Source organism: Talpa europaea (assembly GCF_964194135.1).
Source record: "Talpa europaea genome assembly, chromosome: 1".
NCBI classification, from domain to species: Eukaryota; Metazoa; Chordata; class Mammalia; order Eulipotyphla; family Talpidae; genus Talpa; species Talpa europaea.
Window position 1 is genome coordinate 113594373 of NC_140073.1, and position 72089 is coordinate 113666461.

Consider the following 72089-nt stretch of genomic DNA (forward strand, 5'->3'; position numbering starts at 1 on the left):
ACCCAGAGAGGCTAAGGACCAAGGCACCTGAGGGTCAGTGGGAAGGGACTGTCATCATGAGACCATCTAGCTCAGTGCTTGGGTTTTGCAGGAGACTGATTTGATGATCATAAGCAGGAGAGAGAGGAATGAGAGCAAGAATTAGGATGGGGGTAATAGGAGAGAAAAGGAAAGAGCAGCATCTGAGGAGCAGGACTTGACGAGGGACAAGGCGGAAGGGGTAAAGGAAAGTCTGGTGTCAAATACTGTTCAGGGAGTTTCATCTGTAAGGAAAACAGTTATTAACCAAAGGAGAGAACACCAATAATAATAACACACCCCTTTATTCTTCATAATGAATTTTATTCTTCAAATACTTATATACCAGATGCTGTTCCAAGAGTTTTTTTTTTATTTTATTTTTATATTCCCCATACAATTGCAACCCCCTTATTTTGACCCCAATCCCTCCTTTCCCCACACCCCACCCCTCATAGAGTGTCTCTGGTTCATGGTTGTTTGTTGATTTTGATTTTTTCTTTCTTATAGTTATTCTTTTTCCTGGTCCCTTATTTAAGTTTTCCAGATTCCTCCTATGAGTGAGACCATCTGGTATTTTTCTTTTTCTTTCTGGTTTATTTCGCTGAGCATGATCCTTTCCAGCTCCATCCATGTTGCTGCAAATTGCATGTGTTTATCTTTTTTGAATGCTGAGTAATATTTCATGGTGTATATGTACCACATCTTCTTGATCCAGTCATCTATTTTTGGGCATTTGGGCTGTTTCCAAAGCTTAGCTATTGTAAACAGTGCTGCTATAAACATAGGGGTGCAGGTGCTCTTTGGAATTGATGTTTCTGTGTCCTTTGGGTAAATACCTAGGAGTGGAATTGCTGGATCATATAGAAGCTCTATATTTAGTAGGTCCAGAAATCTCCACACAGCTCTCCATAGTGGTTGGACCAGTTTGCACTCCCACCAACAGTGCAGGAGAGTTCCTTTTTCTCCACATCCTCACCAACATTTGTTGTTCCTAGCTTTCTTAATATGTGCCATTCTCACTGGTGTAAGATGGTATCTCATGGTAGTTTTGATTTGCATTTCCCTGATTACAAGTGATGTTGAACATTTTTTCATATGCATGTTGGCCATTTGCATTTCCTCTTCAGAGAAGTTTCTTTTTAGCTCTTCTGCCCATTTTTTGACTGGATTATTTTCTTTGTTGTTGAGTCTCCTCAGCTCTTTGTAGATTTTTGTGATCAGTCCTTTATCATTAGTGTTGTGTGCAAAAATGTTCTCCCAGTTGGTGGGGTTTCTCTTTGTTTTTGTTATTGTCTCTTTTGTTGTGCAGAAGCTCTTTAATTTGATGTAGTCCCAGCTGTTTATCTTTGCCTTCACTATCACTGCTTTGGGTGAAGTGTCTGTAAAGATGTCTTTGATGTGCAAATCATGGAGTGTTTCACCTATATTTCCTTCTATATATTTTATGGTTTCAGGTCTTATGTCTAGTTCTTTAATCCATTTTGAGTTGGTTTTTGTGCATGGTGTAAGGTAGTGGTCAACCTTCATTCTTTTGCATGTAGCGACCCAGTTTTCCCAGCACCATTTATTGAACAAACTTTCTTTGTGCCAATGCATATTCTTTGTTCCTTTGTCAAAGATTAGTTGACCATAAATCTATGGGTTTATTCCTGGATTTTCTATTCGATTCCATTGGTCTGTGTGTCTGTTCTTGTTCCAATACCATGCAGGTTTGATGATTATGGCTTTGTAGTATAGCCTGAAATCTGGGAGTGTGATGCCTCCATTCCCTTCTTTTTTTTTCAGGAGAGCTTTGGCTATTCGGGGTTTTTGGTGATTCCATATGAATTTCATCAATAATTGTTCTATTTCTTTGAAGAATGACATTGAAATTTTTACTGGAATAGCATTGAATCTGTATATTTGTTTTGGTAGGATGGCCATTTTAATAATGTTTATTCTTCCAATCCATGAGCAGGGGATGTCTTTCCATTTCTTTGTGTCTTCTTGTATTTCTTTTAACAGTGTTTTATAGTTTTCTTTGTATAGGTCCTTTACCTCTTTTGTTAGATTTATTCCCAAGTATTTGATTTTTTTTTGTTTCAATAATAAAAGGGATGGTTTTTTTGATTTCTTCGTCTTCAGATTTATTGTTTGTGTATAGGAAGACTACTGACTTTTGCATGTTGATTTTGTATCCTGCCACTTTACTGAACTGATTGATGAGTTGAATTAGTTTTTCTGTGGAGTTTTTGGGGTTCTCTATGTATATTATCATATCATCTGCAAAGAGTGATAGTTTGACTTCTTCTTTTCCTATTTGGATTCCTTGGATGTCTTTCTCTTGCCTTATTGCTCTGGCTAGGACTTCCAGTATTATATTGAAAAGCAGTGGTGAGAGTGGACATCCTTGTCTTGTTCCAGATCTTAATGGAAATGCTTTTAGCTTTTCACCATTGAGAATGATACTGGCTGTTGGCTTGTCATAGATGGCCTTTATGATGTTGAGGTATGTTCCTTGTATCCCAAGAATTTCAAGGGCTTTTATCATGAATGTATGTTGCACTTTGTCAAAAGCTTTCTCAGCATCTATTGATATTATCATACGGTTTTTATATTTCTTTTTCTTGATGTGTTGGATAATGTTGATTGATTTTCGGATGTTGAACCATCCTTGTGTCCCTGGAATGAATCTTATTTGGTTGTGGTGAATTATCTTATGGATACATTGTTGTGTTCCAAGAGTTTTTACATACATCAGTTCATTTAGTTTTGGCAAGCTTCAGACTTTGTTACTGCTACACTTTGCATTCTGCAGATGAGGAAACTGCAGATGAGGCAGAGAGTTTAAATAACTTGCCCAGGGCCACATAGTATGGACACCCCTCCTTATTCTATGGTTGTTATAAAGTAACACTGGGATATTCTCAATGGTTGGGATATTTGCTTCTCGAAAGGACTGAAATTGGTCTCTTTCAAATCTGGAAGCAAAGAGAACATATTTGAGTGAACAGCAAGTTATCTAGTCCAGTAGTCCTCACCCTTCTCCGTACATCAAAATCATTAGTGAGTATCACAGACACTGCAGTGCTGGGGCTCCATGCCTGGAGACCAGGAGTCAGCTGGTCTGGGGAGAGGTGGGTGCATCATTTGTTGTTTGCTGTTTAAATCTCCCCATGTGTTTAACATGCAGGCAGCACTGAGTTTGCCAACTCAACTGCCATGTGTGTACTGCCTACATTTGGTGGTAGGTGCTGTTTTCCAAGATGCTGCACCAGTCTCAACTCAAACTGATTATCTTCCAGCAACTATGTAAGATTTGGGAGAAAGTGAGAAACAATATTGAGGAGCAGAGCAGCAGTGGTGAATTCAGACAAGGACCTGGAATTAATCCTTAGAGCCTGCTACAAGAATCAGGGAGAACTCAAGAAGGCAGTGTTTATACTAAATAAAGCAGATAAGGCAGATAAGGAAACCTTTAGAGATTACTGGGTAAAGTTACTCTTCCCTTTCTGAGGTCAACTGGCTGGTGTAGACCAATTTGTCATCTTCTGCTTCCCTTCTGCACAAGAGCAGCTCTGAATGGTTTATGAATCCAGCCCAGGTCAGGCTCTGGCGCCTACACAGCTAATGGCAGGGTACATCTTTTTCTTGACCAATGGGAAGAGAAGGAAAACATTTTAGCAGCTGCTAAATCCCAGTGTCTTTATTTGAACTTCCTTGTACCAGGAGAGTTAGTGGTATTTATGGCTTAAAAGAATTTCCATCTGTAAGTTTATCTTCTTGTTAAAAATCAGCCATCCCCTACCCAAAACAATCAAAGACAATAAATCAAGGCTTAAGTAAGAAGCAGAGACTCTACAAATAGGATCCCTATGGTAGCTCACACACTATTTTTTTTTAGTATTGGACATTGTAAGAACTTAAGTGATTGGTGGGTGGGGTGAGTTTCCCTTCTACTTGGGTACACAGAAGGCATGGAAATGAGAGCAGATGTTATCCAAGCTAAGGGAGGATGAGTTGAGATAACATTTCCCCACGAATTTCAACACCCCATCAAGGTTTTACCTCTCCCAAATGAAACACACTGGTGTTATTAACTGATTCTGCCAACTGATGACCATCCTCTCCAATCTGGTTCCTTTCCCTTTCACAGAAAGAATAGTGGCAAAGCAAGCAAGTATCATTTCTGAATGCTACATGGATGTGCTATTCTGTCATTGTCATCAAGGAGATGGCGGAAGAATTTGGCAGTAGCCAGCTGGTATAATAAGCTTCTGCTAATGTATCAAATATTAAAAAGGACGATTTGATGCCCACTAAACCAAAAATCTCTTCTTCCAAGAAGACTGTATGCTATTGTCCATACCTGTGTTCAAATGCAATAATTCATGAGAAACCCAGACAATGGCCCTAACACCCTAATATCCAAGTTGCTCCCATTCTCCTCCCACATTATATCACATCAGTTGGGGGCTTCATTTTCTCACTGTTCAAGGTCAACTTTAGTCATAGGTACACTTGGAGGAGCCCCTGTAAGTAGAAGGCCTTATATTACCAAATATGTCTACTGATAAAGTTGTCACATTGTCGAAATATTTTTTAAGAATTTCTGAAATATCTTTAGCAGCTTTTCTTTTTAAAAATCTTGAGTGTATTACTTATTTCCTTAGAACTTAATTTAAAATGCATATAATCTTTGGAATTTGGGTTTCACATCTTAATCCACTTTCTTTCTTTTTTTTTTTTTTTCATTTCCTTGATCTGGCATTTATTGCAGTTGATACATCCAATACATTCATTCATACCTTGTCCTCAGTGCTTTGTTTCTTTTTTTTTTAATTAATAAATTTTATTTTTATATTCCCCATACAATTGCAATCCCCCCATTCTGACCCCAATCCCTCCCCTCCCGCCCCCCACCCCCCAAAAAGTGTCTCTGGTTCATAGTTTTTGTTGATTTTGATTTTCACTTTCTTATAGTTATACATTTTCCTGGTCCCTTATTTAAGTTTTCTAGATTCCTGCTATGAGTGAGACCATCCGGTATTTTTCTTTTTCTTTTTGGCTTATTTCATTGAGCATGATCCCTTCCAGCGCCATCCATGTTGCTGCAAATTGCATGTGTTTATCTTTTTTGAATGCTGAGTAATATTCCATGGTATATATGTACCACATCTTCTTGATCCAGTCATCTATTTTTGGGCATTTGGGCTGTTTCCAAAGCTTAGCTATTGTAAACAGTGCTGCTATAAACATAGGGGTGCAGGTGTTGTTTGGAATTGATGTTTCTGTGTTCTTTGGGTAAATACCTAGGAGTGGAATTGCTGGATCCTGTGGAAGCTCTATGTTTAGTAGGTCCAGAAATCTCCACACAGCTCTCCACAGTGGTTGGACCAGTTTGCACTCCCATCAACAGTGCAGAAGAGTTCCTTTTTCTCCACAACCTCGCCAACATTTGTTGTTGCTAGTTTTTTTAATATGTGCCATTCTCACTGGTGTAAGATGGTATCTCATGGTAGTTTTGATTTGCATTTCCCTGATTGCAAGTGATGTTGAACATTTTTTCATATGCCTGTTGGCCATTCGCATTTCCTCTTCAGAGAAGTTTCTTTTTAGCTCCTCTGTCCATTTTTTGACTGGATTATTTTCTTTGTTGTTGTTGAGTCTCCTCAGCTCTTTGCAGATTTTTGTGATCAGTCCTTTATCATTAGTGTTGTGTGCAAAAATGTTCTCCCAGTTGGTGGGGTTTCTCTTTGTTTTTGTTATTGTCTCTTTTGCTGTGAAGAAGCTCTTTAATTTGATGTAGTCCCAGCTGTTGATCTTTGCCTTCACTATCACTGCTTTGGGTGATGTGTCTGTAAAGATGTCTTTGATATGCAAATCACGTAGTGTTTCACCTATATTTCCTTCTATGTATTTTATGGTTTCAGGTCTTATGTCTAGTTCTTTAATCCATTTTGAGTTGATTTTTGTATATGGTGTGAGGTAGTGGTCAAGCTTCATTCTTTTGCATGTAGCAACCCAGTTTTCCCAGCACCATTTATTGAACAAACTTTCTTTGCTCCAATGCATAGTCTTTGCTCCTTTGTCAAAGATTAGTTGACCATAAATCTGTGGGTTTATTTCTGGATTTTCTATTCGATTCCATTGGTCTGTATGTCTGTTCTTGTTCCAATACCATGCAGGTTTGATGATTATGGCTTTGTAGTAGAGTTTGAAGTCTGGGAGTGTGATGCCTCCATTCCCTTCTTTTTTTTTCAGGAGAGTTTTGGCTATTCGGGGTTTTTTGTGATTCCATATGAATTTCATCAATAATTGTTCTATTTCTTTGAAGAATGACATTGAAATTTTGATTGGAATAGCATTGAATCTGTATATTGCTTTTGGTAGGATGGCCATTTTAATAATGTTTATTCTTCCAATCCATGAGCAGGGGATGTCTTTCCATTTCTTTGTGTCTTCTTGTATTTCTTTTAACAGTGTTTTATAGTTTTCTTTGTATAGGTCCTTTACCTCTTTTGTTAGATTTATTCCCAAATATTTGATTTTTTTTTGTTTCAATAATAAAAGGGATGGTTTTTTTGATTTCTTCTTCTTCAGATTTATTGTTTGTATATAGGAAGGCTACTGACTTTTGCGTGTTGATTTTGTATCCTGCCACTTTACTGAACTGATTGATGAGTTGAATTAGTTTTTCTGTGGAGTTTTTGGGGTTCTCTATGTATATTATCATATCATCTGCAAAGAGTGATAGTTTGACTTCTTCTTTTCCTATTTGGATTCCTTGGATGTCTTTCTCTTCTCTTATTGCTCTGGCTAGGACTTCCAGTATTATATTGAAAAGCAGTGGTGAGAGTGGACATCCTTGTCTTGTTCCAGATCTTAATGGAATTGCTTTCAGCTTTTCACCATTGAGAATGATACTGGCTGTTGGCTTGTCATATATGGCCTTTATGATGTTGAGGTACGTTCCTTGTATCCCAAGAATTTCAAGGGCTTTTATCATGAATGGGTGTTGCACTTTGTTGAAAGCTTTCTCAGCATCTATTGATATTATCATATGGTTTTATATTTCTTTTTGTTGATGTGTTGGATAACATTGATTGATTTTCGGATGTTAAACCATCCTTGTGCCCCTGGAATGAATCCTACTTGGTCGTGGTGAATTACCTTATGGATACACTGTTGGATTCTGATAGCTAAAATTTTATTGAGGATTTTTGCATCAGTGTTCATTAGGGAGATTGGCCTATAGTTTTCTTTTTTTGTGTTGTCCTTGTTTGGTTTTGGTATTAGTGTAATGTTGGCTTCATAGAACGTGTTAGGTATTATACCTTCCTTCTCAATTTTTTGGAAGAGTTTGTGAAGGATAGGTACCAATTCGTCTCTGAATGTTTGGTAGAATTCATTTGTAAATCCATCAGGTCCTGGGCTTTTGTTTTTGGGGAGGTTTTTGATTACCATTTCAATTTCGCTAATTGTAATTGGTCTGTTTAGGTGTTCTATTTCTTCTTTATCTAGCTTTGGGTGATTGTAGAGTTGTAGGAATTTGTCCATCTCCTCTAGATTGTTGAACTTGTTTCCATATAACTGTTCATAGTAGTTATTAATAATTCTTTTGATTTCTGCTGTGTCCGTTGTGATTTCTCCTCTTTCATTTATTATCCTATTTATTTGTGCTTTCTCCCTTTTTGTCCTTGTGAGCCTGTTAATCCACTTTCTATTATTTATTTCCCATGAAACAGTAAGTTTTACAATAATATATAACAGTAATAATACACACACAGTGTAGAATTTAAAAACTACAAATCATATTTATGGAAATTATTTGTTCCTTTTAAACACTCTCCTATGTGGGTAGAATGAACTTTCGCCTCTCAGTATTAAAAGTAGCTGCCTTTCCCAGGAGTGTTTTTGGAGATGTCTATGGTGGAGCAGAATGAGAAGTCAGGAGGAAGGAAACAAGCTGTCATCAGCAAAAATTTCTTCTACAGGAAGCCAAGCATTCACTCAGGATTTCTTTCTTTCCCAAATGGAAGTGCACATTGCTTGTGTCCCCCAAAGCTCAATGGGAAATCTATATAATTATTTTCCTCTGACAAAGTTTTCTCCCACCCCACCCCCTTTTCTTGAGAAACTTAAGATATAGAAAATTTAAACTCTAACATTCATACTTCCCAGAGTTAAAAGCTATTAACATCTGGCCATATCTCCCTCTAGTTTTTTTTTTTTTTAAGAAATAATATGTTTCAGATTCCAAACTTGATCCCTTTTAACCAGTCCACTTCCCCACAAGCAAAGGAAACCACTTTCATGAGTTAGGTGTCGATCCTTATGGTCTATTAAAAATATATACATTTTACAGACACACAGATCAATGAAACAAAATTTAGAGTCCAGAAATAAGCCCACACATGTACAGACAATGAACTTATGACAAAGGAGCCAAAAGCATGTATTGGAGAAAGAAACTCACCAATAAATGGTATTTAAAAAAAATGGAAAGCCACATGCAAAAGAATGAAATTAGACCACTATCTAACACCATACAAAAAAATTAATACCAAACAGGTTAAAAGTTTGAATGCAAGACCTAAACTTATTAAGTATTTATAGAAGGAAAAGAAAGTTGACATGTTCTTTGGCATCAACCTTATAGATGTCATTGGAAGTTCAACTCCAATAGGAAAGAAACAAAGGCAAAAATAAATGAAAGGGACTACATCAAACGAAACAGCTTCTACACAAAAGAAACTATCATCAAAATGAAAAGGCAGCCTACTTAATGGGAGAGGACATTCACAAACCACACATTCAACAACTGAATGAAGAACTCAACAATTCAATAACAACAAAAAGAGACAACCCAATATAAAAGTGGGCAGAGAATCCAAAAAGACATTTCACCAAAGAAGACATATAGATGGCCAACAGGCACATGAAAGAGATGTTCATTGTCTCTTCTTATTAGGGAAATATAAATCAAAATAACAATGAGCTATCGCCTCATACCTGTGAGAATAGCTATCATTCGACAAGTGTTGAAGAGGCTGCAGAGGGAAGAGAACACTTGTACGCAGGGAATGTAAATTGGTACAGTCACTATGAAGAACAGTAAGGAGACTCCTTAAAAAGTTCAGAATAGAAATTCCATATGATCCAGTTATCCCACTTCTGGGTTTTTACCCATAGAATACTAAAACACTAAATCAAAAAGATACATACATGGCCATATTCATTGCAGTATTATTCACAACAGCCAAGGGTTGGAAACAACCTAACTGCCTATCAACAGAGCATGAAATAAAAAAGATTTGGTATGTATACACAGTGGAATAGTATTCATTTACTTAAAAAAAAAAAGAAATCCTGACATTTGTAATAAGGATGGCTTTGAGGGTATTATGCTAAGTAAAATAAGTTTAACAGAAAAATTATAAACTCTGTATGATCTCACTCATGTGAAAGATGAAGACATAAAGTTGATGACAAATAAGACAAAACAAATGTTTAGACTAAGAACAAAAAAAGTTAGCAGGAGAGAGGTGCAAGAGGGTGTGGATAAATTGAGTAACGGTTCAGTTGTATGGTAAAGGGTGAACACTAGACTTTTGGTAGTGAATATAATGTGGCCTATATATAGATGTTGATTTATAATGCTGTAGTACACCTGAAACCTATAATGCTACAAATTAATGCTACTTCAATTAAAAATTTTTACATTATATATGTGTGTGTTTATACCCTTATGCATATCAGAGGTAATGTATAGTATTGCTTTCTATAGGTATTTTGTTAAATAAATGACTTTTTTATAGCTTCCACAACTTTCTTTTTTCCCTCTAACAGTAAAAAAAAGGTTTTTGACAATCTAACCATGTTGTAGCAGGTATATCTAGTTCAGCTCTTTTCACTATCAAATTTCCAATCCACTGTTGATAGATAACTTGGTCATTCCCAGTCTTTCACTATTTTCTACAATGTCACAACAAACTTTCTTGTATCAGACCCTTTGTACATACATATAAGGGTTTTTGTAGGAAATATACTCAGTTGTGTAAACTATGCTTAAGGTATGGACAACAACTATTTTACTTTGGTGCTGCCAAAAGACTCCCAAAGTCACTATAGTGACTCATATTACCACAGTGGAAGTATATAGAACCATTTCTCTCACGTGCTGATATATATATATGGTATTATTGGCTATTTAACTTTTTTCCAATGTTATAGTTAAAAATAATTGCTAAGTATTAGTTTTAATTCACCTTTGCATGGTTGTTAGAAAGTTTAACTATCTTTTCACAGGCTTATTGGCCAATAATAGTTTTCTTTATTCATATAATTTGCTTATTTTTCTATTAGATTTGTATTTTTATTGTCATTTTGTAAGAGCTGTATATGTATCCTAGATAGCAATCATTTACATCTTGTACACATTACCAATATATTTTTGAATTACTAATATATTCAAAAGGTACTTAAAGAGTTGCAAGAATTCCCATAGAAAAGTGTCTGTCTCATGTCTAGTCCCATCCCCATATTCAGTTTGCCTTCCAGAAAAAAAAATCAGTGTCCTGATATACTCTTCCAAAGAGTTCAATGCATATGAAAATAAGTTTATATGTTCCTCTACAGTTACTTTTTATAACTTCATAAAATGTAGTATATATTTGGGCTTCATCTTGCTTTTTTTACTTAAATTTATCTTAAAGATCATTCTATATCAGTTTATATTTCTTTGATGTCATTTTATTTTACTTATTTATTCACCTGCAGTCTTTATTATGTTGATGAACCAGGATTTATATAACCAGTCTTCCACTGATTGACATCTAGATTGCTTCCAAATTTTTATTAAAAATTATGCTGCAGTGATTGCACTTATCCTTATATTATTTCATGCATGTACAAATAACTATAGAATAAATCCACAGAAGTAAAAGCACTACTTAAAACTAAGTATCTTTTTAATTTTAATAGTATTACCAAATGATCATCTGTAGAGGACATATCAATTTACACTCCCACCAGCAATATCTCACTTGTCTTTTTAAAAGATTAATATAATAAAAACAGATAACATTTATTGAGTGTTATATAGGCTAGCCACATTTCTAAATCCATTACTTGTATTTTTAAGAAATCATTATGGGAAATGTCAAATGTGAATTAAAGAGAAGAATATAATGAGCTCCCATATACCATTCACCCAGCTTCAAGAGTTAAGAACACAGAGATCTCCTTTTATCTGCACACCTGCTGGATTACTTCAAAGCAAATGCCAGGTTTTGTGTAATTTCATTAATAAATATTTCAATAGTAAACCTAAGAGATAAGAATATTTTTTAAAAACCAGTGTCATTATTATGTCACAAGCAGGAACGATAATTTTTCTATGATCACATAATAATCAGTCAGTATTCAAACTTCTCCACTGATCCACAAACATTGTTTTACAATGTGTTTCTTTAAATCAGAATCCAAACAAGGTTTACACATTTCATTTCAGTGGGGTGGTTCTTAAATTTCTTTAGTCCCTAATAGCTCTTTGCCCTCTTGTTTTCTCACCAGTTATTATTAAAGGAAGAGGTATCATTTGTTATGTTCAATTGTATTCTAACTTTGTTCATAATGGATTTGTTTGTGGGGATTTTGCCACATAAAAAAAGGTGAATTTTGCTATAGTCAAATTTAAGTAACTTTTCCTCCATGCTATATGATTTTTGCATTTTATTAAAGAAAGTCTTTCCTACACCAAGGATATTGGTATTCTTTTTCTTGTAGCTTTAGAGTTATAAATTTTAAGCCTCTACCCATCTGAAATTTATGTTTGTGTAAGGTATAAAATTAAAATCTTAATTTATTTTTCAGGGTTAGATCCATTCTTGACCCTTTCTTCACTGATTTGCAATGTTATCTGATACAAACTAAATTTTTACATCTGTATGCTTCCACTTACAGACTGTCTCTCCTGTTTGGTTGATCTATTTATCTGATCCAAATTCAGTATCACACTGTTTTAGCTATAAACAGACTATAGTTTTGAAATATGTCAGGCATCATTGGGAAATATTTATTTTTAATTTTTTTGCTGTGCAATAAAACCAGGTTAACCAGAGCACTCATATGCTCAAACAATGGTGGCAGATGGTTTAGAACAAAAATGATGTTATACACACTATTGGAATGAAAGGAGAAATCCATATTGTCTGATAAGTAAAATTTAAAAGCTAGATTAACTTTGTTTTGTTTAGGAAGGTTTCATGTATAAGCATAGTAGCTTTCACTATAATGTCTTCTCACATCACAAAGGATTTTATCCTTACCCCACTTCTTTTCTTCCTCATCCTCATCCATAGAAAGAAAGGGACAGAGAAACTCACAAATCTAAGAAGTAGGTTAGGATAAACATGTTATCCATGATAAACATGCCATCTTTGCTTTTCAGACTGAAAATAAAAGATCCTGGAAGTGGCAGAAGGTCAAACCTCAAGTCACAGAACTCTTAGTATTTACCATCAACTAAATTTAGCAGATTTCAATGCCCCAAAGAGTCCATGGTTGACTGATCATGACTAGTTCATCAGATACCTACTGCTTGACCAGTCTGGAAAGTGTGGGAGAGGTGGCAGCAGTGAATGTACTGTCTGGCTTTCAGATGAGAAAATAGTGTTCTTGCTGCAAGAAAAAAACATGAAGTGGCCTCCCTGGTGGCACAAGGGGTTAGGACGCAACCTATGAGGCTATCCACAGCTACTCCAGCACGAGTTCAGTCCCCGGACAGGTAGCTACCCACATGGCACAGCAGACCTCTCCTGACTTGCTCGCTGCTCCCCTTGGCAGTGTATTTTAGTCAGTCTGCCTGTTCTGTTCCCCACTCTGTCTCTGGTGTATCCTCTCACCCTCCCCACCTCTGGCCTGTACCCCAGCTCCTGTATGCATAAATAAATCAAGAAAGAAAGAAAGAAAGAAAGAAAGAAAGAAAGAAAGAAAGAAAGAAAGAAAGAAAGAAAGAAAGAAAGAAAGAAAGAAAGAAAGAAAGAAAGAAAAGAAAGAAAAGAAAGAAAGAAAAGAACACGAAGAGCCCCACACAAAATCGTGTCTCATTTTCTTGGACCAACAATATGTCTCACCCTGCCACAGCGTGGGTGCCATTCCACCACAGTGCACACTGCTTTCTCTACTGTGAGGCTTCAAAGATCTTTTACATCCTCATTAGGCTAGCTAAATAGTGCTTTGATGGCAAATCCCATATAGGTCCAGAATCAAAGAATACACGCTTGATAAAAATTAATTCAGGATACAGCAGAGCACTTGATATGTGGTTTTTATACACTGTATGGAGAAAAAGACCTGGTTGAGTTTCTCGTCTCTGATTTGGTAAAAGCCTAATACAATAGACAATTTCACAGTCAAGATGGGTAAATAGGATGCTGGCACATTAGAGACTTAAAAAGAAGAGCAAAATTAGAAAATCAAGTAATGTTACATTTTCTCTGTGATATATAACAAAGAGTGATGATGCCAGTGATTACTACAAGGACATGACACTTCTGTTTGGTATAATAAGATCAATGAATAGGACTCTTACTCATTCACTGAACAAATATCTAGTGCTCCCTACTAATCCTGAAGAATCCATACTGAACAAAATATATTATGTGTCCTCTTTCGTGGAATTTCCATCCTAGAGCTGAAAAGGCAAACATGAAATATAAATGGAAAACTGAAATAATTGGTGTCAAGGAAACAAAGAAAGGACTGAGATAGAAGCCAAAAACAGGGAACCTGTGTTTTGTAGGGTAGTCATAGAAGGCTTATCTGAGAAACAACACTTAAATCAAAACACAAGGGAGGCTCAGGAGCTGGCAAAGCAAAGAAAGTCGCTGGCAGGTGATAACAGGCAATTTCACAGTCAAGATGGCTCAAGGCCCTGGCATGCACAGAAGCTGGATATAGCCAAGGGATTGAAAAGATACTGAGCAACAGGGCCAGTTGTGATTGACTGAGAGGCCAAGAGCAGGGGTGGTGGTTAGAGACAGGCCCTGCCTTCATATGCAGGAACTCGCAGACCATTCATTCATTTTTTTTTTACCCAAAAAGCAACAGAAATCCTTAGGTAGCTGCTTAGCAAGAAGGTAAAACAATCTGATTTAGATTTTATAAAAATCTCTCAGTACTGTGTAGGGAATAAATGAGAGGGCAGGTGTTTAAGTGAAAAGGGATGATGGACTAGGATGGGGAAGTGAAAAAGCAGAAAAGTGGATAGACTCAATTTGCATGTGGTTTCAACTAGGCTTGTTGGCAGATTGTATTGAGAAAGCGAGGGCGAGGGAGAAATCTAAAATGACATTTTGTACTTTGCCCCGACAATCAGGAGAGACTGCGTGAGGGGACTGGGGGCATAAACTGGAAGTGGAAATCAAGCGTTCCATTTGGACAAGTTTAATTGTAGGTATACGATTCTGAGACTCAGAGGATGAGGTTAGGACAGAAGATAAAAATTTGGGAGTTGTCAGCATATAAAAGAACTGAAGCTGGCAAAGAATGAGCTCATCTAAGGCAGGAGCTAGGAAATGGACAAGAAAACCAGATCAAAGTCTAAGAAGCATCAACATTTAAGGTGAGGACAAAGGACAAGCAGCTCACACAACAGCTCATGAAGGAAAGGGAAAAGAGCAGGGTGTGACGTATGGAGTCAGAAAAGGAGAGTGTTTCAAGAAGGATGGAGGGGCTGGCTTTGTTGAACACTGCTGGGATTCTTGGAGAGTGAGACTGAGGCAATTAAGCGAAGAGAACATGCCTAAGACCTAGTTCCCAGCAGCCAGTTTCTCAGAAGGCTCCTACTCCTCCTTGTGGCCTGTGCACCAAAGGTTCAGCGATTTCAGTTCAAAAGGATCTGTCAACCCAAGGACTAGCACTGTCTTCCTGTGGTTACCAGCTTTGAGGTAAATTCAAATAGAGCCCCTCATAGGAGATCAGGACGTCAGCCTCTCACCCCTGCGTCACTATGCCAGCTCCTTACTGGCTGCCATCATTTCAGCCTTCCTACCCTTGGAATTACATAAAACAATTCCTTGAATGCTGCCCAAAAGTGGCATTATATTTTTTCCAGGAAAATAGCTTTAAAGTTATTAAACTTTAAAATGTTCATACAGTCCTACCTGGCTTTTTTACTTCTAGGCATCTTGTGAGCACTAAGATTAATGTTCAAGAGTGCCCCACTTGCAGTATTGTTTATAATAGTAAAAAAAAAAGAATAATTTAAATGCCCACTTATTGGGAGATGATGAATATCAAAGTAAGACATACAGTAAGTTTAATTTCATGTAGCTATTGGAAAAATGTCGACTTGCTAAGTGTGCTGACACTAGCAACCCACATAGCATGTACTACCCTCTCCTTGCCTTCAATAGAACCCCAGTTTTGTTCTGGTGTCCACCCCTCCACAAGGCTGCCCAAATGACTCAGGCTTGAGCCAATGCCTGGAGACTTTAAATGCGATTATCTTCTCCAAATCTGTTCTCAAATCTGTAGTCTAAGTTTTTTTTTTTTTTTTAAATCTGTACATTAACTATGCCTTTGGGATAAAGATCAAAATCCTAGACAAAGGTCTATGGGGCCCCTGCACAATCTGACCCCTGACTGGGCGCCCTTCCAGCACCATCACTCTCCATTTGCTTGGGGAAATCCAGCCACACTGACCTTCTTATTGTTCCTTGAGTCACATTTCTTCCTGTTCCGGTCCTTCTGTAATACCTCTTCCCACAGAACAAGGAACTGCTCTTTCTTTCTCCCTGACACTTGATTCTTCCATTTTCACACTGAGAACATGTGAGATGTTCTCATCTAAACATGACCTCCATGGTTTAACTTTTTATTCTTCTTTTTCTTTGAAATATTACTCATCTCAAGATTTCCATCAAAATCTCTATAGCAGCAATTCAGCCATCTACACCTCTTTCCCTAGCTTTTCACCCACATTTCCATCTTTATTTTTATACAATGTACTCAAATTCCATGTCAAAATCTCCCTCTTCCTCAATTAGTTTTTCTTCCAAAATACCTTTTAAGTCAAAAGTACCATGATTTGGGCCTCCCTGGTGATGCAAGTGGTTAAGTCTCAGCACTATGAAGCAATCTGCAGCCTCTGCAGCACAGGTTCGAGCCCCGGCCAGCCAGGAGCAACCCACGTGGTGCAGCAGACCTCTCCTGTCTCGCCTGCTGCTCCCCTCAGCAGTGTATTTAATCAGTCCGCCTGTTTTGTTCCCCGCTCTGTCTCTGGTGAATCCTCTCACCCTCTACACCTCTGGCCTACACCCCAGCTCTTGTATGCATAAATAAATCTTTTTTTAAAAAAAGTACCACGATTCATTCTTGCCCCATTGCCCAGGAGATATGTGAGTTAATACAATTCCTAAATTCATATTAATTCTTTCCTTCCCTTTGGTTTAATCAGCCAAGTGGTCATCGAGGCCTTTTGCGCTTTCTTCATTTTCCCATTCAAGGCCCTCTCCGTTTTTACCGGTAATTATGCAAACTCTTACTACATTATAAATGTCTCTTTCGGTTTTCAAATATCAGACTCAGAAAATAGAATTAGAAAGACCCTTTGAGCTACACTGCCTAGCCTCCTCATTTTCTGAGATGAGAAAACTGAACCCCAAAGACAATCCCATGGTTTTCTCAATACTTCGCTTAAGCTTTCACTTTAGACACCTTTCCATTAATACCTCTACACTGTATTTTCCTTTACTTTCTCTCCTACACAGTTATCATGTTAATCTTCCTCAAGATGGAAAAGAACTCAACATTCTCCTACTCAAAAAGCCATTGAGGCTTCTAAATTTCAGTTAAACTGAAAAGTCCATTCACTGTTCCTAGAAACACAGATTTAAGCTCAAATTCCTCTGCCATCTGTTTTCACAGGCCAATATTCACCTCTTCTGTCAGCCTCAGAAAAGAGAGGGAGGGGACGTCAATAGAAGCAGGATATTGGAAGAGAAATTCACATCAATATGCAGAAGAGTTTCTAGTTATAAGAATTGCTCTCCAGTGACATGGTGTAAGGACAGGAATGGACGCAGGGCATGTTTTCTAAGATCCAGCAGACCGGGTAAAGGAGTCAGAGTCCTCAGTGGCTTTTTGCAGGTCTTTTATTGGGATTTGCCTGGTACACAGCAGGCAAGGGTGCTGGGGGCGGTGGGGGGGGGGGGAGGGCGGGAGGCTGGCAGGCCTCTCAGGCCCCAGCAAGTCTTCACTCTATCTGGGCTCTCTGGCGTTCTCTGCTTTTCTCTCGGCTTCTGCTGGTCTCCTGCTTCTCTGCTTCTTTCTCAGCTTCTGCTGGCGTCCCCGTGACGCTGCCCTTAAAAGCCCAGTCTTAGCCCAGGTGAATCCCATCTACCTATGCCCACGCCCTATTGCAGGTGCCCGCCATCAGGCATGCAGTCAGGACCGCAAGGATCCATCATCTATCCTGATGGCGGGAGGGCAGAAAAGCCTGACATTTTTCCTTGCCCTACACATGGGTTCTCCTGGGAGACAGTGAGCCCCCATGCGCCTCAGTGTTCAGGAACAGACTAGATATTTAAGACACACGGGAAAGCGGGCGCCTCTCATGGAGATGGGCAGGGAAACTGGCTGAGATAAATGCAGATTCCTTACCCATACTTCAGCTCTAACACTCAGCATCCTCTCCGTGAGGACCTCCCCAAGTTCTTTTTCACACACACCCTTCCAACAAATGGAACTTCCAGTGATAATTCATATGGTCCCACACTTTCCAATCTTTCAACGCCTTTGTTTATGCTGTCTCTAGCCACCTCCATGAAGGTCAATTGAATCGCCACCTCTCCATGGCACTTTTGCAGCTACCTCCAACTAGGTCTCTCTGTCACTACCCACTTCAGCATAGACTCAAATTTTTACTTTCTTCCAGCATTGGAAGGACATTAATGGGCATCTGCTCTAAATAGCTATGGTCCTGTTCCCTTGCTCTCTCCTCATCCAGGGAGTCCTGAAGTCCCTTGCTAGACAAATCCACCTGATCTTCCTTCCATTGCATGTTTGCCTGTTAGGGAGACTCCAGTATTCCTACCTCAATATGTCATTCAGCCTTGCAATTCAAAGGCATCGGCAGTGCCCGCACCTGACTCTCCCACCAGAGGCATCCCTGCATTTGGTCAGATGAGCCCCATCTGCATCTCTGCCCGTGTTCCTGGATCCTTCCTCTCTGTGTATACTCAGGTCATTCGCTCAACCAAAAATGTTTTCCCCTCTCCTCGCTGCTAAAAAATGTTACACTTCCCTCCAGAAAGACTTTCAGTAAGAGGACTGCTCTTTGTATCTAAAATTTCTTGATTGCTTAGCCAGACAAAATCAAATGCATGGCTCTATATCAATAAAGAACTGTTTTCAAGCTGTTTTGAGTTTTGACATCTTCTCTCCCTATTGGAAACATGAGCCACCTCATATTCTTTTGCCCACTCCCACCCACTCAATGTATCAAGTACACAGGAGACAATAAACACTGTTGATATGGAATAAACAAGTTATGTCTGATCAGTGGCCATTTTATCAAACAATAGCTCAAACTGTTTTTTTGTGCTGGGAAGTAAAACCAGATAATTTTTAAAAGATGTCTTGGAAAGGGAAGACCAAGAGGAGAAGTGAATTTTAGCAGTGAGACAAAGAGGTAATAAAATCCTTAATAGTTTCCTAAAAGAACAGGCGTGATTGCTTTAATTGGAGCAAAAAGACACGAACACCGGAGATGTGCTCATTTAACACCAGGAAGATGAATTAGAAAAGCCGCCCCAAATATTTTTTTCCTGAATGATGTATTATGTGATGAAAAGCTTGTAAGACGTTATGGGTGTACCTTTGACATAGGATTTAACCCGTTGGTGGGATGTCTGGATTTCTTAGTTTGCCCCTGCTCTCTGGCTCTTAGAAAGAAGGTTCTGAAATGAGAGCAGAATCAGAGCCTTGTAAGGGTTTGACATGGAGGATGAAGTCTTTCTGCAGATTTATGCTGAGAATTTACAGTAGCTTAAGAAGAATTGCAAAAGTGAACAGTACAATATGAAAGTTATTCCTTCGAGACAGATCACTCTGAAGTCTGGCTCCAACTGGTCTTCCTACTTAAGCTTTCAGGCCAAATGATGGCAGATGAATATATTGCTAGAAATTGGAGATGTGGCACTTCACTTTTCCAAATGTTCCAGAAAGGTAACTTTTACTGCAGGAAAATCTTCAATACAAAGCAGAACTATGCCACGTTGTAGATCTCACCTTGGCCCAGATAGAGGAAGGTGGTAGTGCCTACCCAGGCCAGCCGAAGGATCTGCAAAGGGAGCTTCTGAACATTCTGGCACTGTCCCAGTGAATTCACAGGGCCTCTTCCCATGCCCTTTGAGTCCTGTGAACCCATAAAAAACATGGTGTGCTTTTCAAAAGCAATTAGTGTTACTGATGAAGCTACCAGCTTGCACCTCACTATCTTTCCCAGTAAAAATATTTAAAAAAATTTTTTTTCATTTAACAGAACAGAAAATATGACTTATTTACTTGAGGGCCATGTTGCTAGTCCATTAAAAAAAAAAAAAAGGATCATGACCTCAATGTTTTTCTGCTGTGCTTGCATAAAACCAGTCCAGATACATCTTGTATTTGGCGAGTTTATTGAGTTTCCTATCTCTCTTTTCCATCTAGATCATTCTTGAAACATTTCAGCAAGAGTAGGCTCAGCCAATACTCATAAACCTCACCCTCTTCTGTCTTCTGGGTCAGGCTGACCCAGTCTTGGGGTAACCACTCTGGCTGTATCCTGTATGCTAGCTGAACACCCACCTAATGTTGACTTGGTCTACATAGCATCTTCCTCCAGATTACTGATAACTATGGCATGTGTGTAGGAGAGCACCAAAAGCCAGAGTACAACAGAAGAAAACATAGAATCTGCTTCCTTTCAACCCATCAGTCCCACCCCCCCCAGCCCTAGATCCAAACTATCTGTGAAATATTTTCTGACTGCCACCCTATTCTCAAAAATATCTTGCTATTACTTTGCTGAGTTTAGCATGCACTTAGTAGGCCTTTGAATTCCACCTGCAGCAATCAGCCTGTGTTCTCTTTTACATCCATTTATGAAACAATTCCACCACCTATTCCATATCTCAATTTTATCCTTAAAAGACACCTTCTTGTCTCCTTGCTTCTGGTCCTAGAATGAACACAGCAGATTTAAATGCTAGGCTATTTCTTTTTTTTCATGGTATCTCTTCCTTATCATTTACTGAATTTATAGCCTGTCTTTCCTTCCTGGATGGTTCCTTTATAACACTGCATATAGATTAAATTAATAGCACTCCTCAAAAGATCGAAAATGGGACTAACAGATGATCCAGCAATCCCAGTTCCATGTATATACCCAAATGAAATGAAAACATGATATCAGAAAGATATCTCTGTCCTTATGTTCATTGCAGCATTCCTCACAACAGTCAAGACTTGGAAATAAGTGCAGCTTATCAGTGGATAAATAAACATGGAAAATACGGCATGCTTGTGCATATATGTGCATGTATGCGTATGTGTATATGTACATGAATAGTGGAACATTATTCAGCCATGGGAGAGAAGGAACTCCTAACATTTGCAACAATATGTATGAAAATTTAGGTCATTGTGCTAAGTGTATAAAATCACTTGCACGTGGAACCTAAACAAGTTGAATTCATGGAAACAGAAACTAGAATGGCAGTTACCAGAAAATAGGGGTTAGAGGAATGGAAAGATGCTGATCAAAGTACAAACTTCCAGGTAAAGGATGAATCAGATGAGCTAATACATGACTAGGTGACTACACTAAATAATACTTTGTTACATACTGGAAAGTAGCTAAGAGAGTTGATCATAAATGTTCTCACCACAAAAAAGAAATGGCAATTTCTGTAATGTGGTGAAGATGTTATCTGAAGCTATGGTGGTAATAATTTTGCCATATATAAAAGTATCAAATCAACATGTTCCATGCCCTAAGCCTGCAAGATAATATGTATCATTTACATCTCAATAAAATTTGAAAAAAAATGTTTAAAAATAACCATCAGGCTTGGTTGGAATGCAAAGTGCCTGACTTGGGATTTCCCACAAGACTGAGAAATGAATTTAGAGAGTTCAATTATTCATTTACAAATGTCTTTGAAATAAAAAAAAGTGAAAAGAGAGCAGATGTTCTGGGTCCACCTAAGAAGTTGATCTCTCTGAGTCAGCTGTGGAACCAGATGGACCCACAGCCAAGAAGGCAGACACAACATAAGAAGGCAATCTAAAACGTTCACCCCAAGAATTGACAAACTGGGTGTTTCCTTTAAAAAAAAAAAAACTTTTGCTTTGAAGTTGGTGTTACAACAGCATGTGGGACACTACAGCTCAGACCAGGAATCTAACTTTACGCTGGGGGAAAGAGAAGATAACAAATTCCAGGTAACAATATTCTACTGACCGAGTTTGAAATCCTCAATAACACCCTAGCTTCTCAATCCATTTGAGATTGAAAATTAAAATGGCAAGCTGCAAACTCCAAAAGATTGAACAAGGAAAAAGCAAGTTAGCTTATTCAAAACCCTTTCTTATTAACACTAATAACAATTAATTAGAAACATTTATTCTGATTTATGGACACCTGCTTAGCATCAACAACACAGACCCACCCCTCCAATTATTTAATGATACAACGGCACATTCATTTTGCTTAGAGGAGTCAAGGCTTTTCTAATTTCCTGTATAGCCACCTTCAGCTCTGTGTATATCTTCCTATTTTAAATTACCAGCAGGCCTCAAACATATTGCCTGGTTTTGAAAATAGCAGGAGGTACTTTTTGAAGTTTCTGAAATGCATACACATGCACGCATGCATGTGTGTTTACACACACACAGCCTACCCGATCCATGAACAAATATGATAGGATCTCTTTTGTGAAAAAGTTTTCCAAGGACTTACTGTCACTCAGATGTACAAAACTTCTATTTCACCTTTACTTTAACGATCCATCAAAATTAGATGTACTTCTTATTTATAACACTGTTTTTGCAACAACAAAGAAATGTGGGATAAATGATGACTAAAATGACTTTAGAAGTCAGTATAGGACATTATTTTTTGTGATTAGTCCTTTCCAATGTCAAGTACAAAATTTAAATTAACAAGCACTTCCCTTATTGGAATGACTTCAGCACTTTTGCTGCCTTCCATTGATTTCTATTTACTTTGGCAGCTACAGTCAAGAAACACATATTTCTGTGCCTGAAGAAGCAACCCAAGACTTTGAGAGGGTATATAGATGTGAATGTCACGATGAAATGTTGCTGAAAGGTTATTCTAAAAATTAACATAATACAGGAGGAACACTATTTATGTAGTGTTCCTGCAGGCCTTAACTTCCCGTTAGTGTTGTGTCGCAGTAGTCTCCAGGCTGTATTTCTCATATTAACAACTGGTCTATAGTACTTTAACCTAGTCATAAATATGATGCCAAAGCAGTTTTAAAGCTAAACAGCTTACCTGCAAATATGTCATATGCCAGCTATTCCTGACCGAGATAACCTTGACTCCACGTGGTTCATGGGAAAGAAGCTCATGCTTCTGCTATGTCACAAAATTACTGTGGGTGACCACTGTGCATAAGGGAAATGCCAAAAATAATTGTCACTATGGGGGGGGCAAGTCAGCTTTGAAAAAGTATAAAGAAAACTTAAAAAAGGGTCAAAACTGGACTCATCATTCAGGTGTTTGTTTTTTTTTTAATTCTTCCAAGCATTTGGCCTCGGTTCTTAGAGTTGGAAAAGCAAAGGAATAGCAACAATCAGAAGATCCCCCTCTCTTTCTTCTCTCCTTCTAATCACCAGCAATGAAAGTTCAGCCATGCTACTGTATAAGGAACTCATCTACCAAAGGTAAGTAGGCAGAAATGTGAATTTCCACATTCTAGCAACCCCTGTTGCCCACATCCTAGTATTTCAGACATTTGCTGATAGTCAGTGACTGCAGTGGCTTTATCAATAATAGAGAAATAAAGAAACAAAGTCAAGCTAGGGGTTTCACAAGTGAGAACAACCCTAGAGGACCACAGAAAGTATTTCCTTGCTCTGCTTTTAAAGTAAAAAAGACATTTGAGCCAATGTCCACCTCAATCTCTCCTTCTAAGGCTGAAGGTAACAGCAGGAGACAGCCCTGTCCTAGGAAGAAGGGGGACCACAGTCCCTGCCAGGCCCCTGAGGCCTGTGGGAAGCTGAAAGGGAGGAGGGGCACATTGGCAGGCAGGAGGCTGCTCATTCAGCTGCATGTCAACCAAAGCACCCAGAACAGTCCCGCCTGGCATGGGGAGAGGTGGGTGTCGGCTCCTTTAATGACCCCAGATAGCCGAGACCTCTGTTTTATGTCTTATCTCAATTACTGGGAGGCCAGGCTGGATAAGTCGAAGCAGCTGTGTGGCCAAGTGCGCATTAACCACGGATGTGCTTCCCCTTCAGGTCCCGCCCCCCAGGCACCCGCCACCCCCAGTCTGGGCCAAACTCATTTCTTTGATGCATTCTAAACAATATTCATTTCTAAGAAATTCTTTTACCTACTTTTCAGTGATGCCATGCACCTACTCTTTACCTCTTTGAACATTGACAATCAATACTCAAGAAAAAAATTAGCCAGTCCCGGATAAAACTGGACAGTTCCTTAGAAGGAAGTCTCTACAGCAGAAAATATCTCAGCGTCTCCTGCCATTTTGATAGCTGACTTCCTCAGCAACAGCTGAGAGACCAGAGGGCTGCCAGTGGGCTTAATTCAGCAGAGCCCACCTTTGCTCTCTCTTGGTCACTCAGGAAACCTGTCCTGATCCAACATGCCAGGTACGGGAATAGCCAGGAACAATTTGAAGGGGTCTTGCTTCCTTTTCAGGTTCTACGTCAGGGGACAATTGATTATGTGAAGTGGGGCTAGTATGCTGGAAATTGAAACAAAAACTATAATTTAAATGGTGACAGTGGTGATTCTCAGGCCACCCACACAGGGGCCCCCTTCCCTTCAGAAGGCTAATTTTAAAGGGGAAAGAGGACGTCTGGCTAAAGAGGAGTGTGTAGTCTTCCAGGCCCTGACATGATTTCTACGTTATACCCTTGGAAGTTTTACAGGTTAAAAAACAAATGTAAAAATAAATCTGCCACCTGAGAATATAAGCAAACACTGGGTTTTGCCAGGTCCTAGATCCAGTTACCAGTTTTTTTGTTAAATTGCATTCCTAAAGTTCATTAGGAAGTAATATTTTTGAATTTAGAGTGTATTTAGTTTTGGCATTTAGACTTGATTTGACAGTCTCTTATTTAGGCCTCACTGTGTACCAGGTACTCTTCTAACCCATTGAACCCTCACTGGAACCTTATGAGAGAGGTGCTGTAATTATCCCAATTTTAGGTTGAGGGAAATAAGCATGGAGAGGGTAAGTACCCTCCACACTCACATGGCCTGTGAGAATAACAACATGCACACAGTCCTTTCTAAACTGTCTGGACTTTGGCTTGTCAGAAAAGATCTTTGAAAACTACAGCCTGAACAACCCATCCCTATGCCCAAGGCATCACCTTTTGTGCTCCCTGCTAGAAAAGGGGACCCTGTGTCCAGAGTAAAATCTGCTCAATGCCAGGTGACAATGCAGGAGATCTTCAACACCCACCCTGAAGACTCCTGAAGTCAGAGACCAAGCAGAGTCCACCCACAGCTCCCCTCCCTACACATCGCCAGAGTGGTGAGGTTTTGAGCAGCAAAGGGCAAGCTCCGGTTTCTTTCCCAGGAGTCTGATATACCAGGTAACCTTGCATGTCAGTGTGAGAGATACCATCAGTCTAATTCCAACCATTTGATGGAGAACTGCCCTTGCAACATAGGCAATAGGCATTTGCAATCTTGTACCACTAAATTAACCACCTGCAGTTATCAGAACAGAAGGAATGAACACCAGAGACAGAGCTTGCAGGTTAAAGCTATTTTCAGGGGTAGCAGAGTTCTCTAGCACTGGAAATATTCAATCATCATCAGGCCCAGAGATTACAGTGAGAACTCAAAGCTCAAAGGTCTAGGTGATTCCACCATATCAATGGTTTCCAAATCTAGACATTCATTGTGGTCTCTCAGGGAGCAGTAGAAAATACACATTGCCAGGCTCAATGCTACTTGGACAGATTCATTAGGTCTGGAGTGGAAGTTAAAGAGCCTAATTTTCATAAAAGCTGCAGTTATTCAAGTGCCCCCCATGCCTGGGAAACTTTGTGCAGGATGATCTAATCAATGACTTCTTGCTAAGGATCTGAGCCTCACCCACCACATACTCACGGGTAGAAAAATGCTGGTGGAGATGGCCTGTCACTAGGGAATGGGTTTTACCCCACACAATGCAGTGGTTTGCATATTTGCTGATGTTTCCCCCCAAAAGCATGAGGGAATGAATCATTATTGAAACAATTTACTTTCAGTGACTGCATGAATGCCTTCCCATGATGCTCCGATGCTTTGTTTGTCCTCCTATAAAAATTATTTATGACCCAAGTGTGATCTTTTAAATCAGAATACTTATTCCTGAAATCAAAGCTCTAGCATGCTAATGCAAGTAGAAACCTTGATAATTTTTCAAAGCCATGTTGAATATTCAAAAGCTGGAACTGAAGGAAAGGAGTTAACATTAATTAATATTTGCAGCAGTAAAATAAAAGCAACAGTGAAGCTAATTTTGCTGGACAATTAATCATGAGTCTTGCTAATTACACATGGGATTTTGCAAATGATTTTTTTTCTCAGGTAGCAAAGTAAAAATGATAATCCACTACCCATCAAAATCATTGGCTTCTCACCAATGTCCCCAGCAAGAGCAATTAGTGGGAACAGCAGAGCCCTAGTAATTGCATGTCAAGAGAGGAGAATGTGAGAATTTTAATTGCTCTAAATAAAGACCACTTGCTTGCATGTACACCTGATTGTCCAAAACAACCCTGCAAGCTGGAGCAAGCATGCCACCACTTCCAGGTGCCCGCATAAAAATAACTCTGAGGGAGCAGTATTCTCCCAGCAGCCCATGCAGTTTCTGGAAGAAAATATCAATATGCACTCACATTCTGAACTGCAGTGTCATCACTTGAATATAAGAAGAGCCAAAAAAAAAAAAAATCACCCACTTGGGGAAATGTGCATATTCTTTATATTTGCCAAATATTTATTACTGACATTTTTTTTTGAAGAACTTTAACTATCTACAAGGTGCCAAGGGCTTCAAATTTACTGAATTTTAGGATCACCAATAAAATGTTTTTAACAAGACATCTCAAGAGGGCATAAAATAAAAAATTACCATATTCATGAGTGTAAGCCTCTAAGATTGCAATGCTATAAACTGGATGTTTATAATTTGCTTGTGGCTTTCTTAATTAAAAACTGGTAATTAGAAACTCAAGTACTATTTTTACACTTCATCTTCTACACTTTCCATGCTACTGTTACTTTTCAGTTTAATATATGTACACATGGATGCACACAATTGCAAATGATCAATAATATTTAACTGTGTGTCTAAAACCTAAATGATGATGGATACATTTAAATATTGCTTTCCAGGAGATTATTATTCCAATGGCCATGTCATGGCTTAAACATTTAGTTTAAACAAGACAGCTACCATTTTTTGCTCTCTCAAACATGCATCATTTACTCTCATTTTTAAACCGAATTTCTAAGTTACCTTCCAAGTACCACTAGTATCTATTGTCTCTGCTTAGTCTTGCATCTTTAAGAACCCCATATTGAGGAGCTAAACCACCATACAATTCTTTCTACTATTAGCTTTGTCGGCTGGGATTAAGTATAAAGCAGTAACCTTAACTTTGCAAGTCCAAAATTGTGCACACGGTTTACTACACCAGAACTACTTAAATGCAACAAGCAGGACATGGAAGGGCTGCTTCCTTCACTGAATTACCAGCAGATCACAGGTGTACATCTGGCTCCCAGAGGTGATTCAGGTAATAACGTTAGGATGGTGATTTAAATGCTTGGAAGCTTTTCCAGGGAAGACAGTCCTCACAGTCCTATCATTTTGCAGATATTGCTCACAAATGGCAAATTATTTACCCAGCATCCTTAAGTGATTGCTTTTGATTTTTATTATGTTTTAAACATAAGCCTTTGAAGATGGGTGTTTTCCTGTCAAGGCAAAACTGTGATGCCACCCTTAAGTAAGAATGCCTTCTTTGGGTTATCATGTATACATAACTCATGAGACCTTCATCTACACCCCTTTTATTTTCAATGACCAATTTGGTGCCAAAAGAAGGATCTGAGTATATAATATTTATTTAGAATCATTTTACCAAGATACAGAGAACATGCTATCAATTTTTGTAAGAAGATTTCCGCATCCCACTCAGCCCCCACCCAGGATCCAGAATGAAATGACCAAGAAAAGTCATAATTGTGGCAAAAGCCTCTGGGTGGTTTAGCCATATTATTATGTCTCAGGTGGGTCTAAAGAATCTGATGTGAATTATAATATGATTGTTTGGAAAATGCATAGTGTTTACAGATCAATAATCCAAGGACATGCTATTATTCTAAACATATAAAGTGCAAAATTCTCCAAATGCCTTCTTTGGATTATACAAGTTCCTGCAGCAGCATCTAGGATACTCACATATGCATTTTGTTTCCCTGATTTTCTGGCATGAACATCTAGGTGTTGCTGATGTGTTACTTATATTACCATTGGCTACTGGGTAGAAGGAGGACAAGGAAGATTTTAGATCAAAATGTACAATTTCCCAACATTAAGTGTTTATAAAAGGGGGCTGCATTGATAGAGAGATAGGTGTGACAGAAGTTTCCAAATCAAGGGCCAAACCACTTGGCAGAAGTAATCCAAAACTCTAGCTACCCATTAAGGGATTAGAGTAGATCTTGGCTTGATCTTTACCCCACACAGCCCACTGGACTACAGCATCTGCAAACATGTTAGTAATTTTTAACACCATGGCTGACGTCCATTGTAACAAAACACATCTATTATATTGGCCTTTGATGGAGTTTATGGTGCCATATCAACTAAATGAGGCAGAGAGAGACAGTGGGCAGACTTCTTATCACCCATCATTGGGAAAGAGATTTGCAGTAAATGAATAAATTTTCTGCACACATATCATTCATTTAGCATCAAAGAAAAAGTATACATATGCATAAGTAACAAAAAGAAGTTCAGAAAAAATACAATGAAGGGCTTCCCCAGTGGCACAGCAGCTGAGCGCTGGGTTGCGAAGCTGCTCGTAGCCTCTGCAGCGCCGGTTCCATCCTCGGCCGTCAGGCAAGGATCCCACATGGCATGCAGACCTCTTTTGCTGCCCGCTGCTCCTCTCAGCAGTGTACTTCGTCGGTCTGCCTGTTCTTTTCCCCGCTCTGGCTCTGGTGAATCCTCTCACCCTCCCGTGCTTCTGACTGTACCCAGTGCTTGGATGGATAGATAGATAGATAGATAGATAGATAGATAGATAGATAGATAGATAGAGAGAGAGAGAGAGATAGATAGATAGATAGATAGATAGATAGATAGATAGATAGGCAGACAGACAGACAGACAGACAGACAGACAGACAGACAGACAGACAGACAGACAGACAGATAGATAGATAGATAGATAGATAGATAGATAGATAGATAGATAGATAGATAGATAGATAGAACAATGAAGTTGGACAACCAAAGGTAGATCATTCACACCTTGGTTTGGTACCACAGCAGAAGTTCTTAATCCAGGTGCCTTGAACTCTCTGGAGGTTCCCCTTATGAAGGGTCCCCTTACAGAGGATCCTGGGATTCATGATATCCATGAATTCCCAGGAATGATGGACCAAATCATGTTTTCCCATCTACATATTTTTCTGGATTCAGCTTTATAGCTCTTATGTGAGCCTCAAAAAAATCATAAACCAAGTAAAGATAAAAACTACTGGATTAAATAGTTGCTCAGGCCTCTTTCAGCTCTAGTTTTTTGTAATAAGGGGCAGTTTGATAATCTAAATGAAGACTGTCCCAAACGACTCTCCCAGGTCCAAAAACAAGCCTAGAACTTAAAAATTGTGTTTACTTCTATAGTTTAATGTCATTACCTTCTGTGATAGGCATACATCTAGAAACTTGAGATCCCTCAGCAAATATTTGTCAGCAAAACTTGAGATCCCTCCACTTGAATCTTTCCTGTCCAACCTTTTTGAGATAACAAAGCATGTAACTGAGCTTTAGTACTAGCCTTAAAGGAAGAAAAAAGAGGAGATGCATCCTTTACTGCATTGTTGCCCAGAGCCACTTGAATTTCGCCATGGCCTGAGTAGTAACAGATCTTTTTTTTTTTTTTTTTTCACAAAGGAATATACAGTGAGTTAATTTCAAGGAAAAAAAAATTGCAAATTTTTCCTACATTAGCCTTAAGTCATTTTGCTGTTTTTTCATATACTATGTTCAATTAATCATAAGACATTTGTCCTATGCCATTACACTGTCAATCACTTCAAAATACACAGACCATAATTACATAACAATTGGTTATTAAAATTTGAATGTTTACTCTTTTTTTCAAATCATGTTTATTGAGGTAAAGTAGCTTTACATCATATCTGCCTCGGGTGATTATATCAAATAGGCTTAAACCTCTAAATATGCACTTTTCACACCATGCCCATCACCAGTGCCCAGTAATCCACCATCAGATCCCCTCCATCCCCACCCTGTCCCTGTCACACTCTCCTCTGGTTGCCTTAGTTTTGTAGTCAGGTGTGAAGTGTTTGCTATTGGTTTGATTTTGAGTTGATGATAACACCAACGAGGTGAGTGAACTGGATTCACCAAGTTAACTGTATTTTTATTACAACACTGCAAATTTGGTTTGTCAAATTGGTTGTTGGAAATGAGCCATTACTATGACCTACACACTGGGCAGTCTTCAGCCTGACCGAGACTTGACCCATGTTTGCTAAAAAATAAATGGAAAGGAAATTCAAGAAGTGATTGAACCTGTGAATTAATAGGAAGCCTAGGATTGGCTAGACTAACCCTTTAAGCAAATGAAGGTGCTCACCAAGGATTATTTAAAACAGAGAGAGTTTTATGAGTGTTTGCTCTGCTATAATAGTAGTGGAATATGAAGGGAAAATCAAAACAGCCACAGAGAAGCAGGTTATTAAATGAATGACCTGTATTCTTAAGTGGCAGGTTCTCATTTTTTTAATGTTAAGACGGGTGTGACCATTTCCTGAATTGCATGTTAAAGAGATGACCTAAAAGGCCCTCTGTATTATCACTCTGAGAGTAAATGGCTAAAACAATAAAGAAAATAGTGCTCTTGGAATGATATGAAAACAGTTTCTCGGGACAAGGGTACAATGAGAAGTCCTGATGGGGAAGGCCAACAAGCAGATAGTGGTAAGACACAGTGGCAGCCAGGAGCAGAGCATTTGCCCCTCTCTCATGCTCACAGCTCTGGGTTGGACACAGTATTTGGTTTGGTTTTCAACAAGAACACTCGGGAATTTCAGGGAGGAATTGCCATTTAGCACATGCCTTAGTGACCCTGAGCCCAGGTGGTCTAGTACGCCCAGCATGGAAGCAGGCACAAAAGGGCATTTTCTTGTGCAAAACTTTACATGCTGACCCAAAGAAAATAAGACTATTAGGCATTTATTGAAACAGATGATCTCCAGGAGAAGTTTCCAGCAGGGAGAGAACTACGCTATGGGCAAAGGCAAAAGCAGCCTCTCTATTAGTGGCTGGAGAGTGGCGCGTCCAAGAGCTACCGCGGGGAGCTGGGGTAGGCGCCTCCCAAGGGAGACGGCACTGCCCACCACACCCTCTCCTTCCCGAAAAGATGACGTTCCAAGTACAGTGAGCAAATTAAAAACAAACAAAAAAAAGTCCAAGTGCCTTTGGAGTCTCCAGTGCCTGCATTTAAATGAAAACACGGGGTTTATAACCCCAGGGAGCGATAACAGAAAGAGGCAAGAAGGGAACATCAACACTGGTGCTGTTTGGACAAAGCAGGGAGAGCCCATATGACCCAGCATGCTTTGTCTCTTTGCTGCCAAGGGCATCATCTTTACACATCCAAGAAACTCCTTCCTTATGCAGGAAAGGTCAGCTTAAACCAAACGATCACTTCCCAGTCATTATTCACCCTCTTCCTTCTGCTCCTTGGACAAAACATGCTCTCCAATTCTAGGTCTGCCTTAGAAGCACCATTCATGTCTCTACTCACATTTGTTTCTCACAAGTGGTGGCCCTTGTTCAATGGGGGAGCCCTTGCACAACCTCCACCCAGCCTTCAGACCATCCTATGAAATAAAACTTTTGCCAAAAATGGGGATGGCAAATTTTTTTTCCTCTACACATGATGGGATTTTGATGAGATGTGGGGTTCAGTGAGAGGGGTTCTTGGGTTACCTCTAAGAAAAGTTTTGGCAGGTCTCCCTTTCAGTGGCACATGGCAAGTTTACCCAGGAGAGGAAGATGTTTGCACAGACACAAACAGGGGATGGTTACATTTTAAAAGGACATATTTACTAGGAAAAGGACGGGGGAAAAGAGAGATACCTGCATTGGCACAGATGGTCTTGGAAGGAGAGCTGCATTTTGCCTGTGCAGAAATTGTACTGATAAAGTGTTTTTCTTTTGGGGAGAGGTTCATTCCTCTCTATTACTCATCACTTTTAGGTAGCGACTGGGTTAATTAGTAAGGACAGGTGATTCTCTAGTGGCCTAAATCTCCACATCCCTACCTCTGGTCTGGGTCATGGATTTTTTCTATAGCAGGCAGTCCCCCTAAGGAACTCCTATGTCTCAGGAGTTTTCATTTCTATAGCTGTTTTAATGACTATGTTAATCATTTCTATCCCCACCTCCAGTTTCTGGTCTTGCTACCCCTCTGTCCCAAATTTCCTACTCTTAGCCTCCATCAATGCACACAGCATTTTTAAAAAGCTTTGGCTTCAGTCAATCATATATTTCTTTGGAGAGAAATGCATACATAGCACATGCTATATTAGGTCCTCACTTCCTATTTTGGGAGCAAATCATTTGATATGTGAACTTTTATGTACATGAATAGGTTAAAAGAATTAAGCTGAATGATAGAATGTTACACTTTAAGATTTACACACTTGAAATAGCAATGCATGAGACATGTTAATATGTCTAAATACATAACAGGAATTTAAGAATGATGATTAATTCATCATCTGTTGGCAAATAACATTTTATATTTAATGTTAGAGGAAAAATATTTTTCATGAAATGACCAGTTCCAACAAATATGCTAAATGTATCTGTAAATAAAAGATAATTTTAGTCAGCTCCTCAGAATCTCTCTGACTTCAGTCTAGTCACAGTGATGTGAGTGCTAAGGGAAGTAAGAAGAGGGAGAGGAAGAAACAAGGACCGCTAACTCTAGGGGAGCGGGTCCTATTCTGAGGACCAAGGCACAGGGACCCTTTGCCTCACCTGTTTTGCTTCCTGAAGTTGCAATCCATTTTCAAGAGGAAATCACGAGAAGTATGTTTGAATATTCCTGGGTAGAGTAGAAAACTAAAATTCCCCAGCTTTATCACAGCATTGTAAGAGAAAGTTCATGTCCTGAGTATTCAGTATAATTTCAAAATGATCTATAGAGTTTAAAGTATAGATTATTAACTTTTAGTTAGTGGATGTTTAATAAATTGAATGATTAAATCAATAATTCTTAGTTATTTTTCTTTTTAAAACAAATACTGTTTTTACACACTATGTAACAACCATTACATGACCACGTATACAATAGGTATCACTGTGAATGGAGTTAAAATATATATATATATATATATATATATATATATACATGAAATGAGCCATTGTTTTAGTGAAAGCAGGTTATATATTCTTCAGCATTAAACCCTTTATATTTCCTAGAATTCAGGGACAGTCCATATTTTCCCTCTTTAGTTTCACAGTATAATTTTTTTTTAAAGTGAAAGGTCTTTTTTTTAATTATTTTTTTAAAGATTTTTATTTATTTATTTATACAAGCACTGGGTACAGTCAGAAGCGCGGGAGGGTGAGAGAATTCACCAGAGCCAGAGCGGGGAGCAGAGCAGGCAGAAGGACCGAAGTACACTGCTGAGGGGAGCAGCGGGCGGCAGGAGAGGTCTGCGCGCCATGCGGGACCCTCCTCTGGTGGCCGGGGAGCAGCCAGGGATCGAACCAGCGCTGCAGAGGCTGCGGGCAGCTTCACAACCCAGCGCTCAACTGCTGTGCCACTGGGGAGGCCCCACAGTATAATTTTTTTTAAGTTTCTTTATTATGTACATTGTTTGCTTGGTTTTATCCAGATTTTTCAAACAAAACTGAACTGTCCACTATCTGACATCCTTTTATAGCCACAAGTCAATTGGTGTTTCTTAATAATGACACTAAAGCAGAGTAAGATTCTGTAGGATCTTCTATAACATTCAATCAAGAATGAATTATGGGAGATACCATTTTAAGTTACGCATGTTTTATAACTGGAAAATTATCTCAGCATTGTATGTAAAGTTTTTTTTTTTTTTCAGAATACACATGAAAGTAACAAAAGCTGAACTGTTAAGCAAAATGGTCAAGGACCATCTGGCAAGTCTGGTAGATTTTATTTGGAATTCTGCTTCTGTTTCCTATTAGCTGTGTGACCTTGAGCTGGTGATTATCTAGGTTTCCTCATCTGAAAATGGGATTACACTAGTTCCTACCCTATTGGATTGTCCTGAGGGTGTCAGATCACATAGGTAGAACATTTAGTATGAAGACAGGCACAAGATACTCTGATAGTAGCAAATATATTATTTTAGGCTTAGTGATTATTATGGGAAGATGAGAAAACATCTAATCATGCATGTGGTTTGCAAGATCAAAAAAATTCTCAAATAGACTTCAACAAGCAGCATCACTCTAAAATAAAACTCCATCAAAAAAATCTAGAAAAAATAAAAGCCCTAACCTCAACCCTTAAAAAACAATGCTTATTCTAAGCAAGAGGACACATTTCTCTCTTTATCCAGTGCTAAGGAAAGTGGTGTTCCATATGACCAAACGTTTTGTGATTAGTTAAAATAAAGGAAATGCCCATCCCCAATTCACCCAGCATTGCCAAGTTTATTGCAGCATTCAGGAAGGAGAGCATGTGTGATGCAGAGAACACAGGACATGCTATGGATTCAACCCAAAGCATCACTCAGAGAAAACACAACTACAGAGAGACCTTTTCCCCCTCTGGCTTCAGGCAGTTCAGTAAGCAGAAATGCAAGAACCGCTGTCACTGTAGCTTTCACTATCTTGTTTATTTACCCATCAAGAACCATAAGGACCTTTACTGCATAAAATGCCAAGTGTAGTGGTAATTGACATCAAACGATCCATGTCTACCAACAAATAAAAGACTAAAGTAATAAACATAGAGAGATGAGTGTTTAATGACCTTCAACAAATTTTTATTGTAAGATCCATAACAGTTAACTATATACACTGACATCACTGGCCTGGAGCTGTCTCCATTCTCAAAGTCAGAAGAAGAGGCCCAAATTCTGTCTTGCTACAATGGCTCATGAAAACTGGTATTAGTGTATCAGCCTAAAATGAACTTGTCAAAACTGCTGGCCCCTGAGACTTCCACCACATCCTTATAATTAGAATTTTCCACACTGAGTATCACCTTCATACCTACCCTAATGCACTTTCCTTTAACTCTTTGCATCAGTGGATAAAACACTGCAGTCAGCAGATACTTTTCAACCATTTCTTCCCCAAACCAAGACATCTGATGAAGTCTAATAAGTAGCATCAATCAAGATGCTCTTGAATTTCCATGATCCCCAACCACCTGCCTTAACGTCGTAGTCTCACAAACAACTGGCCATAACCTGAATTGAAAGGTCATTTTCAGTGTCAAAGGACAAGCTCAGATTCTTTCCTCATATAGCGACTTTAATTTGTAAACAATATAAATGAAAACAGGAGAAAACAATTGTCCTTCTGCTGAATATCTTAGGTTATGAAATCATCACAACATACTATGTTTACTTCCTTTTAGGCCCACTGCTTAGTTTCCTTCAGGTACTGTAAGGCTTCATTTAAGTCCATGATCTATGGGTCAGGACTTACTTTCATGGCTGGGTTTGCGACTCTCCACTCAGGGACAGGAAGCAGTCTCAAGAACTCACCCAAACCCTCAGATTCACTGGGATCCTAAAGTAAGGAGGCTATTTCTTTCTTTTCTCATAACCAATAGCCAATCTCAGTCCAAGATAGTTCTACTGTAACACAATGTCCCTATGAGTTCTGAGGCAATAGGTTACTTTTCCCCTTTTCCAGAATCACCCTGGAGCACCTAGTAAGTGCTCAATAAATGTTTACAAAATTCAGGTCTCTGATTGCTGTTTGGGAGACTAAATAGAAAAATGGTGACAGTTTTCATTGCCTTCAAAGTTTCTAAAATTCTAGATTGGTTAGTTTCAAAAAATAAGGATTTCAGTGATTATGAATTCAATGGACAATGCCAATGAAGATATGTAGAGGAGTACCCATTTAAAGCATCTCTGTAACCCCAAAATCTCTAGGATCACATTTTTAGTAATGTAGGCTTTGGGCATAAGTGTGATCCAATTTCTTGTAGTTGACAAGCTTCTGTAATTCAAAGAACAGTATCTTCCAAAATTAGGAAAAGCTCAGAGGCATGGATATCCATTCTTTTGTCTTCCCAAAACAAAATGCTTCTCTAGGAAATACTCCTTTTAATATGCATGTCAAAAGCAGTGGCCAAATTCTAGCAGATATTAACATCCCACTTCACATGATTTAGGACCAGCCACCCTACCAAATTTGGGCTCACCATTGAGCAAATCTCTTTGGCTGTTATGACTGGTGTGGGAATGCTACTTAACTTAAACAGATCATTTCTAGGTTAGTTTTATCTTGAGATAAGAGATTAGGTTTTAATGCCTTTGCCTCTCTAGCAGTAAAAGACAGAAGTCAAGTAGTTGCTGGTTAACATTTCCCAGCCATGAAAAGAAACCAGTCTTTAGCAACAGAGATGATAGTGGCACACAGAGTGAAGTAGTGTGAAAAGAAATAGATTGGGGGGTGCAGATGGAACCCCAGTTCTGGCTCCAGTTGTCTTCTTCCCTGTAATCTGGTGATATTATATTCCTACCATGCAGCTATAATAGACATAAACTCAAGAGCATAATGATAAACTAATTAAGAAGAGATAAGTTGTTTGCATGTTCATTACCTTTTTTCTTAATACAATGTATTTATTTGCAAATATACATAATTTAATTTTTAATGATGTCTCTCTGTTTAACAACCAACTAGCAAAATTTTTGAGAATTTAACCATCAATCCGGTAAGAGATAAATGGTACAAGCACTCCCCTGGGGCACAGTAAACTTGCTTAGTTGAAGGGGTTTTTTATACCAGAGTTTTACATTTTTCTATAATTAGATCTACCAAAATTTTGTGGTTTCAGCCTATTGTGTTATATTAATAAGGTCTCCTCCTATTCAAAGATTATTAAAATATTCATTTTATTTCTGCATTTTCATCTTTCTTTTTTGCTGTTTTTAAATGATACTTTAATATTTATTTTTCCGAGTGAAAAATAACATAGATGTTCTAGAACACTAATACACAGAAAAGTATAACATTAAAATAAAAATCACCAGGATTCTGGGGCCTCCCCTGGTGGCGCAGTAGTTGAGCGCTGGGCTGGGAAGCTGTCCGCAGCCTCTGCAGCGCTGGTTCATTCCCCAGCAGCAGGCGAGAGTCCCACATGGCATGACAGACCTCTCTACGCCCGCTGCTCCCCTCAGCAGTGTATTTCGTCGGTCTGCCTGTTCTGTACCCCGCTCTGTCTCCAGTGAATCCTCTCACCCTCCCGCGCTTCTGACTGTACCCAGTGCTTGTATAAATCAATCAATCAATCAATCAATCAATCAATCACCAGGATAATGCCAGCCAGAGACAGATATCGTGAACATTTTAAAGTGTACATTTACAGCCTTATTTTTTTTGTCCTAAGTATATATGTATGTTTAAAATTGAAATTACTTGGATTATGCACAGTATGTTCAGTTTTTTCTATTAATATGCCATGAATGTTTATTAATGACTATCCCTTAGAACTATTTTAATATATGCAAAATGCTCAATAAAATTTATCTAAATGCAAAGTTTACTTAAAATTTTTCCTATTGCAGAATAGCTACCAAGTTTCAATGTCTTGCTGTCTTAAATCATGAAAGTTTGGCTATATTTCTGACTTGTTCCTGACAAATAACTCCAAAAATTTGATCATTAGATAAAAAAAATTCATTCTTGTTACAGATTCCCAATTTGCCCCCATAACTAATATACAAACTTATGTTTTTTCTATCAATAATTTTTTTGGTGTGTTTTACATATTCAACAATAGGCAGTCACCTTGGGGGAAATATTTGCCCTTATGATAGTCTTAAAAAAATGTTTCCTGTTTCTTAAATTTGAAAGTCTTGGATTAAGAGCCATAATTTTAATTAAACTCATACAAAAGCTATATACAATTCATGTATAAAACTTCAAGTTTGGAATAAGTAAACACTAGTGAAACCTTTGCCCCATCTATGCCATAGCCTATATCTCATTTCTAAAAGTTCCACCAGCCTCACTGCCTTCTCCTCCACTCCTGCTCATCATCATAGTGATATTCAGAACATTTCAGATCTACCCTTTTGGCAAATTTTTACTGTATAATTTGTTATTAACTATAGGACTATGCTATCAGTAGATCACTAGGACTTCATCTTAAACAAAATTTTTTAACATTGTTTTATTTCATTTTTTAGCCTTTGTGTCCTTTCATAATAAAGCAAACACTTAATAAAAAGCTTTTATTTTTGCAAAATTTACTGATCTGTAAAGTATGAGTTAATAATTTTTGCTTCCCCCCCAAAAATGTTAACCTGTTTTCATAATACCTTTTATTTGAATAAACTCCCTCCTACTTTACCTTTATGATATGTTAAATTGTGATGACTACCTGAATCTGTTCTTGGATTTCTGGCCCATTGATTTATCTCTAAATTTTATAGCTAGAGTCATACTGTTCTGATTAGTAAATCTTTAAAATATACTTTATCTCCTTTAGCATATCTCTCCTGCTACTCTTTCAAATTTTTTCTGGACTATGTTTGTATATTATTATTCCAAATGAATTACATAATTATTTTTGACAGGCTTCAAAAAATTAGGATTTTAATAGCACTCGTATTAAATTTTTTACTCCCTCATGATATTGAATCCTACCTAGTACATGGCATTTATATCTATAGCAATCTGCTATTTATCTAAGTCCTCTTTTCTCTCTCTTTTTTTTTTTAAGATTTATTTATTTATACAAGAACTGGGGTACAGGTCAGAGGCATGGGAGGGTGAATTCACCAGAGACAGAGCAGGGAGCAGAACAGGTAGACGGACCGAAGGCAGTGCTAAGGGGAGCAGCGGGGGAGGCAGGAGAGGTCTGCTGCGCCATGTGGGTATCTCCCTGGCTGGCCAGGAATTGGACAGCTTCACAAAGCAGTGTTCAACACACTGCGCCACCAGGGAGGTCCATCTCTTATTTCTTGTAGTCAAGGTTTTATATATATTTTTTAAATTTAGGCTTTATGCTTTTCTTATTGTTTATTTTTATAAATTCTCTACATTGTTGCTATTGATAATGGAATTTCTCATTCTATTCTGTCAGAAAGTTTTAGTCAAAAATAAAAAATGATTGATTTTAAAGGTAATAATTTTGTTTTCTATGTTTACTTATAACTGCTCACTTTTCTGGCTCTCTTACTGATTCTAGTAGTCTTTTATTTGATTCTTATCTTCAGATAAAAGTATTTTGCTTTGTCTTCAATATTCATACTGCTTATTTTCTTTCCTTGTCTAATTTCATTGGCTGGACTGCCAAACAAAATTGAATAATAATAGTAAAAGTGAACATCCTTGCTTTGTTTCTTCTTTTTATGTAAATTGCTCTAGTTTTCATCTTTGTAGATACTTTTTATTATTTTTAAATGGTATCATTATAATCCTATAAGACTGAAGAATTTTATTCACTGAATAATGATTTTTATTAAATATTTTTCTGCCCTATGAGATTTGTGTTTTTCCTTTTAATTTTTTTAAAAAATTTTCTAATGACCTATCTGTAGAAAACATACCAGACTCTTAAATTGTTGTATTAATGCTGAATTTAATTTATCATGATGAATTTCATAGAACAAGTACAAAAAATATTGATTGATTCAAAAATGAAAATCACTGCTCTTCTATGCCATTAAGAAATGAAATTGCCATAATAATTTTATCTCTTAGCATAATGAGGAAAACAAGGATCTCAATTAATGAGCTCCAGAATTGATAAATGCCTAGGATAGCATTTCCTGGGTATTAGGACTTAATTTCTGAGAGAAGGTGACTTCTGGCTTCTATGTAGATTTTTATGCCCCTTGACTTGATGAATGTTAAGGGGAATTGACAGGTTAACATCTGAAGAAAAAAAGCAAAAAACAGACCTGCTATCAGAACCCTTAGGAAATAGCACTGTGTGAGAAAGTTTAACTAGGATAGCAACCTTACTAACAAAAATTTCCTGTGGCAGTGGAAAACTTCCCGGGGTCTGCCATATGCTCTTTTTGCACTCCATCGATGGTGAGTGTCTTCCTTGCTATTTCAGTATAATAGCTATGGAACCTGAGCCTAGAAAGAGGACCACCTCTTCCTCCCCCAAACACCCTATGTCTGGGTAGAATTGGATTGAATATAAATACTCTAATGTTCAAAATCTGTTTAAAAAAAAAAATTGCCCTGTACGACAGTGTTACAGTCCTCTTGGTCACAAAAATCTTCCTAATTTATAACCTCAATTCTTCATACTCTCTAGCTCTTATAATTAGTGTTTTAAAGTTGCTTTTGTCAAAATTTTCCCAAAAGAGTTCTTCCCTTTCCAGGTAGCTACCTCATTAGGAATAAAACTATGAGGAATGAGAAACCACTACACAAAATCCAGCTCTGCAAGTTTCCATTCCCTCACCAAGGCTTGATTAATCTCCTGCTATCTACCAAGTACCAAAGCAAAGGTTAGAAGGGCATAGGGAGGGGATGATAAGGAAACCTTTCAAATAAAGATGACTCATACCCCCTTACTGCCCCCAAGAAGCTTGTATGTATTACCTGAGAAGAAAACACTAGAAATAAAAGATTATTCCCTAAAGGTATTTTCCATGGATTGTGATTTCAAAATGAGAATCTTACATATGGAAGAAGGGTATCTTCAAACACAATACAAAGCATTTTACTCTATTTGATGTTTGTAGAGATCATTTTCCAAGAAAATAAAGGTGTATTATGTTTGTTCCCTCAATATTTACACATCCCTTCACCACCAACATCCTTCTTCCCATCACACACACACATAAGGCTGTTAGGAACTTCAAAGGGAGTTTGGTGCTTGAAAGAGACCCAGGAAGACTGAAATGGACACACACAGCTATTAATCTCAGAACACCTCTCTGAGTTGGGGGAAACAAACCCTTAAAGACAAAGGAGTTAGACTCAACAATTAAACAACTTTCTCAGAGTCAAAATGGTTCATGGGCATTGAGCATGGTGGTAGAGAGCTTTGAAGTCAAACTTTGGAATTTGAATCCTTGCCCCAACCCAGATCACCAGCATAACCTCTGGAAAATTAACCTTTCTATGGTTCCCTTCCCTGGAAAGATGGGAATAAAAATAACACCTACCACACAAGGTTCTTTGAGGATTAAGTGAATCAATACATGCAAAATGTTAGAATACAACTTTGCACATGTTAACCATTCGTAAGTGTCTATAAATATTGTTCTATCAGCAACAGTATAGACCAGCTCCCAGTCTTCCGCATACACATTCGATTCAGCTCACAGCCATCACTTTAACAGCACTTATACTAGATTCCAGCAGCCCAGCCATTAAAACTTTAAGACAGAAATCAACCCTAAGCCATCCCACAAAATCAAATTTTCTTTTAGCTGAAATTACACATTTTCATTGCTATGATCTTTTTGTTGTTGTTGTTGTTTTTAATGGCAGGAACACAAATATGACATAGAGTCCAAGAAGGTTTGTTTTGTCCCAGGAAGATTACCTGACTCTTTTCAAGAAATAATGACTACAAATTCTGAGGAAGGAAAAAACATCTCATACTTGTGGTCAAGCTGCAAAATTTTTTTTTTACCTATATCAAACTGTCAGATCATTCTTCATTTTCAGTTAGTTTTATGTTGTGTGTTACTATGTGGTCATGATTACAACCTATATTTCAGAAATATCCATACTTAAAATTAGATATTAAAAACCTAGTTCTGTAAAATCTTGCTTCTCATTCCAAACAGGTAAGTAGTCACTATATAGGAATCTGTAATATAAGTTTTTTGTGATATAATAAAAATAAATATAATTTAAAATCCTCAAAATATACCACCCTCCATACCAGCCCCCACACTCCTTATCCCAACAAAGCCCTAGATTAACCTCTGTTAACTAGAGGCAATTCTCATAGCCATAAACAAAATTTAGAATCCAGTCTCTATTTGAACCACCTACCTTCACCTTCACATACAGACACGTACATACTGGTCTCAGACTAACTGAACTTAACTGAAGAACTCAGATCCTTGTTTGACAGCCATTAATATCAGACAACTTACAAATTCAGGTGACTTTTCCAAAGTCACACTGTGTATTTTCACATCAACTTGTGTGTCTGCTCCCTTCAACACATTTTAAGGAACATTATTCATTGCCACTATTGGATAAAATAACACATACCCAATTGATGATACACTAGGTATCAGTTTATTAAATAAAGACCACAGTAATGATATTATTTATATTTTTAATTTCTTAATGGAGAAAAGTCTTTGAAATATCTGCTCTAACCCCAATGACCACCTCCCCTTGTCTGGTAACTCTGCCTCATCCTCCAAGGGAAAGCTCAGCAGTTATGTTTATACTATGCCATCTCCTTTCTGAACAAGGGAAAACACTGGTCCAAGTTAAACCATCATATTTTCTCTCCTGAGAATTTGGGCTTGATTCTGGTCCCTCGCTCTGGATGGGGAGACATGAGCAGAGGACACACAAAGTCCCCTTTCTGGTATCTCCTTGACAGGTTTGCAAACAGTATAAAGAGAAGTAGAAACCCAGAGTGGGGACTTGGGGAGTGGGACTGTGTGTTGTCAGCAGAGCCTAGAACAGCATGGCCTTGGTAATGGTTTGGTAGGCTTCCTGCAGCAAACTATGGTCTGGGAGATATCACAAGAATCAGCCATCCATGGGAGGCAGCTGAGAACTGAGGGCAGCCATGGGCAGGAGGGGGATGTAGCCCTTCTTGTGGGAGGAGGACTTTGCTGCATTCCTCACCTGTCTGGCTCCTTGCCGGCACCGCCTCCTTCCCTGGCCAGGTATCAGTCCGCACAACCTTCGGGCATTTATTTATTCATAGAAAATGATGAGTTCATCTCTTTTAAGGGGTTCTCTATAAATAATTCAAAATGTCACTCTTTTAAAGGGCATTTGCATTTCTATAGGCATTACTACTACAACAGCAGAAGTAATACAGGTGTCAGTACTCCACTAGCTGTAGTGATAGTCAGTACTAATAATTTGAGAAGTTCTAGGTTGCTACAGGCCCAGGTATCTCCCTGGGCTCTGCTGCTCTCCTCAAGTATTCTCTCCTATGGAGACACACATATTACCCCAAGCATCAGCTCCAAAATTCCTGATGAAATCCCTCACAGAGGCTTTCTGCCTTGGTTTACCTTCTTTGTTGACTTTGTTCAAATGTCTCAGAATTCAACACAACGGGAGCCTAACAGAATGGGAACGGGTCTTGGGCAGTGACTATGGGTACAGAGCTGTGAGAGAGCAGAGAGGGAACGAGGCCAAACACTGAGTTCTGAAGAATGCAAGATGTGAAGGGTGATAGGAGAGGAGGAATCAGAGAGAAAGAGGGAGAAATAAGAAATATCAGAAAGGACGAGGAGAGAGCTTTTGAGAATAAGGGACAAGTTATAGTCTAGAAGTGGAAGAAAATTGTGTGAGCAGAGATTGGCAACGGGCAATGAGGTCAGCAACTGAGAACACTGACGTCTCCATCTCGCTCTCATCTACACCAGCACAGACGTGAGGCAGGAGTCTGCCAGAGAGAAGGCAGAACCCAAGGGCAGTAAGAAGCCAGAGATGGGCTAATGTGTCCCAAAGAGTCCCAAATATGGAAGGTGCCAAGCTGAGAATAATTAAGTCAGTATTATATAGAAAATGCTTTCAAGTCTATTGGTCAATGTCAGTCCCTCTCACCACCACAGCCAGACACTCTGGGCTGCCACAGAGGGACGCCACTACCTGGTGTAGAATGAATCCAATACCCCGATAAGCAGACATGCAGCTACCTGGACTGTTATTTGTTCTTGTTCATCTGACAGCCACTTCTAAAACAGGGAGGGAAATTTTCACCAAAAAACCCCACTTTGTAGAGATGGAATCAACAAAGAGATAGAGTATCTGAATGGATTCAACTCAATCACCATACCTTTTCCAGCCATATAAAACAACAAGAACTGAGGTCTAGGATAATAACCCTGAAATAAAAGACCCCAATCACTGAAGAAATACTTATCCTCATCTACTTCACTTAACAAAAGTTTTATTCATTAAAAAGTTCTATTCACTTAATCTTGTCAACAATCCTGTGAGGTAGATATTACCTAGTTAAGGTTACTTAATCAAATTTAATTTAGTTATAGTCTCACAGCAAATTTATTTTGGTAATTGTAGATCATCTTAGTACTCCTGTGAGTTTCAGAAATCAAAAATTAAGTTACTTATGAAGAAACTAGACTTCTGTAGTCTGAGAAAAACACTTTGGAAATATTCCATTTCTTGATGTAACTATTTTTAAATTATTGAGATACCAGATGAAAAAAGTAAGTTTGAGATGCTCTCTTATATTCTCCTAGGCTTAAAAATAACCAGCTTAATTGGGGTTTAAGTCTATAACGTGGGTAAAGGAATACTACTGAAACATCTGTACCCCTTAATAATTTCATTATGCAAATTTATCATTAGGTCTTTGTCTGAGGATGGTGGGAAAAGGTAGCCCTCATTTTCATATGAAGCAAATAAAAGTTATTAGACCAGGGCCTCCCCGGTGGCGCAGCGGTTGAGCACTGGGTTGCGAAGCTGCCCACAGCCTCTGCAGAGCCAGTTGGATCCCTGGCTGCTCCCCGGCCACCGGAGGAGGGTCCTACATGGCTCGCAGACCTCTCCTGCCGCCCGCTGCTCCCCTCAGCAGTGTACTTCGGTCCTTCTGCCTGCTCTGCTCCCCGCTCTGGCTCTGGTGAATTCTCTCACCCTCCCGCACTTCTGACTGTACCCAGTGCTCGTATGTATAAATAAATAAATAAATAAAATCTTAAAAAAAAAAGTTATTAGACCAGGAAACACAGAAATGAAAATTATAACTCATTTCTCCTGATTTCCTTTCTTTTTATTTCTAGTTCACTATGATATTTTACCATCCTTAGACCCTCTGGGCTAATAATAGTAATAATATTAATATAATAGTACTAATACTAATATAATGCTAATATAAGATGTGCTACTCTAATAAAATACCCTGTGCTAATCAGTGAAACTATATATATCAAGACTGATTCAAACATTTTTGTACATGATTAGAAATTGCTACATTCTGCCTTTCCTATTCTCTCTCTCTTTCTCTCTCTCTCTTTCTCTCTCTCTCTCTCACTCTCTCACACACACACACACACACCTGGCAGCCTTTCTGACTAGGACAGCTTTGTGAAAGTTTGCCCTCCTGTGGACTGTTGATTGACAGATCCCTCCAGAACCTAGCAATAGCTGACTCATTCTCCTTTTCCACTGACCAAGCCCTGCTGTCAGAGGAAAGATGGCCAGCAGTGAGAAAAGAACTGCTCCAGGAAAGGGTATACGTGAAAGGGGCAGCTGTTTCCCTTCTCTCTCAGGATGTCCAGGTGCCATTACTAAATTTCCTGTATGCAGGGCCCTGGAAAAGTTCACTGATCTCAGGCAAGGACTGGGGGTTGGGGGGCAGGGGCACTTTTTCTTTTCAAACTTTCTTTTGCTCACTATGTTGTTCTACAAATTATTCCTGTAAGATTTATAACCATTTCTATGCTTCAAGTCAAACATTCTTTTAAGGCCAAACAGAGTAATTTACTAGATTTGTGTCTCTAAACAATCTTATAAATAGTTACTCTCTAGTTCAAGGTGAATAACAGTCTGTGGCAGGCTAGTATCAAAGAATACTGATTGCAATTCAATTTTATTACCTTTGAGGATTCACCCTGAGGAATACGGCAGACTGGTCAAAAATCTATAGGCTGATCATTGTGGGTCTGCATTGGAAAATCCTTTCCAAGTAAACCTCTCCTATAAGGGTTTTGCTTCCTCTCTTCATTGATGACCATATATATTTTTTCTTTCTCAGAGATGGCAAAATGACAGTGTTGCTAATCTTACTTGAAGCCACGACTGGGATGGGCAGTGTGTGTTCTTTCCAGACTGCTGGATCTAGGTCATGACTGCAAATATTTGTTTAGACCCTGATATGCCTGACAAACTCCCTCTATCTTTGATGCTATTGAAAATGGCGGTGAACACTCTGTTAATGCCATTATAGCTTCTCACTCTCGATAACTTTGCCTGCTATATAAACTTCATATGAGATGGTGCAAGATTTTTAGGAAACTAGATATTCTACCTGGACATATTTAACTCTCATGATTCTAGAAATACTCCCATTCACCTATGAACTTTATTTGGCCTGGAATTTGATAACACATTAATAGCATTTTCTGCCAGTTTACCAGTAGGTAAACTCTTTATTTCCCCAGAAGTATACATAATATTCCAAAATGTACATTGACCACAGCCAACTTAGGAATATTTTGGTGAGGTGGTGGGATGATGTGAAGAAGTCTAAACAGACAACTCAATTCTAGTGCTAATTGTTGTCTGAAGGAACACAACAAAGCAAACTCAGTTTGCACCTATTTCTGTTCTCTTTCATGTCCTTCAAAGCTCAGTATTATTTAACCAGAGTAAAAAAATTAACATTTGTTGAAGATTCCTTTCTCTCATAATCTCACTTGTGAAGTCTGAAGCACTTCAGACATCAGCATTTCTCCAGGGCCAAACTCTGTGTTCAGTAAACAAGATTTTGCCTAAAGTGCTTATGTGCTATTATAGAAACCAGAGGCTGGGGCCAAATCATAGGTGGGCGCAGGAAATGAAGTACAAGTGGAAATGTAATGCCTGTGTTATTGGAGATGTCCGTCAGAGAGGAGCCAAATCATTACCGTGGGGTGCAAAGGATTTGTGCTAATGTAACTAGGTAAACTTTATTAAAACTACCTTTCGGTTTCCAAAAGAATGCTAGCACATTAAGGTAGCCCACTACCTCAGCGTTCATCCTGTTATATTACTGGTTGCTATGGCAATATTCTCCTAGGTATTTGGAAGGTCACAAAAGGAAGAGCTAACCCTCTTACTCCTGGAATAACTAATGTGGTTCTGTTACTTGCTTGATGTAAATGGTCTCAAGTGACAGCAAACTGTACATATAGTCAATTACAACTGCTCAAAGGAAATGATTTGTTGTAACAGCCGCTGTTCAACCTCTGTGACATCAATGTTTCTATGGAAACAGTTGCCTATTGCACTGCTTTGAATTGAGTATTGATCAAACTAGGGCCAACACTATTTCAGAGACTTGCTACTTTACTGTGTGGCAATTTACGATAGGAACTCATAACATCACTGTATATTTCAAGCCCCAAGGAACCAATTTAGCAGACAGTTACAGTAGAATATTAACAGAGGTCAATAATGGAAGTCTGATTATAGGCCTAGGACAATTATTCAATGCTTTTGTTGTCTGCCCTTCCAACATTCCAGCAGCTATTACAGTTTTCAAATAATAATATTCATGCCTGAAGAAAGTGCTATATTCATTCATCTTCTATTTTAAACTTTATTTTTCATTGTTATGTTATCTATCAATTAAATTATTCAGTTATATTAACCAAGCTGTGACCCCTCAGAAGTAAATAACTATTGATCAAGAAGTAAAGATCTACTGGTGCACAGCACACTGTTTTCCATTAATGATCTTATTGGCACAGCTGATAAGATGGTTGTCTCCAGACAACTGAAGATACAAAAGCAAAAAATAATATAGGTCTAATTTCCATCAAAAATAGTTAAGGTTCATTCCCCCACCTCTGCTGAAGAATGGACTCTCCAACCTCAGTTGACGGTATAGTATAAAAACAAACAAACAATGCCATGCAGAATCTTTCTGTCAGTCTTTTGTTCTGTATAATGTTTATAATGTCCTTGGATATGTTTTGCCAGTCTTCTTTGGAAATGACCTTCATGGTGATTCCAACCCTCTGTTTTTACAGATGAGGAAACAAGATTATGTGGCCTCTCTGGTGTCTTTCTTAAAATAAATGTTTTCCTTACAAATATACATGTGAAAAATTTTATGTTCAAAAAATTCACCATTTGCATATTTATCACCCATTTGAATGAAAATACATGCCATTTATCTCTACTCGTAGATTGATTTGTCAGGGAACTCGTCAACCAATTCTATAAAATTGTTTATTTCCATCCTCATCATTCCAAAATGGAATTTGAGCCAGATAGTTAGTTTACTGCAGTAATATTGACCACAGTATAGACAGTGAAAATTAATTTTTCCAGCTGAAGTTATACAAAACTTATCAGAAAGCATCTGAATAGCATGGCTACATGCCAAAGAAAGGTAGGTATCTCTGAATGAACTCTGTTTCATTACAGATAGTAGCACTAACTTTTTATTATCATAATTGAAAATTTATGACTTGGGGAATGATACTTGTCAGGTAGTGACAAATTCATCCACCTGCTTGAAAGAAGCTCCTCCTCATCTAAGGAAAACTAATATTCCCCTAGCTTAGCTACTGATTTAAAAAATCCTATTTGGATAGCTTTAAAATGAAAATCAGTTTAAAAAATCATTCCTGATAAAGTCAAATCTCATACAGTCTGGATCTCATACTTTTTGAAAATCATCTAAGGCTTTACATTATCCTTCTTGGTACTATCATCATTTTGTTAGGAGGTGAACTTTCCTTATTCATACATCACCCACAGAATGCAGATCCTTTTCTGAACCTGGAGACACAATGCTGAATAAGGTTAGTTCCAACAGAGGCAGTAAGAACTATTTGTCACATGGAATAGGGGGTTCAGGAAAGGGGTGGTCTTTGATTCCATACTTGATGTTCTCCCTTTGTCTATTTACCATCATTTTTACTTATTTATTTATACCTTGCATTGCTATACAAAGAAGTTAAAGAAACTTGTAAAAATACAAAAAAAAAAAAAACACCCAACAAATTATGGTAGGTGGAAATTAAAATCAGTAAAATAAACTAAAGCCAGGAATGAATCTAGTAAATAAAATAAATAGTATGCCAGAGAATCCTGTACACATTTTATGAGTAGGTGTACCATAATTTGACTCTGAGCTTCCTAGCAGCCAGTTCAAAAAAGGAAAACTAATCATCCACATTATTCCATGCCTGGGAGATAAAACAAAGCTAGACAAAAATCAGGTGTGCAGAAGTACAATCACTGCTGGTATGACACCAGAGGCAATTCTGCCCAGGGCCTTAGAAACCAAACTAGATGATGTTCTAGATGACATCTTTCTCAACACAATGCCTGGAAACACACCTCTAAGTTTCACAGGGCTAGACCTATAAGCTTTTCAAGCAAAGTTCATGACTACACACCAAAGTACAATTTAATGAACACAGTTGTGCAGGAGAACCATACCTTTCCTGAAATATTGCTGTCAACATCTAAGTACGGAGGAACTATGACAAATAAAACTAGTAGTAAATCCCCCTGTAACTAATTATGTATGTTCTTAGTCTATCTTGAAGATTACTCAGATGTCAAGATTTATACCTACATAAATTGATAAGTTGGTTTATATTCAAGTCCATCTATTTATATATTTTAGTTCTGTAAGTGAGAAAAGATGGAGTTTTCACCAAAATGTTAATGCTGGTTTTAATCTATGAATCTTAAATGGTTTTGGTTTGGTCCTTTCCTAGCTTATCCAAACTAGGTTATCTGTATTACTATTTTTTATTATGCATGTAGTATGTAAAATTTTTATTTTGGCATAATATGGGAAGCATTACAAAAATACTGATTTTTAAAGGGGTTAAGGGGCCTTAAATTGACTTGGACACCTTCTCTCACCTGCCAAGTCTCCCTGCTCACCATGTATATATAAGAGGTATGGGGTGGGTACATCTTCCTGGGCAAGCCTTGTTCCTACAAAGTATTTCTAGATATTTTTAACCTTTCAATATGTAGCCAAAAAAATAAAAGAGATAAGGCAGCTGCCAACTTGTGACTATGCAGGTACTTTTTTTTTCTTTCTCTTTTTCCTAATAAACCTGTACTTTTAAAATGTAAAAAAAAAAATGGAATATAAAAGAGATAAGTTCATACTATTCAGCAACCCTTGTTTGCTAATCAGGATATGATACCTGGGCCATTAAATTCGTTCTTTCAAGGAACTGGACCCTGTTTTATTCCATACCTTAACTTCTGCTCTGTTTTTTTTTTTTTGTTATTGCTCCACTTTCTTCATTTTTTTCTGCTTTATTGAAGGTTATTGACAAGTAAAATTGTATACATTTAACATCTATACTATGATGATTTGACATATATGTGCCTTTTAATGACTACATATTAATTAATTCATCATCACCTTATATCATGTTCGTGTGTGTGTGTGTGTGTGTGTGTGTGTGTGTGTGTGTGTGTGTGATGAGAGGCTTAAGGCCTACTCTCTTGGCAAATTTTGAGGTCACAGCACAGTATTTCCTTGATTTTCCACATTCCTCATGGTCTCGCATTTCTCTCTTGACATTTGAAAAGGTAGTCACATTCTATAGCCTCTGCTAACTGAAGAAACACACCTTTTGTCAGCCTTGCTAGGGATTCTGAAGCTTTCTCACACCTTTGTTATGGATATACCTGCTCCACACTTCTTTATTCTCTTTTAGGGGAATTCTTAAGATTTATGCCTTCTCTTGATCCTGCCAAGCCAGGCCGGTACTGACAAGCTTCCTCTTGCTTTTGCTGGAGTGGTGCTGAATGCTCGTTTTGTGTGCCTCTCCCAATTCTTCAGACATTGCTTTCTGCATCATGAGTCATCTGTAAAGGCCATACCCAAGCTGCCCCAAGACCATGCAGAGGATGCTGGCCATGGGGGAAGATGTGGGGGAGCCTTGCACCAGTTGGGGGAATCCACAGGAAGGCATTTCCGGTGGGTCATGGGCAGGCTTCTTGATGGTGTCTGTGAAGTGGTTGGTAGGATCTAAGTCCCTTTAATTCTCTCCAAGAGCCCTGACTGCTGTTCTCCAGCCTCTCTCTGTCCCCAAATTCTGCAGCACACCTCAGCATTCTGGATGGGGCCTCTTTGGCAGCATGCCATACAGCTGGAGAAACCAGATGCTCACTCACTTTCCCTTTTGGGGAAATTTCAGGCCACGAAGGGCTCTCTTGACCCTCAGATGTGCTTTCTTGGAAAGGTGTGACGTGGGTACAATGAAACTGCTCCTCTTACTGTCTTCAATGCATGTAATCTCAGACATTTTTCCTGCAGTGGTATGCTGGGACTTCTCTACTCCCAAAGAAGCACTCCCATCCTTGGGTAATGAATGGTCCAAGTCAGAGTTCTTTAGGAAAAAGATAGTAGAAAACCCTTATTCCACCATTCTGCTTACATCCCTCTCTGACCTCTGTTCTCTCCCTGCCCCTTTCTTCAGTGAATACTGGCTGAGTGATACAGTACTGGCCAAGTGATACAGTACCGGCTGAGCTCAAGCTGCATCTCTGCTTGCTCCTTGTTACCTGACCCTGGAAAGTTGTATGTAGCAAGAGGCTTTTCAAAATCTCCTCCTCTGCTAAGCCCATTTTAAATACACATCCTCTCTTCTGCAGGTCTTTGAGGATTCAATGAGATACCATATATGAAAGTGTTTGTAAACTACAAAACATCTTTTAAATTTGAAAAAAAAAATTTATGGAAAGCATTTTTTCCCCATCATCTGGCTTCATTTCAGATGTTTGGTAGTATTTTGGGTTTTCTTAAGTCCCAAAAATTTATTTTGAGCAGATCTGCTTTATACAGAATAATACAAAGAAGAATGTCTCAGGTTGGAAATAGAATCCATGTACTGTTGTGGATAAGCCCTGGGTCTCAGAGTCTCAACTTTCTGATGGCTGGGGTAGACTTCTGGCAGTAACTGGATGAATCCCATCTGGATGGGTCCCAAGATTGAACCTCCTCATTCCAAATCTCCCCATGAGCAAAAAATATGGACAGAAAATTATCATGGGAAGGACTACATAGTTCTATCCAGTTTGTTTCCTTTCTCTGTAAAATATTAAGAACTCTTAATGACTGAGCTCCTGCTATGTATTAAGCACCCTCGTCTATCATTTATTACTGGGTACCCCCAGGATTATGCAGGTTGGAGACCATTCAACTGAGATTACAAGGTCAGAGGGCCAGGTACCCAGCCTGCGCTTGCATGGCTTACTCCTTCTCGGATGTCCATCACCACACAATACCCACCACCAAGACACCCACATTCCTTCACCATACACCATTGGGCCCTTTATACCCTTTGTTCCAATGCAAGATATTGCAACTAAATGTCACTGCATCAAGCTCCTTTAAGTTTGTTGAACTATGGATTTCCATTCCATGTTTGTCTGGATCCAAGAAATAGTTTAGGAATCAAGAATAAAAGCCATAGGAATCAAAATAAAGGTCTGTCAGTACAACCTTCAATCACAGACTCCTGTAGCTGACAGCTGGCGAAAGTGACAACTATAACTACTGACAAAGCCCCAACTATCTAAAACCAACCCAACCCCCCCGGGTCCAGGACCTGCAGCACACATTAAAAGCTGCAGCTCTCCTTGGGGAAAACTGTTACTGGGATGTGCCCCAGAAATCCACAATGGATTTCAATGCTAAAGAAATACTATAAATTCTCATAGATTTACTAGTTAAGTAAAGGAATAACATACATACAACATAAAAGTTCTTTGAGAAAAGACATTTCAAGGGAAACAGAATTCTTTGAACTTTTCAGTAGGCACCTAATATTTTAAGGTTATTTCCTACATCATGATTTCACAATTGCCCTGTATCTTTTCCCACCATCTCTTCACCCTTCACTGTCCCTATTCAGAAGGCCAACTTGACTCATCTTCAACTTTGAAGAGAGCAAGAGGAGGATGGTACAAATATACCACAACATTTATTTGTTCCAGACTTTTGAGACAAATATTGACTTGAAAGAGCTTTATGTTTTCTCAAGAAACTGATGAAGATATTGGATTGGGGCCAAGAATATGTCTTCTCCAAAAGCCACAATTTATGTTGAAAGTATCTTGGGAGATACAAAGTCCTTGAGAGTACAATATTACATTTTTTTCTGCTTCATTGCAGTCATGAAAAGCATGAAAATTTTGGTCTTCCATGAATCTCTTTAGGCTCTGACGATAATGCATTTCATCATGTCATCAGTCTACTAGATATGAGGGCAGGGTCTCCTGCTGGAGCTTACAGGACCTCCATGAAAGAAGGGAGACTGAAGCAGGAAAGATGACCTACACGAGTGCCTGTGCTCAAGCTCCCTAATCTGGTCTTTTTTTTTTTTTTTTAAAGATGATTTTTTTTTTTATAGAGGCATGTTTTATTTATTTATTTGTTTGTTTGTTTTGTTTATACATGCACTGGGTACAGTCAGAAGCGCGGGAGGGTGAGAGAATTCACCAGAGCCAGAGCGGGGAGCAGAGCAGGCAGAAGGACCGAAGTACACTGCTGAGGGGAGCAGCGGGCGGCAGGAGAGGTCTGCGCGCCATGTGGGACCCTCCTCCAGTGGCCGGGGAGCAACCGGGGATCGAACTGGCGCTGCAGAGGCCGCGGGCAGCTTCGCAAACCAGCGCTCAACCGCTGCGCCACCGGGGAGGCCCCTAATCTGGTCTTGTTCCTACTCCTGAAGGCACCCTACAGTGAACCTGGAATAGCTGGACTGGGGGACCAAGGTCTGAAGTACAGGGGAACAGCGGGAGACCAGGCTGAGACCTGAGGGGCAGAGCAAGTAAGTGATTCTATCAAATGCTGAGGATGGAGTCTTTGTTACAGTTCAAGACAATTTGCCCACAGAAATTCATCACTTCCTATATTCCAATCCCAAATTCAGAACAGAAGGGACATATGGCCACACACACAGTGAAGGGTTCCTTCGTCAGGGTTGCACATTAGAACCATACAGATCAGAGGTAAGAAGTCCCCTAAATCAAAAATCACTTGACAGTGGGGTTCCTACAAACCTCAGTCTTCCCCTGGGGTCATTCATCCATTTGAAGGGTGAACACAAACATCTTCTGTCCTATCCACCATCTTTCCTTGGCTCTGGTCTAGGTCACCTCATTAAGAAAACAATTTACATCTTACACCAGTGAGAATGGCACATATTAAAAAAACTAGCAACAACAAATGTTGGCGAGGGTGTGGAGAAAAAGGAACTCTTCTGCACTGTTGGTGGGAGTGCAAACTGGTCCAACCACTGTGGAAAGCTGTGTGGAGATTTCTGGACCTACTAAACATAGAGCTTCCATATGACCCAGCAATTCCACTCCTAGGTATTTACCCAAAGGACACAGAAACATCAATTCCAAAGAACACCTGCACCCCTATGTTTATAGAAGCACTGTTTACAATAGCTAAGCTTTGGAAACAGCCCAAATGCCCAAAAATAGATGACTGGATCAAGAAGATGTGGTACATATATACCATGGAATATTACTCAGCATTCAAAAAAGATAAACACATGCAATTTGCTGCAACATGGATGGCGCTGGAAGGGATCATGCTCAGCGAAATAAGCCAAAAAGAAAAAGAAAAATACCGGATGGTCTCACTCATAGCAGGAATCTAGAAAACTTAAATAAGGGACCAGGAAAATGAATAACTATAAGAAAGTGAAAATCAAAATCAACAAAAAACTATGAACCAGAGACACTTTTAGGGGGGCGGGGGCGGGAGGGGAGGGATTGGGGTCAGAATGGGGGGCTGCAATTGTATGGGGAATATAACAATAAAATTTATAAAAAAAAAAAAAAAAAGAAAAAAAAAAAAGCAGGATTTAAAAAAAAAAAAAAAAAAAAAAAAGAAAACAATTTACAGCTCAGCAGTGCATTTCAGGGCTTCTCTTATTTAGTTAGTTCTTGAACAAAAAAAACCCTAGATGCAGGGATGGCACTAGAAAGCCCCTGAAATATAAAAATAAAACTTGATATTTCCATAAGGCCACAAAGAAAAGGCATTGGGTCTGACTAAGCTATTCCCTGGAGTTCTCTCCAGAACTCAGGGGTAAGGAAAGCTATATTTCCCAGTGTGGACACAGCATACACCTTTATGACTGAAAGAGGATGTTTTTATTTGCACTGCATTATACCCATAAATTCCATCCACTCAGCAAGTCAAATTATTGCTGGCCTCCAAAATACATTAAGTTTGGGTTTAAATCAGTCACTTTTGAAGATATACTGCAGCCTACTTCCTAGCCATATTTGTAATATATTCACCCTGCAAATGTCCTTTAAAATGCATTGTTTGTGGAGTTGTCTTACTTCAGTCAGCCAGGGAAGATATAAGGAAAGTGTGAGCTCTAATTTGCAGTTTCTTTGTGTGTGGTTGTTCGTGATCCCCACTCAGAGAGCTAATGGCTGCCAAAATGCTTTTGTGCTATGAATAGAAAGCTCCCTGACTTTGAATCAAATTCGAATTAGTGATATCATAGTAAACAGAAATGGGAAAATACAGAGCCCTGAGCAGTTTATGGTAGAAAGTGGTGACAGCAGACGAGGTTTCCCAGATAATGGCGGAGAGGGGGAACCAAGGAATTATTTGGGGTGCTTCACAGAGAAATGGCAAGAGGGCTTGCTTTGTGGTGATGCTCCGATTTTCTCCCTTACCTGGACCTGCTGCTTCACGAAGCATTGCCAGCTTGCATTCCTCATCGATTGTCACTCAAATAATTTCAACAAGATGATCTGAATCCAAATGTGCAGAAACTGGGCTGATGATCATTTGAAGCAGTTGAGAAAAGAGATTTTTAAGAAAATAGGACCAGATTTGCATTGCTCCCTAGGGGAAGAGGCTGGTGCTCTCTGAACTTCGCTCTGTGCAGCTGCCCTCTGCTGATGGGCTGATGCGCCTGGTAGTGGCAGGGATGTGTGAGGTGGCCCCTCGCAGAAGCTCAGCATTTCTCAGAGCTGAGTAAGAAAACTTGGGCCTGTCAAGCCTCTGAGAAACAGGATATATAGACAGTTTGGCACCTGCCACTATTGTTCATGTCCATTTTTATTTAAGATTTAATTTTGCATATAAGAACTGGTGTTGTAGGCCAGAGGTGTGGGGGGGCAGGGAAGGAGTGTGAGAGAATTCACCAGGGGAGGGGGGGGTGCAGGGGGAGAAAAGACAGAGCCACTGAAATACACTGCTGGGGGGAACAGCAGGAGCGCCAGGAGAGGTCTGCTGTGCCATGATCCCCTAGTGGGGGATCAAATTCGTGCTGCAGTGGCAGGCCATAGCTTTATAGTGCTGAGACTTAATCCCTTGTGCCACCAGGGAGGCCCCATGTCTATCTTATTTTAAAGGACTGTTTAGTATTTAACGATAAATGCTTGTAGCACCTCACCGCCCCCCCCCCCAAAAAAATGGGAAGGAGCCACAAGCATTATTTACACCAAAGATAGCATCTTTAAAACAAATATGTGAGACACTTTCCCATTTTTCTATAATAAATATCTGGTGTGGGCCTCCCCTGGTGGCGCAGGCAGTTGAGCGCAGCGCTGTGAGCTATCCGCAGCCTCTGCAGTGCTGGCTCCATCTCAGCTGGCCGCAAGGGTCCCAAATGGCATGACAGACCTCTCCTGTTGTGCCCACTGTTGCCCTCAGCAATGTATTTCATCAGTCTGCCTGTTCTGTTCCCTGATCTGTCTCTGGTGAATCCTCTCACCCTCCCGTGAATCTGGCCTGTGTCCCAATTCTTTTATTAATAAATAAATCTTTTAAAATAAATAAATAAATATCTGGTGAATATTAAGATATGAATTTTCCCCAAGTCTCAGGCCAGTGCCAACAGACATCTATAATATTCCACATTCTCTGATAATCATAATATTTCTGAACAGGTTTGGAGACTGTCACATTTTATGTTAGGTTATAATAATATTAATGACTACCAATTTAAGAGCTTATATGTCCACAACCTTGCTGGGCATTTTATATTTATTACCTCCTTGTTATACGACTATCAATATTATTTCCTTTTTTCCACTAAGCAGACCAAGGATCAGAGAGGTTGAATAGCTGGCCAGAGGTCACAGAGCTAGTTAAGCAGCAGAGGTGGAATTAAACCTTGGGTATTATTCACTCCAGAGGTTCTTAAATCACTACCCACATCTGTTACATGGTTATTGTATGGTAAGGAACAGGGCCTTTGCTGGAGCCTTTCATATCAGCTGGAAGATCTGATTGTTAAATTTTTAGGAAGCTTGCAAGCTGGTTATGGTCATATTGGTGGTTTGAAACTGGTCCATGGTGGGGGTATTTACACCATAGAAATCAGCAAACATTATAAGTCTGGGTGTTTTGGTTTTTTTGAGAGAGAGAGTATTTTTAAACATTTGCCAGCCCACCACACAAAGGAAGAATCTCCAAGGACAACTGCTTAGTCTTCCTTGAATTAATAGGAAGTATCATAGAATTAGTTGGTCTTTTATCTCCCTATATAGTTTATCTCCAAAATGCACACTGTGACAAAGGTAGCAAAAAGGAGGAAAAGTAGCCTGGATAATGGCTCCAGCCTTTAGGCTAGGTATGGACTTCCCTACACAGTCTCAGCTTGAGTACCAGTCTGGCTTGCGTCTGCCCTTTCTCTTCAGTCACTTCTTTCACCCACACTCCTGTGAACAAGTTGAGCAAATCAAGACATTCAGTACCATTATTTCAAAAAAAATTCCATAAGCCAAATTCAGTTCTTGTGACTCAAAATTAATAACCACAGCCCAAGGCACCAATTAGTCTTTCTCAACTCTTTTACATTCCATCAGGCAAGTATAATGTAAATCCAAAGGAAAGATGTATTCTAAATAGAGAAGGCATCCCTTTATGTCCACAACCGGATCTCCACTGGGGATACTCATGCTCAATATTTTTTATTATTATACAATTAACATTTATTGAGTGTTAATAGTGAGCTTATATATAACACAGAGACCATTACTATACCTGGTGTCTTGGCAGATTGTAGGAACAGCATGTTTTTGATATCTTGGATGGCACCAAGCTCCCTATAATATCCCAATGAAGTCAGCTCCTAATTTCCTGAACATCTGTGCATCAAATCCATTAAATGGCTAATGAACACAGACATATAAGGTTCATAAAAATATTTATATCTGACATTAACAAAATGGCACTCCTGCTTTGTTCCTCTACGTGACACCCTTAAGACAATCAAGTTTTTGTCACTGGCTGAAACCTGATAGAAGGTAAATGACTGAAAATTGTACTTTCATATTTTTCCATGGGACAGAGGGATAGAGAATCCAAAACTCAAAGTGGTCAGTGAATACAGGGCAAAAAATGGTGGAGTAGGAGCCAGGGCTATAGGCAAAGTCAGAAGAGGCCCATCTTCCATCTTCATTTACACCAAAAGCTCAGAATCCATGGACTGGAGTTCACTAAAGGCAGAACATTATGCGAATGTGATCAGTGACCCACATGTGTGCCCCACTCCAACCATTACCACTGGCCAGGCCTGGGATCCCCAAGCTAAGGCCACACTTACAAAAATTAATAATTTCAGAACTCCATTCTTAGACGTTTTAAATTTTAGGGACAAATGAAGAGACACTACTTGCTATGAACTCTGAACTAAGAGTCAAATGCCTAGTCTCCTCTCTGCATTATTGACATTCCCATTGGGTCACTTTAGACCTGTTACTGGATTTCTCTTTCTCGGACTCTCCCACCTCCATGTACAGAAAGAGCAGCATGTGGGTTGGAGTTCCAAAATTTGCGCATTCCCAAATCTAAAAGTTATAAGCTTTTTCTACTGAGGGGGAGAAGCTGAGTGTTCATGTTTGCCAACAGAACTTCAGGAAAAGCTTGAAAACATTACTCATTTTGTGTTTGTACAGTTGAAAGAAAGGGCTTCCTTGGAGCCTCGCAGGGGAAACCCCCAACTTCTTTTCTCGTAACCACCTTCCCCTTACCCACTGGAAGTCAAGTTGGCAAAACATGGGCAAGTTTGTTAAGGGGGGAAAAAACACAGGTACTCAGAGATTTGGGAGCTCTGGAACATCTTGCCTGATTCATAGATGAGCAGCACTTGCCAAGGAGCACTGAATTTCGGGGGCAGACTGGGGAGCATTTTATTATCAATTATTGCCCTCTGATTATCGCTTTTCTGCTATCAAAGAATTATGTAAATATATTATTGTGCCCTTTCACATATGCAGTAATTTAGTGCCCTGATTTGATGATAAATTCCTGAGAACATGTTTTGTATCCCTCATTCTGAGTGCCCCCCTAGCACCCCGTCAGTCTCCACAGTAGACACTTAGTTTTTTCATCTGTAGAATGCAGATCCTGATAATACCTACTCTAGAGACCTTCTGTGAGGAGAAAGTCAGACTAATGAGTAGGTTATGCCTGATTCAATAAACCCTGATAGCATGTAGTATTAATATTGTTAATGTTAGGGCAAAGGAAAGAATGTAGTACTAGAAATGAGAAAAACTGAAGTCTGGTTCCACTGTCACCAATTAGCAGCTTGGTGACTTTAAGAAAGTCAGCCAAATTCTCTGAACCTCAAATTCCTCACCTGTAAAAATCAGAAAGCCACACTTCCTGCCAACCTCCTGTTGCTATGAAGACCAAATAAAACATACTCTTAAGGGTGCTACACAATCATGTCATTTATTGGTACCGGTACATATCATCTAACTTGAATATTATGGGATCCTCATCTAATCACGTAGACAGCTGACTTTCTCCCTTTGTGTCTGGGAGGGCACAGGTCATGCCTCTCACAGGCTTGGAGGAGGAAAAAGGGGTGCTCTGGATCCTCTGAATTTCTAACAACAAGATCCTATTCAAGTGAATCACTGCACCTTTGCATCTCCTGTCACAGTGCAGGCCTCTCAGTATATACTTTATAGGGATGTTTCCTTAACACCAGAGCAGCCAAACTAAAAATGTAAAATATCAACCAGTAAACCCACTGTTTTAAGACAAGATAAATATAGCTTTAAAAAGTAAGTCAATGAACTATGCTGGCATGATTGGTTATACCCATGAACTGGAGGGAATCCTAAGGAAGAAAGTGCCAAGCACACCAGGTATCCCAGGATGCTTTTAAGGAATATAAAACCTCCTGCAGCCTGTGCACACACACAGAATAGGGTCTCTGCCTATGCTAATAAGGTGATCACTTTCATAAAAGAAAATGCATCACTGATTAAATTGTACCATTTGAGTCCTTTACCTGCAAATCAACCTCAAGTATCTGATGCTATAGGTCATCTAAGGTATATCAGTACTGCCAGTGCACCAAATATTCATTCATTCATCAAATAATTGTTTTATACCTTAAGTGCAAGGTTCAGGGCATACAAAAATGAATGACACAATTCAGGCAATTTATCTTAGTATCTGAGATTTGTTTATTTACTGTTGTGTAGCCAAACTGTGTGTTGTTTCCATTAATCATACTTTTTCAAAAAAAAAAGAGAGAGAGAGAGAAAGTATTATTCAAGTAATGACACATGGCTAAGATACTTAGAATTTAGTGGGTATTTTCCTTTTAAAGAAAATTAAAGGCAAAGTATTTAGAAAATTACTTGATATTCTGGTTTTCTCTCACTCATTCCTCCTGGAAGCAAGAAAAGCACAAGTGCATTTGGACCTGGTATTACAAAGCAGCTCAATAAAAAGATAAAGTGCAGTTGAAGTATACAGGCTTTATGATATTTCTTGAAATTATTTCACTTTTATAGAGGATGATATTCATGCTGGCAACAGCTGTAAAAAATATGGAAATGTAAAAGAAGAGAGATTAAATATGGATTTATCTATGGGCCCAGTACATTAAACTCTTAGCAAATTTGAAATATGACAATAACCTAGCCCCTCAACTTCAGGATCATGAAGGGAATTTTAATAAAGTTAAAATTTAATTTTAATTTAATTTCACATTCCAAGATGCTAATTTTTGTTATTTTAAAGGTCTTCTTACATATTTTGCTCAACTTGCAACAATTACAGAAATGGGTCAGTTTTACCAATAAGACTAAACTGTTTGAAATCTCTATTGCCCATCCTGACCTGATGGCCAGTCCTGGACTTTCTGTGTCAGCTTCCCACTAGAAGGGCACTCAGGCCCAGGCAACAGGCTGGCCCCAGCAGCAGCAGCCACACCTGCAGGGTTGGCAGGACATTCAGCTCTAAATCCTCTCCCTGTGTTTCACTGAGGGGTCAGTCTTGAATCTGCAAGCTGTCAGTGACCAACACAGACATTCTTCAGCCTGTCACCTGTAGCACCTCCTCACCCAGGTGCACACTGGTCCTCTGTAAAGGGTAGGGATTTAGTAGCTGGCCATCATGGCCTATAGAGATCTTGACGAGCGAAACCAGAGTTGTGGGGATACAGCAAAGAAGTGACCACAAAGGGCCTCCCTGGTGGTGCAAGGGATTAAGATGCAATTTATGAAGCTATCCACAACCACTGCAGCACGAGTTCGATCCCCGGCCAGGGAGCTACCCACATGGCGCAGCAGACTTCTCCTGACTCGACTGCTGCCCACCTCAGCACAGTGTATTTCAGTCAATCCACCTGCTCTGTTCCCCACTCTGTCTCTGGTGAGTCCTCTCACCCTCCGCATCTCTGACCTATACCCCAGTTCTTGTACGCATAAATAAATAAATCTTAAAAAAAAAGAAGTAACCACAAGGCCTATAGTAACAGACATGACAGAATAGTGACAAGGTTAAGTGCAGGCTTTGGAAAAAGGAGAAAAAAGAGAGTCCCAAGGCATAGTACTAGTGTGAGGGTGGTAGGTCGAGGTAAGAGACCAAATTTTTCTTCTCTCTTCGTTCCACTGGGCATCTTCTAGCGCCTCACTTACTTATGTCTCACATATGCCACATGAGTTGTAGATAAAAGCAACCTAGTAATTAATTTTTTAAATAAAAGGACCCCAAGGAGTTCCAGTTTAAAATGACATCTGGCTAATAGGCCTGATATAGCCTCTTCCACTAAAACACACACACTAAAAGGCAAACATTTCCACAGCACGAAAAATTAAGATTGACAGTCAACTCCTTACCACTAACTGTAAGGTCAGTGAACCTGGATTTTTAAAGGCAATTAGTGGCCCACCTGTGCTTGCCACTGGCCCTGGAGGAAGGCCACCTGTGTGAAGTTAGAGCGGTCATTATACTGTCCCCATTGTCTGCCACCTGCTTGTTAAATCAGCCACTCTTCCACTACATAAGCGCTCCTTTTTGAACTGGAGTGTTATTTTCCTTCCACATCTAACTCCTCAGCAGCAGTTTGTTTTTGGGGGCTTTGTTTTTGGTTTTGTTTTTTTGCTTTTTTCTTTCTCATAAAAAAAAGGGGGGGGCAGCTATATAGAAAAGAACTAGTCAGCAAGAGGAAATAGGATAGAAAGCTTTGGGGGTGACTCATCAAACTGAAAGTATTCCTATAAAGGAGGACATCATAAGAGAAGTGAGAACAAAATATCCTGACAGCTACATGTACTGAATATTACGGATTGCATGTCAGAAAGAAAGACAATGAAAGCAGTATAAGAGCTAACGCTGGGTGGACACTCAAAGAGTGAAAGTAACTCTAACAGCAGAAATCGAGCTCCTACATCTGGACATCCACCTGCCCTGCAGATGTAGCTCCATCAGGGGAGGCCAACTTGAACTGGAGTGGACAGAAGGCAGGGCCTGCTAGAAACACCCAGACTGGATAGATCTTCTGTGTTAAGAAAAGTGGCAGGGAGAATAACTAACAAATGGATTTTGATAAATGACATAGAAGTAGAGATAGAGGATATCATCCTAAAGACACAGAGCACAGACCCCTGAAAGTAACATCACAGAGAAAAAAATTTCAGTTGTCAATAGAATTCAAGAAGAGAAGGGCTCTGTGGAACAGGAGTCAACATCCATAACAAGGGCATAGTTGGTTATGAGATAGAGATAGCAAGGAGAGATGAAAAGAAAAATGTGTGAGATAAAAAAGGACTAAAGTAAAATCAAAATTCAATGGCAGACTTAATGTCTGCATGTGAAATCATGTGGAAGAGAAATGACACTGCAGATTATCAAGTAGTGATGTGAGGGACTGACCTGAGAAAACCCTCTAGCATGTAGAAGAAAAGAACAAAGGTGAAAATGATGAAAGAGAAGTTAATAGACATAGAAAATCTTAAAACTATATGTATTTTTAGAAAAAAAAAACACAGAAGCATTAGAACAAGTCATAATCAATGGGAAATTTTAAATATTTTAACCTTAAAAAATGTTAGAATATGAAAATCAAAAATGCACTATATTCCAGGCAAATAAATACATTAATATATATCTAGAACACCCAAGAACTTCAAAAGGTCAGAAAAAGAAATAGCCTATAAATATGTGAAAAAGAAGGGAAAATGTTTACTCTTAAAAAAAAAAATGAAAAACAAGCTTCAGATTTCTCCTTCACTATAGCAAATTCCATAAAGACAAAAAGAACAGCTACAGAAATTGTGAAGACAATAGTTCTACCCTGACGTTTATGCCCAAATTGTCTTTCCTGTATATAAAAATAACAGTAAATTAATTTCAGATATGAAAGTGGCTTAGAAAATATACTCCCTAGGGCCTCCCCGGTGGTGCAGCGGTTGAGCGCTGGGTTGCGAAGCTGCCCACAGCCTCTGCAGCCCCGGTTCAATCCCCGCCCACCGGGTGAGGGTCCCACATGGCGCGCAGACCTCTCCTGCCGCCCGCTGCTCCCCTCAGCAGTGTATTTTGTCAGTCTGCCTGCTCTGCTCTCCCCTCTGGCTCTGGAGAATTCTCTCACCCTCCCGTGCTTCTGACTGTACCCAGTGCTTGAATGAATGAATGAATGAATGAATGAATGAATAAATAAATAAATCTTTAAAAAAAAAAAGAAAATATACTCCCTAGAATTCTTCTTGAAAAAAATTACTTAAAGACACACACCTTCTGATGAGAGATTATACAAAATAAACACCCAAAGAATGAAACTGCTGTGCTTTTGAAGTATTATCAATAAGCTGTGTAAGTTTTATACTTTAATTATGTTAAAGGAAATTTGCAGATTTTTTTAAAGATTTATTTATTTATACAAGCACTGGGGTACAGGTCAGAGGCACGGGAGGGTGAGAGAATCCACCAGAGACAGAACAGGGAGCAGAACAGGCAGAAGGACCAAAATAGGAGAGGTCTGCCAGCCATATGGGACTCTCCCTGGCCAGCCGGGAATTGAACCGGCGCCACGGAGGCTGCGGACAGCTTCACAGCGCTGCGTTCAACCCGCTGCGCCACTGGAGAGGCCCAAATTTGTTAAGAACAGAAAGCAAATGTCAAAAAGTAACCAAAAGGGGGAAAAGTCATATGAAAAATAGTAATAATGTCTTAATTTTCAGTTTATGTGAACAAAAAAAGGAAAATGATAGAGAAGAGAAAGTGTTAGGGAAACCATGTTGGTTTTCTCATCATATATGAAGGAATTTTAAAGCTATAATTTATTTATTGATTTTGAAATTTGAAGAATACAAATTAAACAATGTTCTCTAATTAATTTAAAGGCAACAAATAGTAAATGTAAATAACAAGTTTACCTTCAAGGTTAATTTAATAGAATAATAAATTAAAATTTAAAGGAAAATAAATAAAACATACTTCATGAGCAAATAAAAGATAAAGAAATAGCAAAATGTCAAAAAGAAGATAAAACAAATTATTAGGAAAAATATAACTGAATTAACTCAGTCCATTTATCAGAATTATTAAAGACCAATACTTTGAAATTGGTTTCAGAAATAAAATTCAACTCTATGTTGCTTGTAAGAAAACTACCAAAAACTAAGTAACCCAGAAAGGTAAGTAAAAGAATAGATAAATATATGTGGCTAATACAAGCAAAAGAAAAACTTACAAACCAACTGTCAAGTGAAAAGCAATACGCAAGCTAGTGATGTAATTTTATGCTGATCAAAGGTATAATCCATAATTAAGAGAAAACAATCATAAACATTTTTGTACACCAAATAACATAGCCAAATTTAATAAGCAACAACTATATATCAGACCATAAAAACAATTTCCCAAAGCAGAAATTAATTCTAAAGGCCACATACTCCCAAACACAATATAATCAAACCAAAAACTAATACCATATATTTAAACAAAGAAATAAGCAAAACAAATAACTTTGAAATTTGCAAAAACATTCTCCTAAACTAAGGAAATCAAATCCCCAATTATAGACTAGGTTTTCAATAATAGCTAAAAAACAGCATGACTAAGAATGCTAACAAAAACTGCAGGAGGCAGGTAAAATTCCAATGTGGGATGAATACTCTTTAATGACTTGGATTCATAGCTTTGAATGAATTATTAAATCAAGTAAATACATGAAATCAATTTATTTATTTTATAAAAATAAGTAATTTCATAAATAGATAAACCTGATAATTGATACAATAAACTGATGGTAGAATGATAATGTCCATGATGATGATGATGTTTGAACACTCGCCATGAACCACATGCTTTACATAATTATCCTGCTGAGGTGGGCATTATTAATATTTTACAAATAAGTTAATATTTTGAGATATTAAGTAATTTGCCCAAGTTCACATAGCCTGTAAATGAGAAAATTGGGATTTTATCCAGATTTGCCTGGCTCTAAAGTCAGCCCTTCATCACTGCCACCACAGGATTAGAAAGCAACTAAGAGTCAAAAGAGAAATATAAACAAAAGTTGGCTTTTTGGAAAAACTAGACAAAGTTGTGGCAGATGTAATAAAAAAAGATAAAAGAACAAAAAAGAATAAAAGAAGATATAATGGATGTATAAGAATTAGAAGAGGATTAGTCATTAGTACATTTGTAAATATTGATGAACTGAATTATTTCATAATAAATTACGAATTATCGATTGTGTCAAGAAACAGGTAAGCTAAATATATAAATAACTGGAAAAATGGAAAGCTATCAAAGGCGTAAGGGTCAGGATGACTTACAAGTGAAATTTTTTAAGGTTTTCAAATGAAAACAATTTTTAAAACTCAGTTATAGAAGGGCTTCCCTGGTGGCACAGGGGTTAAGTCTCAGTACTACCACCTTAAAGGCCCATCACAATGGCCTGAGTTTGATCCCTGCTCAGGGAGCTAACCCATACAGAGTAGCAGACCTCTCCTAACTGGCCCACAGCTCACCTCAGCAGTGTATTTCAATCAATCTGCCTGTTCTGCTCCCCGTTCTCTCTCTGGTGAATCCTCTCACCCCTCCCCCACACCTCTGGACTGTACCCAGTTCTTGTATGCATAAATAAATAAAATAAATCTTTTTTAAAAAACAAACCTCAGGTATAGAATCAAAATGAACAAACTGCAAAGTTTTATGAAGACATAAAGACTTGAATAAATGCTCCTGAAGAGGAAGGCCCAGTTTTATAGGGATCAAAAAAACTATTTTGAGGATTCCATTCAATCTTCATGGGGATAATTTTCAGGATTTGGCAAAATGCTTCTAAAGTTTAACAAACAAGTAAAGAGGACATTTGTGGAAAAGAAAAAAAATGAATAATGAAGGAATAGTTGGGTGATTAAAACATACTATAAAGTTTTAGCAATTAAACTATAAAAAGCTGTTGCAAAAATCAGTGACTAGATCAATGGAATGGAATAAATGGCCTGGAAACACACGTGGTGTATAAAGGAATTAGTATGTGATAAAGGTGCCACACGCTCCACAGGGAAAGAATTATACAGTCAATGCAGCAGGATTACTGTGTGGGACAGAGAGGTGGCGAGGAATTAGATCCTCCATCATGCCACACAAGTATGCACACATGCACACATGTGCTTGCACAGTTTAAAGATGCAATGGTAAAATTCAAGAAATTAAAGCATATATAATGTAAGGGCAGGAGAAGTTTTTCCAGGCATCATATAAAGGAAAATGTTAAAAATATCAAAAGTCTAAAGGTAAAAATAATTAAACTTTTCTGTGTCAAATAGAAATGCATGTAAGATTTAAAAGCAGACAAGATGGTAAAAAATTATTTTCAAAATATGATGGATGTCATTACGCTTTGTGTGCAAGGAGCTCACACAGTGAGGTACAAGCCCACGAAGTGGATTTCTGTCCCACATCCAACACCTCTCCCCTTGGGACAAAGGAGAGGGACCAGCGGCCATCCTGCTCCCTGGCCCACAGTGCAAGGCCATGTGACATAAACTCAGCCAATCAGATGCTTTGTGTCATGCAACCTAAACATAATCAATCACATGCTTACACCTGAGCTTCTGCTTCTTTGAGGGTGAGACAGGAAGGCATAGAATTTGATAGAAATTTAAGGGATGAATTCAATTACTGGGGAGGGTCAGAAGTCATTGTCAAACCACCATGGTGCCAGCATCCAGTTATCGATGATGATCTAGGAGTTATGATGACAACCAACAGTAGCCTGATGCTCAGCCTTCCTCTCATTTCTGTGAACTACGTTCTTAGCACCCCAACATTCTTAGTAGCCAATCCCTTTTCTCCTAAACTGGAGTCAACCAAACTCATAACTAAAACACTTCCCTAGATAAATGGTCCAAGGCCATAAAATGGAAATTAACAGAAAAAGAAATGCACATAGCTATTAAGTATATTTAAAATGCTCAGTATCATTGTATTAGATAAATTACTTCTAGCAAAGAAAAGTAAAACAATTGGGGGCTACAATTAACCTATTTCTCTATTAATGATAATATTTTAAATTAGTAAAGATGTGAAGAAATCGTAGGAGCGCCAATGTATGCTAACTTTTTGGAAAGCAATTTGATTACACATAACCAAAATCTCCAAGATACTCATAACTTTTTGACATACTGACTTTTAATCTAGGAAATATCCTAGTAATCAATTATGCAAATAAATATATGTATACATTTTCATTTTAGCTTTTTTTAAGTTAAAAAATAAGCAAAAAATGTTCAGTAGCAGTGAAAGTGATGAAGAACACACAACAGAATCTTTCTTAATGCACATCCACTTAACCAATATGCTGAACTAGTTGGTAGTTTCAAGTCCCTCTGTGAAACATACTGAAACATTCCTTTTTTGGAAACTCGAGCACTTCCCTATGCCAAAGAGTAGACACTTTTTTTTTTTTTATTGAGGCATGTTTTATTTATTTGTTTGTTTGTTTGTTTGTTTTGTTTATACATGCACTGGGTACAGTCAGAAGCGCAGGAGGGTGAGAGAATTCACCAGAGCGGGGAGCAGAGCAGGCAGAAGGAGCGAAGTACACTGCTGAGGGGAGCAGCGGGCGGCAGGAGAGGTCTGCGCTCCATGTGGGACCCTCCTCCGGTGTCCGGGGAGCAGCCGGGGATTGAACTAGCGCCTCAGAGGCCGCGGGCAGCTTCACAACCCAGCGCTCAACCGCTGCGCCACCGGGGAGGCCCAAGAGTAGACACTTTTGAGAACAGTAGAACACTTTTGACACTTTTGAGGCCTCTTCGCAAACATCAAACTGCTATTTTCATTGTGAACGTCGAAAGAAATAGTCACTTCCGTGATAATTAGTTGAATGCAAAATTTAGCTAAAAGCAAATTGCCAAAAAGTAGAGAAAAGGGAGGAGAATTACTAACTAAATAATAGGAAATAGCAAATATGGGGAATAGTAACAAAGTCTAGTGATTCTCAAGATTTTTGTTTCCTTTATATTCTTAAAAATTTCTGAGGATGTTTGAAAACTTCTGTTTATGTGGGAAATATCTACTGATATTTACCATATTAGAAATCAAAACTGAGAAATTTATAAACTATACATTTTGAATTCATTTTAAAAATAATCATAAACCTATCACATATTAACATAAGTAATAAAGATTTTCCAAAATAAGGACAAAAATTAGAGTGACAGTGCTCTACAATGTTATAAATTGCTAATGCCTGGCTTCATCAAAGGCAGCTGGGTTCTCATTTTGCTTCATTATTCAGTCTGTCTTGGGGCCACAATTTACACAGCCCCTGCAAAGCCATGCTGTATACTCCAGAGCAGGTGAGAGGAGTGAGAGGGACAAGGTTTTCCCTTCAAGCTTCTCTCTCCTCAGCAGGCAAAAACCTTTTCCAAAAGCCCCTAACACATTTCCTCCCATGTCTAACTGGCAGGGCTGGGTCACATGCTCGACATCACAGTAGGGCTGGCCGGAAAGAATGGGGTTGGTCATTGTGACTGGCTTAGAACAATCATGGGTAACTCTGTCTCGAGCTTGATCAGTCCCATTTCATCCTCCCAGGCTGGAGGGTGTTCACGATCTCTGAACAAGTCATTTCCACATCTGACAAAAGCACAGTCACTTTACTTAAGACAAAGAAATATGCTGCTGGACTGCAGGTGACAACAGTATCTGCCTCACCTGTTTTAAACCAAATTTTCCATTAACCAATGGCCCATTTAACTGAGCAACCTAGAGAGGGTACACCCATGCCCAATTATTAAAATCATTTTTAAAGCAGAATTCAGTACTGTATTTACAATGTAAGGTCATCATATATATATATATATATACACACACATACACACATATGCATATGTGTATAAACATGCAAGGACTTTTCAAAAACTAAAGGAAAGAAATGAAAATACAGCTTAGGGTTTTCTTTGGATTTGTAATTATCTTCCTCATGACCTCACATTTTCTGATTGTTCCAATGGATACATCACTTCAAGAAATTGAAAAAGTGTTTTTAATGACTTGTGCTATGAAATATTCAATATGTTTGGCACAGAATATTTTATTGCATCACACCTATGAAGTAGACATTATTATTCCCATTTTACAGATTGACAAACTGGACTCAGAAATACATATGACTTGCCCAAGTTATTCATAGGGGATAAAACTATTATTGAAACTCAGCTGTTACAAATCTATTTTTCTTCTACTAAAATGCTGTTGCTCTGTTCTAACTTGGAATTTCAAATGGAATTATGCATGCATTTGAAACATACAAAACACTTCGAAAAATTTTATTAATATAAATTTTACTAGTAAATTTTATTAATATAAATTTTACAAATGTTTACTATTATGTAAACATTCTATTTTCCAAATGTGCATATAATATACTTATTAAGTCAGTGAATGAAATAATGAAGCTTCCTTGATAATCATAATTGCAACAGGCATACTAACTTCTGCCTAACTTGCAGCTATATTTTATTTAGATTTCATAGACCTGAGAAAATCATGATTCAGTGGGTATAAATTTCTTTCATACTGATTTGTGGTCTCAAGTCACAACTTGATTAAACAGATATGACAGAAAAAAATCTTTATTCTCTCTGCAACAAAACTTGTTAAGCTAGTCAACATGTTAATTTTCTCCAGTGTGTTAAAAAATTGTTACAACTACATTTTAGTGTGCATGTTGTGTTTATTGCAATTTTATTCAGTTTAAAGTTTATTTAATATTTTTGAATGAATTCTTCCCAAATTGATCTATGAATCCCATGTAATACTAACTATAATCCCAGCAGGTTTTCTTTGAAGGAATTGACAAGCAGATGCCAAAATATATATATGAAAATGCAAAGAACCTAGACTAGCCCAAATGATTGTGAAAAAGAATTAAAAGATTGGAGGATTTTCCCTATCTGATTCAAAGACTTACAAGAAAGTCACCATCAAGACAGTAAGGTGTTGAAGTACGGACAGGTCTATAGATCAGTGGAACAGAATAGAGTTCAGAAATAGAATCACACTTCTCCTGTCCACTGATTTTTAACAAAGATGCCAACATACTGAAATGAGGAAACCAGTAAAATGATGAGGAATCCAGTAAACATAATTATGTTTAAATATATAAAATGAATATGTGACATTCAGTTAGGAAAAACACAAAAAGCACAAATAATAAAAGGAAATGTTTATTAAAGTGACAGTTTCAAAATTGAATGCTTTTGCTCTTAAAAAAAGACTATTAAAAAAGACAAAAAGGCAAGCCAAAGACTGGACTATGTAAAACATGTATGTGACAAAAGGCTTATGTCCAGGATATATAAAGTACTTTTACAATTCTTCCAGGAAGAAAACAACCCAATAAAAATTGGGGAAAGATTTGAATAGACACTTCACAAAAGGAGAAATGCAAATGTCAAGGTCATTAAAAGATGCTCAACATCACAAATTATGAGGAACATGCTAGTTAAAACCATCTGAACCACTTACACTCTTGACAATACTAAGTGCTGGTGAGGGTCAACCAGAATGTTCACATATTTTTCTGTGCAAAAACATAAAATGATAAAATTCACACCATGTTAAATATATATGCCACATGACCCATCAGTCTCACTCCTAGGTATTTACCCAAGAGAAATGAAAACATATGTCCTTACAAAACCTTTTACAAAAGTGTTCCTCGTGGTATTATTCATTTAAAAAAAAAAAAATGGAAACCCAAGTGTCAATTACTGAACAGGTAAATAAATTGTGGTTGAAGATACAATTCAACACCTAAAGGAATAAAATATTAATATACTCAGCAACATAGAGAATCTCAAGAACATCATGCTAAGTGGGAAAAGGACTGCATACTGTGATTCTATTTATATGAAATTATAGAAAAGGAAAAATCAGTCACAGAATATTGATCAGCAGTTGCCTGGGGCCAGTTTGGGGGATGGACTCCCTGTGACAAGGCACAAGGGAACTTTTTAGGGTGATGGAAATGTTCTGTCCTCATTGTGGAAATGGCTACACAACTATATACAATTACCAAAATTCATTAGGGCGGACACTTAGGATAAAATTCTAAGCAACATATATTTCTCTCTCCAAGTATGTGTATGTGACATATCAATAAAATTGGGTGAAGTGGTTTTTTTTTTTTTATTTCAGGGTTTCAGAATCCCTTAAAAAGAAAGAAAAAAGGGCTTCCCTGGTGGCCTAGGGGTTAAGTCTCAGTACCATCACCTCTCTGGCCCGAGTTTGAACCCCAGCCAGGGAGCTAACCCACATATGGTGCAGCAGACCTCTTCTGTCTCACCCTCTGCTCCCTTAGTCTATTTCAGTTAATCATCCTATTCTGCTCCCCACTCTATCTCTGGTGAAACCTCTCTTCCCCCCAATACCTCTGGCCTACACCCCAGGTTCTTCTACAAAAGAAAAAGTATCTTATAGGAACAGAAGAGTGCTCCCTTTGGCAAAATAAGCCTAAGGAAAGACACACAGAAGTTACACAAATATGAAAAAGATTGACTTGATGTTGTCTTCTTTAATTATTTTTGCCCCTCTAATCTCCATCTCAAGAAACACTAAAAATAAATCAATTACACCTTAAATACTTTGGGCTGACTTTAATATATTCAAAACTACTGAATATTAAATCCATTCCCAGAGAAAATCCTTGTTACA